At 49.9% G+C, this 72,089-nt stretch overlaps 1 protein-coding gene across 1 annotated transcript; it reads left to right on the top strand.

Moving 5' to 3' along the window:
• The first annotated feature begins 15,907 nt into the window (after positions 1 to 15,907).
• Positions 15,908 to 54,610, top strand: DLL4 (delta like canonical Notch ligand 4). Its single transcript, XM_075330782.1, is given in 12 exon segments — positions 15,908 to 16,105; positions 16,227 to 16,475; positions 20,933 to 20,975; positions 23,098 to 23,364; positions 30,078 to 30,138; positions 30,224 to 30,354; positions 30,453 to 30,622; positions 32,604 to 32,823; positions 35,887 to 36,126; positions 36,177 to 36,642; positions 48,153 to 48,261; positions 51,849 to 54,610. Coding segments are annotated over 12 exon segments (2,022 nt in total). The 5' UTR covers positions 15,908 to 16,045; the 3' UTR covers positions 51,855 to 54,610.
• Positions 54,611 to 72,089: the final 17,479 nt, after the last annotated feature.

The following is a 72,089-nucleotide window of genomic DNA, read 5'->3' as shown; positions in this document are numbered from 1 at the left end:
AATGGTTACAAATTTTTTAAAAAAAACAATAGCTTAAAATATTTTTGATTTTTAGTGCTAATTTTTTTAAATTTGTAAGAATTTATTTCTTCTTTTAATGTTTGGTATTGCCATATTTTTTCTGCCCTGGAGAGTCATATGCAGAGTAATTTTTACCATATAGTGAACACTGTGAATAAAAAGCTATTTTGGAATTGCCCTTTTTTCGCAATTTCAACTCACTTGGAATTTTTTTTCCTGCTTTCCAATTCATCACATGATAAAAATGGATGGTGCAACTGTAAAGTACAACTCGTCCTACAAATAACCGGCCCTCATATGGTTATGCAGAAAACTAAAGAGCACAAACGGGACAAAGCACACATGTAATCAGCAAGCAAAAAAACATAACGAAAACGCTGAAAAATGGGTGTTACTGCCAAGAGTTCAGAGTTTAGCTGCACACACATAAAAAAAAGAGAAAACAATTAAGACAAAATGCTGTGTGTGAATATAGCCTAAGAATCTGTACTCACTGAAGACGGATTTTAAAGGTTTGACAATAAATGATCAGGGGCGGCCCCACTTTACAGGAAAAGTGTTGCGGTCCTGGCTGGGTGTGTGAATAGATGTGCTGCTGGTCATAACTTTCAGGAGACCACTTCTCGCCATTGTCTTGGGCAGGCCAGGCCCGATTGTGGAGGCAACGGAGACGTAGGCTGATACTGTAGTTCTTCTTATACAACAGTCTTTTACTTAGTCTCTGGATGACAATTATACACTAGACGTAGCGGGTACCCTTCATTTAGCATGAAGCAGGTTCACCTGAGTTGTTCCCTGTGTTCCTGCCACCACACAGCTTAGTATAACAGAATGGCACGTGAAAATCATCCTACTCCACCCGCGGTTCTGCGTCCTCCCAGTCACAGGGAGTAAGGACGCTCTCGGATCTGCTGCACACTCATTTCGCATCCAACACTGTTGTAGTCTGTTGGGACCTGCTACTAAGCGTACGTCTCAAGACCCTACCCACATGGGTCGCGTTCAGATTCTTTACCAGTCTCAAGTTTAGTTGCTGATCTCGTTCTCAAGGGTGAGGTGCGTTCGGCGTCACAGCGACATCACTGCGGCGTCACTAAGCGGCCGGCCAATAGAAGCGGAGAGGTGGAGATGAGCAGGACGGAACATCCCGCCCACCTCCTTCCTTCCGCATTGCCGGTGGACGCAGGCAAGGAGATGTTCGTCGTACCTGCGGTGTCCCACACAGCGATGTATTTGCTGCCGCAGAAACAAGGAACAACATCGCTAGTGCCCAAACAACGATATTTTGTTTTAGAACGACCTCTCCCAAACCAACGATTTTTACCACTTTTGGGATCGTTGGAGGTTGCTCGTACGTGTCACACGCTGTGATGTCGCTAATGGCGCCGGATGTGCGTCACAAACACCGTGACCCCGACGATATATTGTTAGCGATGTCGCAGCGTGTAAAGCACCCTTAACTGTTTCTTGCCTGCAGTCATTAACTCGACATCTTAGGTCCCGTTCATACATCCATGTCTCCGGTACATGTGACGTCCGTTTTCACACATACTGGAGACACTGACACACGTAGACCCATTAAAATCAATAGGTCAGCGCACACGTACGTGTTTTCCAATGGACCAAGTGGCCATGTAAAGCATAATTGTGTCCGTGTGCTCCACATGTAGACATGTCCGTTTTTCTCCAGCAGCACGGCTGTCACATGGACCGCACGGATGTGATCAGTTTGACATCAGTGTGACACGTACCAGAGAAAACCACGTGTCTGTGAAATAAAATGAATTTCTACACTCGCCTTCTGCAGCCCTGCTGTCTCTGCCGCTCCTGTAACTTGGTTCTGACCCCCGCTCATTAAGCTCATCGCATATTCACTGCATCCAGGACTGGAAGCGGCAGCAGCGGGGAGGCAGCGGGGACGGAGACCGATGAGCGGACGACATCAGCACCATGGACAGCAGCACCAGGGACAGGGGAGCAGAAAGTTCCTGTTCTCCCTGTATTAGCACGGATAGCACACGGAGACCACTCATGTGCCAAAATCACGGCACACGGAGGGCCATGCGCACCTTTTACACGTTTGTGCAAAACATGTGTGGTTTTTCATGGACGTGTGAAAGAGGTCTTACACAGGTAAGGAGATTTTTTAGCTTATTTTTTCCTGGTTTTGAAAAACTCCTGAGGAAAAAAGAATAAGAATATGAATGTCACTTATTTGATGCCGATCCTGTAGGAAAACTCTCCAAACTAGTCACTGTCCAATCATAGGCTATGCACACACATTGATTATTTGCAGTGTCGCGGGCGGAGGAGGGGACGCCGCGCTCTCCCACTGCTCGGGTCCGGCCGCCGCTGCGGCTGCTGTGGCCTGCTGCTGCTGCTGCTCGGTGGCTCGAGCGATGGGCCGGATCCCGGGGACTCGAGCAGCGCTCCTCGCCCGTGAGTGAAAGGGGATTGGGTTTTGGAATAGTTTATTGTCCGTGACGCCACCCACGGCTGTGGTGATTGAGTGGACACCACCGCTGCTCTGTTTGGGGAGCCCGGGAGTGATGGTACGGAGCAGCCAGTTGTTGATTTGCCCCTCCGTGGGAAGGGGTCTTGGTGCTCCCGGGGCCCGGTGATGGGATTGGGATGGTGGACAGGCGGGGATGGGGCCTGTGGAGGTGCAGGGGCGCAGGGACAGCGCTGTGCCGCACGGCACGGAGGTACTCACTCAGCCAGTAAACACGACACAGTTCTCGGTAAACAAACGGCTGGTTGGACGGGTGCCTCGGACGGTTCACGGTGCTGATGTTCCCTGCAGTTAGCGGTGACGGTCTCTTCCCTGCACCTATGTAAGTCTCTTTGGTAGCGATGGGTCCCCACCGGTTAGCCACTCATCGGCTTCAAGCTGGGCCGAAGGAGCCCTACTTTGCCCGCAGGCGCTGACCCTGGGAAACTGGTGCCCTGGCGGTGGCGGTGTCTCCCCTTCACGGTCGGGCTGTTGCCTTCAATCGGGACTTGGTTGTTAGGAGACAGAGGTCCCCTTCACTGACGGATTTGGCAAATTATGGCGACTCCTAGCCTTGCCGGGATCCGAAAGGCCCCTGCCCTGGTGCTGACTGTTCTTCGTATACTGCTCCGGTACCGCCGGATCACCACCCGTCCGCGGTCCTTCCAGCAACCTCCGAGCAGTCCCCCTGCAGACTATCACCGCCGTCTGCTGACCTTGCTGTCTCAGTGCGGGGCACACACCCGGACCAACTTCAGGCTTTACTACTGTCACTTTTTACTCTTTCTCTCCAGCTCCTCTACCACTTCACTTCCTTCTACTTTCACTTCCCTAGCTGGACTCTCCACTTCAACTCCTTCCACCTCCTCCTCCAAACTCTATCTGCCTGGTTCTCCTGCCTCCAGGGCTGTGAACTCCTCGGTGGGCGGAGCCAACCGCCTGGGCCACCCCCTGGTGTGGACATCAGCCCCTAGAGGAAGGCAACAAGGATTTTGGGTTAGCCTTGGTGTACCTGCAGGGAATGTGGGGTGCGTGTGATGTTGTGACCTGTGACCCCTGGCTTGCCCAGGGCATCACATTCCCCCTTAGCAAAATGCAGACCGTCCTCGGGCTGCCCGTCCAACACCGGTTTTATTTTCCTTTTGTTTTTCTGTAAGATAAAAACGGTAACATATATACAATTTATGGCATCATCCCACATCGGGAGGTTCAGTTCTTAAACGTTGCAAACAGTGTACGGTTACGGTTTCCGCTCTCTCCCACCCAAGCAACCTGGCCCTGATGCTGCCCCTAAAGCCCAGGCAGCACCCCTTGAACCCAGTCCAGCACAAGTTACCCGAGTGGGATCTGTCCTTCCCCTCCAGAGGGTAGCCACCGGTTCCTGTGGTGGCTGGGCCCCAGCCTGCTCTGCTGTGGGCCCTCCCTCCAACCTGCCTCTCCGGAGGCGGTAAATGCGGAAACGGTAACGGTAACTCAACTTATTTACAAGCCACTAGCGTCCGTGGTTGCCCTGCAAGTTCATGGGCTTGTCCATGAGCAGTTCCTCATGCAAAACTTTAAGCGGTCCCCACGGGGACAACGGTGCCGGCAACGGCCGGTTGCAAATCACGGATGCAGACAATCAGGTTACTGTTCGGTAATCATTTTCATTTTCTCAACAACTTTTAAACTTTTCAAACAAACACACTGGTGGTCCCAGCGGGGACGGTGCAATGGTGCTCCGTTGCCTTTTGCGGCTCAACAGTCCATTCTCGCTCGTGGGGCTCTAGTGCCACCTTCACATGGTGCACCGCTCTGGACCCCAATGGTAGCTCGCTGCAGGCGATCTTCTTCCATATACATGCGGGCATCGATCTCCCTGCGCAGCTGCTGTTGCCTCCGCTCCCAGTCTGGAGCACTTTCTGCTTGCTCCTGATCAGCGTGTGCGGGGGACGGACCCAGCCAGAGTCCCTCCGTGTCGGCTACGACCGGCACCTTCAGTAATGAGGGACCCCGCTGTGACGTGGCCTGCTCTGCCGCTTGGCAGCTACATCCCCCCCGTGCCTCAGCCGAGGCCCGGTGCCTGGGAGCGGTCGACGTGACTTGCGGTGTTGGCGTTTGATCGAGGATCACCTCCGCTGCGGCCGGGCGGACTGCCGGGGCCGTCATCATCTCCGTCGCGGCTGGGATGGAAGCCGGGACGGGTGCCAGGGCGGTGGTAAAGGTAAGGCCCGGGGGCCGCAGGTCTGGGCCCTCTCCCACAGATGCTGTGGGCTCCGCTACCGGTGGCAGGGGTAACGGGTCGGTCAGGGCGTTGGCCGCAGGCAAGGGCAGTGAGGGAGGTAGCGTGGTGGACGGCAGCAGGCCGGACCCCTCAGCCGTATCGACCGATCCCTCGGGGACATAGGGGCGTGGGTCGCTTACCCGCTCCTCCGAGACCACCTCCACTTCGGATGCCCAAACGGTTGCGGCCAGGCCCTTCATCTCCGACGTCCACTTCGCCAGCATGAAGTGGACTTGGGCCTGGAGCTTCTGGCACATCTTGCTTCTGGATCCAGGAACGTGTTTCAGCAGAGTCCTGGCGTCCCTGCACGCTACAGCGCTAGTTACGTGCGGCTGCGACCACCGCTCCTCCAGCGGCTCCGTCGGGCGCAGACATCTTGTTTCCGTCCCCCTTAGCTTCTTTCCGGCCCCTCCTCTATTGGGGCGGGGTTTTTGGCCTTCGCGCCTCTGCTACTCGAGAAGACGCTCGAGCGGGAACTTTTCGCGCCAAAGATGGCGACTTCTGAAATTTTTCAGCTGGATACCTCTGGCGGTCACAAGGCGCACCTCTACCCAACGGCAGAGCGGTAAGATCCTGTTCGTGACGCCAAGTTGTCGCGGGCGGAGGAGGGGACGCCGCGCTCCCCCACTGCTCGGGTCCGGCTGCCGCTGCTGCCGCGGCCTGCTGCTGCTCGGTGGCTCGAGCGATGGGCCGGATCCCGGGGACTCGAGCGGCGCTCCTCGCCCGTGAGTGAAAGGGGATTGGGTTTTGGGATAGTTTATTGTCCGTGACGCCACCCACGGCTGTGGTGATTGAGTGGACACCACCGCTGCTCTGTTTGGGGAGCCCGGGAGTGATGGTACGGAGCAGCCAGTTGTTGATTTGCCCCTCCGTGGGTAGGGGTCTTGGTGCTCCCGGGGCCCGCTGATGGGATTGGGATGGTGGACAGGCGGGGATGGGGCCTGTGGAGGTGCAGGGGCGCAGGGACAGCGCTGTGCCGCACTGCACGGAGGTACTCACTCAGCCAGTAAACACGACACAGTTCTCGGTAAACAAACGGCTGGTTGGACGGATCCCTCGGATGGTTCACGGTGCTGATGTTCCCTGCAGTTAGCGGTGACGGTCTCTTCCCTGCACCTATGTAAGTCTCTTTGGTAGCGATGGGTCCCCACCGGTTACCCACTCCTCGGCTTCAAGCCGGGCCGAAGGAGCCCTACTTTGCCCACAGGCGCTGGCCCTGGAAAACTGGTGCCTTGGCGGTGGCGGTGTCTCCCCTTCATGGTCGGGCTGTTGCCTTCAATCGGGACTTGGTTGTTAGGAGACAGAGGTCCCCTTCACTGACGGATTTGGCAAATTATGGCGACTCCTAGCCTTGCCGGGATCCGAAAGGCCCCTGCCCTGGTGCTGACTGTTCTTCGTTTACTGCTCCGGTACCGCCGGATCACCACCCGTCCGCGGTCCTTCCAGCAACCTCCGAGCAGTCCCCCTGCAGACTATCACCACCGTCTGCTGACCTTGCTGTCTCAGTCCGGGGCACACACCCGGACCAACTTCAGGCTTTACTACTGTCACTTTTTACTCTTTCTCTCCAGCTCCTCTACCACTTCACTTCCTTCTACTTTCACTTCCCTAGCTGGACTCTCCACTTCAACTCCTTCCACCTCCTCCTCCAAACTCTATCTGCCTGGTTCTCCCGCCTCCAGGGCTGTGAACTCCTCGGTGGGCGGAGCCAACCGCCTGGCCCACCCCCTGGTGTGGACATCAGCCCCTGGAGGAAGGCAACAAGGATTTTGGGTTAGCCTTGGTGTACCTGCAGGGAATGTGGGGTGTGTGTGATGTTGTGACCTGTGACCCCTGGCTTGCCCAGGGCGTCACAGCAGCATATTTTTTTGCAGCAAAAAGTATTGACAGGAAAAAGGCTCCATAAAATATGTACATTTTTGAATGGTTTTGAATTGCAGTTTTTTCCATATTCATTCAAATAGGTGAAAAATGTTGAAAGAATTGACATGCACATTTGCAAAAAAAAAGGCTTTGATGCTTCAATTGTGCAAGGAAAAAACTTGAGTTTTCAGTAGTCTCATTCACTTTGCTGGTACTGTAAAACACTGAGGTTTTTCCATGAAAAAATGCATCATGTAAATGTGACGCCCCTGCCGCAACCAGGTGTCATAAAAACAAGGTAGCAACAAAGGTAACAGCTCGGGTCCAATATAACTGTGCCAGTCACTACACACACACTAGCACACCAGGACATTTACACTCACAACCAGGATGGGACACCCCCCATTAGAGCCAGGTGACAGGGCTGGGCACTGTGAGCTAACAGGCAGCCAACTGGGAAGGAAGGGACCAGATCTGGGGGAGGAGAGAGTGACCTGGAAAGTGTGGGTAGACAGCGGAAGGAGTTAGTTAATGGGTTAGTAGGAAGGAGTGAGAGAGGAAGGAGTAAAGGTCCAGTCACACTAAGCAACTTACCAGCGATCCCAACAACGATAGGGATCGCTGGTAAGTTGCTAGGAGGTTGCTGGTGAGATGTCACACTGCGACGCTCCAGCGATCCCACCAGCAACCTGACCTGGCAGGGATCGCTGGAGCGTGGCTACACGAGTTGCTGGTGAGCTCACCAGCAACCAGTGACCAGCCCCCAGCGCCGCGTGGAAGATGCTGCGCTTGGTAACTAAGGTAAATATCGGGTAACCAACCCGATATTTACCTTGGTTACCACCGCACGGAGATACACGTGCAGAGAGCAGGGAGCAGCGCACACTGAGCGCTGGCTCCCTGCTCTCCTAGTTACAGCACACATGGGGTTAATTTCCCGATGTGTGCTGTAGCTACATGTGCAGAGAGCAGGGAGCAGCGCACAATGCTTAGCGCTGGCTCCCTGCTCTCCTAGTTACAGCACACATCGGGTTAATTACCCGATGTGTGCTGCAGCTACATGTGCACAGAGCAGGGAGCAGCGCACACCGCTTAGCGCTGGCTCCTTGCTCTCCTAGTTACAGCACACATCGGGTTAATTACCCGATGTGTACTGCAGCTAAATGTGCACAGAGCAGGGAGCAGCGCACAATGCTTAGCGCTGGCTCCCTGCTCTCCTAGCTACAGCACACATCGGGTTGCACAGAGCAGGAGCCGGCACTGACAGTGAGAGCGGCGGAGGCTGGTAACAAAGGTAAATATCGGGTAACCAAGGACAGGGCTTCTTGGTTACCCGATGTTTACATTGGTTACCAGCCTCCACAGAAGCCGGCTCCTGCTGCCTGCACATTTAGTTGTTGCTGTCTCGCTGTCACACACAGCGATCTGTGCTTCACAGCGGGACAGCAACAACTACAAAATGGCCCAGGCCATTCAGCAACAACCGGCGACCTCACAGCAGGGGCCAGGTTGTTGCTGGATGTCACACACAGCAACATCGCTAGCAACGTCACAAAAGTTGTTCGTTAGCAGCGATGTTGCTAGCGATGTTGCTTAGTGTGACGGGGCCTGAAGAGGAAAGGTGTCAAGACAGGCAACAGACTCTTGAGACACATTGAAAGTAGCCAAGAATCCGCAAAGACCTGAGTAGAAAGTTCAGCCACTCAGAGGAGAAACGTAGCTGGAGAGGAGAGAGCAAGCTCCAAGGACAAAGGGATCCTGTGGGGTGGACATCCAGGGCTCACAGTACTTTGCACTCACGGGGTGCAGATCCCAAAACAGACCAGGACTTCAAGCCATCTTTTAACTCTGCCAGGCGAGTGGGTTTCCAGGACTCATCTGCCACCACTAACGTCCGAGGCAACAGCAGCAAAGAGGGGACAATGGAGATATTCCCTTAAATAGTCCAAGCTGCCTGTGGCAGGACCCAAAACCAGGAGGATGTCACACTCCCCGTGTCCCAGCACCACTCCTTACCCACTGATCCAGTCCATGTGTTCACCAGTCATGGCTGCCGCTCCCGCTCTTGTTCCCCTGAGTCCTGTTCCTGGTCTCAGGAGTCTGACTCTGAGTATTGGCCTCATGGTTCTGTATAGGACCAGGCCGCGCCCACTCTCCTGGTCTTATGGGCCCAGCACACCTGAAGCAGGAAATGACATGGGGCTGTGCTGGGTATATAAGACTTGCCTTTCCATGTGGGCGGGGCCTGATCAACGTGTCTTGTAGCTAGTCTTATGAGATAGGTGCTCAGGTCCCCTGGTACCGTGTCCTGCGGACTTCTTGTCCTAGCTCCTTGGTACCTGTGCCTGATTACATTACTGTCCTAAAGAACTCTGTGACTCTGGTGACCTGTTTCTACTTGTCTCTGCCACGTCAGCGCTCCGGCTGCCGTGTACCCTGCCCTCCGGTGGGGTGCAAGGTCCAGTGGATCCACCTCCTGGGCCTACCAGTCTTCCTGGCCCTGACAGAGGACCTATAAGTGCTCCATGCCAGGGAGAACCCACGTACACCAGAGTGCATCGGTGGGCGAGTGGCACCAGGTTGGCTGGCACAGCTATAAAGACACGGGCGCACCTGGGATCCAGCACGTCCCCAGGGCGTGAATCCAGTAAGTATAAACAACCAAACTGCACTCCCTGTCTGGACTGACTTATTGCTCCGTGCCTCCACATTAACCCTTCACCTACCCCTGGGAAAAAGCCCTGCTCACAGAGGGCTCCACCATCCACGCTGCCCCCATCCATCATCCCCAGCGAGAACCCGCAGCGGCGGCCCTACCATCCCTGGCCGCAAACCGCGAGTGGCGTTGTTGGACTTTTCATTATTTTATTTTTCTGTTCTTCTCATTTACAACTGGTCGACGGTGCCCCCCGGATTCGGAATCACTGGAGCCATGGACCGTCCGGATCCGAGCAGCTCGGCTGCCCTAGAACGCCACATAAACAAGCCTAAAAAGCAGCAAAATACTCTACGGGGTTTTCATGGATAGCACTTGTACTTAATATAGCCTATGGGGCCATTCACATGTCCATGATTTTTTGTGGAGCATGTGGTCAGAAGAAATTCACAATTTCATGTTCGATCCGAGGGTCAGATCAAAAATTGTCAATCCAAGTTTATGGGTCTGTGAAAAAGTTGGACCACAAGTGGAGAAGATTTTTCTTTTTTTTTTTTCTCCACGTATGAGAAAACTATTGAAACTTGGACCACACTTCGATCAAAGTCTGATGTCTGATCCAAAAAATTGGTCTGTTTTTCTCGTACGGGAGAATATTTGACAGCTGAAGGAGCCCTACATGGACTATGCTGACGCAAAGGTTTTAAAGCAGTTTTTTCAAGCAGATCTGCTTCAAATTTCTCCTCAAAAACAAGAAGATGCTTTAGGAAACTTACTTTTTTCCGGAGTTTTGAAAACCTGACGCATTTGTTTTGTAGTTTCCTGGAGTGTTTTTATTAAATACAAGTGGTTTTCTGCACTTTTTTTCAGTATTTTTTGACATCCATAAAAAAATGAAGAAAACACTAATTGATTTATGCCTAAGAAGCACTGAAAAAATGCAAATGAGGCTTCTTTTTAGTTTTCCTATTGACTTGTGTTGTAAATGTTTAGTGCTTTCCTAGCAGAAGAAAGCCTGAAGAAAGAACATGTTAGTTTTTTTAAATGCTTGGCTTTTTGTCAAAGTCTGAGTGATTCTAAGAAGCTGAAAAGATAATATTAGCAGAAAGTCATTTTTATATATAAATGAATATATTCATCCTTTTGAGAGTTTTTAGGGTTTTTTTGGTGCGTTTTCTGCTCCAAAAGCTTGGGAAAAAAAATAGTGTGAAGACATATTTAGAACAACTCACATGAGCATATAAAAAAAACATCAGTGTTTCATTCAAAAAAAGGCAATACGCTCATGTGAATGTATCGCTAAGGAAAAAAAACTCTTACAAAACTTCTCAGTCGCTTCAAGAAAAGAAAAAAAGGATTGGTTTCTGACATAATTGCCACTTGAAAAACCAATGGATTTGTCTGCCCCAAAAATGCCACCTCGGCTATGTTCACACGTTGTGTTTCTGCAGCCAAAACCCGCTTTCTTGACAGTGAAAAAGAAAAGGACAAAAAGCTGCACATTTTGGGTTTTTGAGGAGGATTTGTGACATTTTCTACATCAAAACCTCGGCAAAAAAAGATAGGCTATGTGTCCACGAGAGAATGTAGCTGCGGATTTTTCTGCATCAAAATCCGCAGCTTTCCCGCAAAATCCTTTTCAAAGGTGCGGATTTGCCGCGGATTTACCGGGGGTTTTGGTGGTCCCGGGGCCCGGTGAGGGTAACTGGAGAGTGGATGGCAGGGTTTGGTGAGGTGCAGGGTCACGGGGGCAGCGCGGTGCCAGACGGCACGGTGGTACTCACTCAGTCAATAACGTATACGGAGTCTCTGGTAAAACAAACGGCTGGATGGACGGGTCCCGCAGCCGGCTGCGGTGGTCACTCCCGGTAGGTTGGCAGTGACTGCCTTTCCCTGCACCTGTAGTGTGTTTTCGGCCCCTATGGCTTCCCACCGGTAACCCGCTCCCCAGCGTGGATAGATGCCGAGGGAGCCCCTTTTGCCCGCAGGCTCTGGCCCTGGGAATTGTAGCCTTGGCGGTGACTATTTCCCTTCACAGTTGAGCGGTTGCCTTCAATCGGGTCTTTGCTGCTGGGAAACCCCGGAGGTTCCCGTCGCTAACGGATTTGACCGGTTTTACGGCGACTCCAAGCCTGGTCGGGGTCCGTAGGCCTTGCCGGATGGTGCTGGCTTCTCTTCGCTCCCCAGTTCGGTACCGGCGGGCCACCGCCCGTCCCCGGTCCTACAGTTCCGCGTTGATCAGCCCCTCCTGCAGATGGTCACCACTGTCTGCCAACCTTGCTCTTAGGTGCCCGGGCCACGTACCCGGACACAGTCAGACTGCTCCTCTACACTTCACTCAACTCTCCACTCTCCCTAACTGTTCTCCAACTTTTCCACCTCCAGGACTGTGAACTCCTCAATGGGTGGGGCCAACCGCCTGGCTCCACCCCACCTGGTGTGGACATCAGCCCCTGGAGGGAGGCAACAAGGATTTGTGTGTGACTGATGTGCCTAACCGGGGTGTGGGGTGTGTTGTTGCAGTACCTGTGACGTCCTGGCTTGTCCAGGGCGCCACAGATGTATAACCTATATAAAATGAGGGGCGCCTGAAGATCACCCACATTTGTCACTACAGTAGATAATATACGAGCTCGTATAACACTAGCTGTAGTACCCGGGCGTTTCCCGGGATAGTAACTATCTCTCTACGAGGTTCTGTCTGTCTCTGTGTGTCTGTCTCTGTCTGTATCAGTTTCTCTGTCTGTCTCTGTATCAGTCTCTCTGTCTGTCTCTCTCTTTCTCTGCCTGTGTCTGTATCTCTTTCCTTGTCTGTCTCTTTCCCGGTCTGTCTCTTTCCCGGTCTGTCTCTTTCCCCATCTGTCTCTTTCCCCGTCTGTCTCTTTCCCCATCTGTCTCTTTCCCTGTCTGTCTCTTTCCAGGGCTTTCTCTTTGCCCGTCTGTCTCTTTGCCCATCTGTCTCTTTCCAGGGCTGTCTCTTTCCAGGGCTGTCTCTTTCCAGGGCTGTCTCTTTCCAGGGCTGTCTCTTTCAAGGGCTGTCTCTTTCAAGGGCTGTCTCTTTACAGGTCTGTCTCTTTCCCCTTCTGTCTCTTTTCCCTTCTGTCTCTTTTCCCTTCTGTCTCTTTTCCCTTCTGTCTCTTTTCCCTTCTGTCTCTTTCCCATTCTTTCTCTTTCCCAGTCTGTCTCTTTGCCCATCTGTCTCTTCCAGGTCTGTCTCTTTGCCCGGCTGTCTCTTTGCCCGGCTGTCTCTTTGCCCGGCTGTCTCTTTGCCCGGCTGTCTCTTTGCCCGGCTGTCTCTTTGCCCGGCTGTCTCTTTCAAGGTCTGTCTCTTTGCCCGGCTGTCTCTTCCAGGGCTGTCTCTTTGCCCGGCTGTCCCTTTGTCCGGCTGTCTCTTTCCAAGGCTGTGTCTTTGCCCGGCTGTCTCTTTGCCCGGCTGTCTCTTTCCAGGTCTGTCTCTTTGCCCGTCTCTGTCTCTATCTCTCTGTCTCTTTCCCTGTCTGTCTCTGTCTGTCTTTTTCTGTCTCTCACTCACACATAAGCTTCTTATACTAACAGTTTATTTTGTTCCTATAGCAACCACTGACAGCTGCTATTAATAGCCCGTATCACCCAGCTCCATTCAGATTAATGGAGGCAGGATTTTTGAGAGTAACTGTAAAGCGCGGGGTTAATTTTTCCCGTCAAAACATAGTCTATGACGTTCCCTGGGTCACATGAGGCATCTGTGCAAAATTTCATGATTGTAAATGCGACGGTGCGGATTCCTTTAGCGGACACACACACATACACTGATCTTTATATATTAGATTGTCCTCATTTATAACTATGGGATTCATTTCCAAATGATACCGCACCAATATGAGACGTGTCCGACACATGAAGTAATGGAGTATCTCAGGGGGACAGGACATATGAGGGGATGAAATACTGGGGTCTCTCTGGGGGAATCTGAGGTAAATGTCAGGACAGATGAGGGCACGTGTCCTGCACATGAAGTAATGGGGTCTCTTTGGGGGCCAAGACAGATGAGGGCACGTGTCCTGCACATGAAGTAATGGGGTCTCTCAGGGAAGGGCAGGACACATGAAGAGATTAAATACTGGGGTCTCTCAGGGGGAATCTGAGGTAAATATTAGGACAAATGAGAGCACATGTCCTGCACATGAAGTAATGGGGTCTCTCAGGGGGACAGGACACATGAGGGGATGAAATACTGAGGTATGGGGGAATTTGAGGTAAATGTCCATATGGGGTCTCAGGACAGATGAAGGGATATGTGAGGCACATGCAGTGATGGGGTCTCAGGACAGGTGAGGGGTGTGTGAGGCACATGCAGTAATGGGGTCCCTCTGGGGTCTCAGGACAGATGAGGGGTGTGTGAGGCACATGCAGTAATGGGGTCCCTCTGGGGTCTCAGGACAGATGAGGGGTGTGTGAGGCACATGTAGTGATGGAGTCTCAGGACAGATGAGGGGTGTGTGAAGCACATGCAGTAATGGGGTCTCTCTGGGGTCTCAGGACAGATGAGGGGTGTGTGAAGCACATGCAGTAATGGGGTCTCTCTGGGGTCTCAGGACAGATGAGGGGTGTGTGAAGCACATGAAGTAATGGGGTCTCTCTGGGGTCTCAGGACAGATGAGGGGTGTGTGAAGCACATGCAGTAATGGGGTCTCTCTGGGGTCTCAGGACAGATGAGGGGTGTGTGAAGCACATGCAGTAATGGGGTCTCTGGGGTCTCAGGACAGATGAGGGGTGTGTGAGGCACATGTAGTGATGGAGTCTCAGGACAGATGAGGGGTGTGTGAGGCACATGCAGTAATGGGGTCTCTCTGGGGTCTCAGGACAGATGAGGGGGGTGTGAGGCACATGCAGTAATGGGGTCCCTCTGGGGTCTCAGGACAGATGAGTGGTGTGTGAGGCACATGAAGTAATGGGGTCTCTCTGGGGTCTCAGGACAGATGAGTGGTGTGTGAGGCACATGAAGTAATGGGGTCTCTCTGGGGTCTCAGGACAGATGAGGGATGTGTGAGGCACATGAAGTAATGGGGTCTCTCTGGGGTCTCAGGACAGATGAGGGGTGTGTGAGGCACATGTAGTGATGGAGTCTCAGGACAGATGAGGGGTGTGTGAGGCACATGCAGTAATGGGGTCTCAGGACAGATGAGGGGTGTGTGAGGCACATGCAGTAATGGGGTCCCTCTGGGGTCTCAGGACAGATGAGGGGTGTGTGAGGCACATGTAGTGATGGAGTCTCAGGACAGACGAGGGGTGTGTGAGGCACATGCAGTAATGGGGTCTCTCTGGGGTCTCAGGACAGATGAGTGAGGCACATGCAGTAATGGGGTCCCTCTGGGGTCTCAGGACAGATGAGTGGTGTGTGAGGCACATGAAGTAATGGGGTCTCTCTGGGGTCTCAGGACAGATGAGTGGTGTGTGAGGCACATGAAGTAATGGGGTCTCAGGACAGATGAGGGGTGTGTGAGGCACATGCAGTAATGGGGTCCCTCTGGGGTCTCAGGACAGATGAGGGGTGTGTGAGGCACATGCAGTAATGGGGTCCCTCTGGGGTCTCAGGACAGATGAGGGGTGTGTGAGGCACATGCAGTAATGGGGTCCCTCTGGGGTCTCAGGACAGATGAGGGGTGTGTGAGGCACATGCAGTAATGGGGTCCCTCTGGGGTCTCAGGACAGATGAGGGGTGTGTGAGGCACATGCAGTAATGGGGTCTCTGGGGTCTCAGGACAGATGAGGGGTGTGTGAGGCACATGCAGTAATGGGGTCTCTGGGGTCTCAGGACAGATGAGGGGTGTGTGAGGCACATGCAGTAATGGGGTCTCTCTGGGGTCTAAGGACAGATGAGGGGTGTGTGAGGCACATGCAGTAATGGGGTCTCTCTGGGGTCTAAGGACAGATGAGGGGTGTGTGAGGCACATGCAGTAATGGGGTCCCTCTGGGGTCTCAGGACAGATGAGGGGTGTGTGAGGCACATGCAGTAATGGGGTCCCTCTGGGGTCTCAGGACAGATGAGGGGTGTGTGAGGCACATGCAGTAATGGGGTCCCTCTGGGGTCTCAGGACAGATGAGGGGTGTGTGAGGCACATGCAGTAATGGGGTCTCTGGGGTCTCAGGACAGATGAGGGGTGTGTGAGGCACATGCAGTAATGGGGTCTCTGGGGTCTCAGGACAGATGAGGGGTGTGTGAGGCACATGCAGTAATGGGGTCTCTGGGGTCTCAGCACAGATGAGGGGTGTGCGCTGCGGTCAGTGCGGGGCCGCCGTGTATGGGGGCGGGGCTCAGCGACAGATGGAAGCAGCCGGCGATATATAAGCGGCTCCGGGAGCGCGATCCTCATTCGCACCGTACACACTGACAGGCGGCCGTGCGGAGGGGCGGAGAGCGGCCACAGCACTGGGATTGGATTATTGGCGGGAGCTGCTCGCCACCGGACTGGATAGCACCTGTTACATGAGTTTGTGCGGAGCCGCTGTCCGGAGCCCGGTGTCTGCAGCTGTGCACGGAGCCGCTGTCCGGAGCCCGGTGTCTGCAGCTGTGCACGGAGCCGCTGTCCGGAGCCCGGTGTCTGCAGCTGTGCACGGAGCCGCTGTCCGGAGCCCGGTGTCTGCAGCTGTGCACGGAGCCGCTGTCCGGAGCCCGGTGTCTGCAGCTGTGCACGGAGCCGCTGTCCGGAGCCCGGTGTCTGCAGCTGTGCACGGAGCTGTCTGTCCGCCGCCTGTGTATCCCTGGGGGGAGATGAAGATGGAGCGCAGCCTGGTGTGGGGGCTGGCGGTGCTGGCGCTCGGGCTGCCGCAGGTAATGGGAGCCGTCCCCTGTATTCTCCCCAGGTCGCAGATCTGATCGCTCGGCTCTTGTCAGGTCGCAGCGTGTGTTGCAGCAGATCTGATCGCTCGGCTCTTGTGTGCTTCTCTCTAAGGTCGCCGGCTCCGGGGTCTTTCAGCTGCGACTGGACGCCTTTGTAAATAGCAACGGGACGTTGGCGGATGGGGGGTCGTGTGTGCCGGACTGCCGGACCTTCTTCAAGATCTGCCTGAAGCATTACCAAACCGTGGTGTCACCGGGGCCCTGCACATTCGGCAGCGTCGTCACCCCGGTGCTGGAGCCCGGCGCCTTCATAGACGGGCTGTCCAACCACGTCAGCCTGCCCTTCAACTTTACCTGGCCGGTGAGGAGACTGGGACCCCCCTACCCTGTATAAGGAGACCGGGACCCCCCTACCCTGTATAAGGAGACCGGGACCCCCCTACCCTGTATAAGGAGACAGGGACCCCCCCACACCCTGTATAAGGAGACAGGGACCCCCCCACACCCTGTATAAGGAGACAGGGACCCCCCCACACCCTGTATAAGGAGACAGGGACCCCCCCACACCCTGTATAAGGAGACAGGGACCCCCCCCACACCCTGTATAAGGAGACAGGGACCCCCCCACACCCTGTATAAGGAGACAGGGACCCCCCCACACCCTGTATAAGGAGACAGGGACCCCCCTACCCTGTATAAGGAGACAGGGACCCCCCCTACCCTGTATAAGGAGACAGGGACCCCCCTACCCTGTATAAGGAGACAGGGACCCCCCTACCCTGTATATAAAGACAGGGACCCCCCCCCCACACCCTGTATAAGGAGACAGGGACCCCCCCCCCCCCACACCCTGTATATGAAGACAGGGACCCCCCATGCCCTGTATATGAAGACAGGGACCCCCCATGCCCTGTATATGAAGACAGGGACCCCCCATGCCCTGTATATGAAGACAGGGACCCCCCATGCCCTGTATATGAAGACAGGGACCCCCCATGCCCTGTATATGAAGACAGGGACCCCCCATGCCCTGTATATGAAGACAGGGACCCCCCATGCCCTGTATATGAAGACAGGGACCGCCCATGCCCTGTATAAGGAGACAGGGACCACCCCCTACCCTGTAGACCTCTATATAAAGAGATGGGGACCCCCCTTTATATGGTGATGGGGACCCCATGTATGGCTCTGTGTCCTGGATGGTGAGGAGGCAGGGACCCCTTATCTAAGGAGCTATATTCCCTGGATGGTGAGGAGGCAGGGACCCCTGATGTAAGGATCTATATGCCCTGGATGGTGAGGAGGCAGGGACCCCTTATCTAAGGAGCTATATGCCCTGGATGGTGAGGAGGCAGGGACCCCCGATGTAAGGAGCTATATGTCCTGGATGGTGAGGAGGAAGGGACCCCTTATCTAAGGAGCTATATGCCCTGGGTGGTGAGGAGGAAGGGACCCCTTATCTAAGGAGCTATATGCCCTGGATGGTGAGGAGGCAGGGACCCCTTATCTAAGGAGCTATATGCCCTGGATGGTGAGGAGGCAGGGACCCCCGATGTAAGGAGCTATATGTCCTGGATGGTGAGGCGGCAGGGACCCCTTATCTAAGGAGCTATATGCCCTGGATGGTGAGGAGGCAGGGACCCCTTATCTAAGGAGCTATATGCCCTGGATGGTGAGGAGGCAGGGACCCCTTATCTAAGGAGCTATATGCCCTGGATGGTGAGGAGGCAGGGACCCCTTATCTAAGGAGCTATATGCCCTGGATGGTGAGGAGGCAGGGACCCCTTATCTAAGGAGCTATATGCCCTGGATGGTGAGGAGGCAGGGACCCCTTATCTAAGGAGCTATATGCCCTGGATGGTGAGGAGGCAGGGACCCCTTATCTAAGGAGCTATATGCCCTGGGTGGTGAGGAGGCAGGGACCCCTTATCTAAGGAGCTATATGCCCTGGGTGGTGAGGAGGCAGGGACCCCTTATCTAAGGAGCTATATGCCCTGGGTGGTGAGGAGGCAGGGACCCCTTATCTAAGGAGCTATATGCCCTGGGTGGTGAGGAGGCAGGGACCCCTTATCTAAGGAGCTATATGCCCTGGGTGGTGAGGAGGCAGGGACCCCTTATCTAAGGAGCTATATGCCCTGGGTGGTGAGGAGGCAGGGACCCCTTATCTAAGGAGCTATATGCCCTGGGTGGTGAGGAGGCAGGGACCCCTTATCTAAGGAGCTATATGCCCTGGGTGGTGAGGAGGCAGGGACCCCTTATCTAAGGAGCTATATGCCCTGGGTGGTGAGGAGGCAGGGACCCCTTATCTAAGGAGCTATATGCCCTGGATGGTGAGGAGGCAGGGACCCCTTATCTAAGGAGCTATATGCCCTGGGTGGTGAGGAGGAAGGGACCCCTTATCTAAGGAGCTATATGCCCTGGGTGGTGAGGAGGAAGGGACCCCTTATCTAAGGAGCTATATGCCCTGGATGGTGAGGAGGCAGGGACCCCCGATGTAAGGAGCTATATGCCCTGGATGGTGAGGAGGCAGGGACCCCCGATGTAAGGAGCTATATGCCCTGGATGGTGAGGAGGCAGGGACCCCTTATCTAAGGAGCTATATGCCCTGGGTGGTGAGGAGGCAGGTACCCCTTATCTAAGGAGCTATATGCCCTGGATGGTGAGGAGGCAGGGACTCCCCATCTAAGGAGCTATGTGCCCTGGATGGTGAGGAGGCAGGGACCCCTTATCTAAGGAGCTATATGCCCTGGATGGTGAGGAGGCAGAGACACCCAGTGTAAGAACCTGTGTCCTGGATGGTGAGGAGATGGGGACCTCCCGTCTAAGGAGCTATGTGTCCTGGCTGGTGAGGAGGCAGGGACCCCCTTGTGCATGGACCTGTGTCCTGGCTGGTGAGGAACCAGGGACCGACCTCCCCCCCCCCCATTTAGCCCTGTGTCCTGGCCGGTGAGGCGGCAGGGATCCCCAGTGCATGGACCTGTGTCCTGGCCAGTGAGGAGGCAGGGACCCCCCGTGTATGGACCTGTGTGTAGTGAGGAGGCAGGGACCCCCTGTGTAAGGACCTATGTGTTCTGGCCAGTGAGGAGGCAGGGACCCTTTGTGTATTGACCTGTGTGTCCTGGCCGGTGAGGAGGCAGGGATCCCCTGTGTACACCTGTGTCCTGGCCGGTGAGGAGGCAGTGACCCCCTGTGTACACCTGTGTCCTGGCCGGTGAGGAGGCAGGGACCCCCCGTGTATATGGAGCTGTGTGCTGGCCGGTGAGGAGGCAGGGACCCCCTGTATATGGAGCTGTGTCCTGGCCGGTGAGGAGGCAGAGACCCCCTGTGTACACCTGTGTGCTGGCCGGTGAGGAGGCAGGGATCCCCTGTGTACACCTGTGTGCTGGCCGGTGAGGAGGCAGGGACCCCCTGTATATGGAGCTGTGTCATGGCCGGTGAGGAGGCAGAGACCCCCTGTGTACACCTGTGTGCTGGCCGGTGAGGAGGCAGAGACCCCCTGTGTACACCTGTGTGCTGGCCGGTGAGGAGGCAGGGATCCCCTGTGTACACCTGTGTGCTGGCCGGTGAGGAGGCAGAGACCCCCTGTATATGGAGCTGTGTGCTGGCCGGTGAGGAGGCAGGGGCCCCCTGTGTACACCTGTGTGCTGGCCGGTGAGGAGGCAGGGACCCCCTGTGTACACCTGTGTGCTGGCCGGTGAGGAGGCAGGGACCCCCTGTGTACACCTGTGTGCTGGCCGGTGAGGAGGCAGGGACCCCCTGTGTACACCTGTGTGCTGGCCGGTGAGGAGGCAGGGACCCCCTGTGTACACCTGTGTGCTGGCCGGTGAGGAGGCAGGGGCCCCCTGTGTACACCTGTGTGCTGGCCGGTGAGGAGGCAGAGACCCCCTGTGTGCTGGCCGGTGAGGAGGCAGGGGCCCCCTGTATATGGATCTGTGTGCTGGCCGGTGAGGAGGCAGGGACCCCCCGTGTATATGGAGCTGTGTGCTGGCCGGTGAGGAGGCAGGTGCCCCCTGTGTACACCTGTGTGCTGGCCGGTGAGGAGGCAGGGACCCCTGTGTACACCTGTGTGCTGGCCGGTGAGGAGGCAGGGACCCCTGTGTACACCTGTGTGCTGGCCGGTGAGGAGGCAGGGACCCCTGTGTACACCTGTGTGCTGGCCGGTGAGGAGGCAGGGACCCCCTGTGTACACCTGTGTCCTGGCCGGTGAGGAGGCAGGGGCCCCCTGTGTACACCTGTGTGCTGGCCGGTGAGGAGGCAGGTGCCCCCTGTGTACACCTGTGTGCTGGCCGGTGAGGAGGCAGGTCTTCCCGCAGAGTACTCCCTATCTCTTGTCTCTTCGCAGCCTCCAGTGTAAACACACAAGGTCATATTTATGGTAAATACTCTCTATTTCCATAACACGGGCCGGATCCGCAGCACTTTACAGTCCGGGAAAGTATAATCTGCTTATTATAGAGTTCTACAACAAACAAAGCCTGGTGCCTGGGATCAGTGCCCGGGCCTCAGAGCTGACGCTCTACAGCGGCTCCCCGTGTACAGTAACCTGTGCTGCCGTCCGCTCGTGGTCCCGGCTGCTGTAGACAGTGTCCCCCGCCCCCACCATCCTCCCTGACAATAAACCAGAGGGCTTGCTTTAATTGAGATGTAAGCGGTAATACTATACGCAATTAGATTAATTAAACCGCGCAGGCGGCTGGTCATTACCACAAGCTTCTGAATGCTCCCTTATACGTCGCATGACCATTACTTTTGTTTCTCTTTTTTTTTATTTAATTTTTCTTATTAGTTTTTATTCATTTTTCTTTTTCTTTTCTTTAGAAAACCTTCTCTCTGATTGTTGAAGCGTTTCATAAACCTACAGGTAAATACGATCCCCACTAGAGGGCGCCGGAGCCTCACGATGCCGCCGCCGCTGCGCACCCAATATGTTTACATGCCGCTATACTTTCCTATTTATAAGAGACCTCCGTCGTTAACCTTGCCCTTAACTTAAATTCCCATTTCTACTTTCAAAACAAGCTGCTGTTGGATGGATTTTTTTTCGTGGCCTTACGTACCTAATCTCCAAAACAATTGCACTTCCTCCAGTTTATTTTTGGCGTGGGAAAGAAGTCCGCTCTTTGGTGAGAAAACCAGAAGTCTGCCAAATTGTCCTGACTGCCTTTTCCTGTATTTTACACCTTTTTTTTTTTTTTTTTTTTCTTTTAAATTCCGCCCTTTGGAAAAGAAATAATAGCTTTTGGATGTTTTGCTGACATAGAGGAAGAGAATATTTCAACAAAACAATTCTCACATTGAAACCTTTTCTTGAGGAAACAGACTTGGGCCCTCGCTCACCTTGGTGAACATTAGTCTTTAACATTAAGATCATGAAGCTTCAAAAATCAGCCATAAATAGAATTTGACTTTGTGAAATGTGTTTTTTTGTTTTTTGTTTTTTTTTTTTTTAATATCAATATTACACGTAAAAATAGGAAATTTTGGAATAGATGTAGAGATCTGCTTCCATCTCACCCTGGACTGATCATTCATTCTCAATTGGCAGTTCACATTTATTTATTTTTTCCATTACTTTTGATTAAAAAAACCTGTCCTCTTATAATCCTATGAAGAAATGTTCTCCATAGACTTTATTGAAGACTATAGCTGAGGTTTGGGGAGAACTTGCAGCTCATCCTTCCCTCTCTCTCCATAAAACTTTATAAGCACTAAGGCTATGTCCGCACGTTGCGTCGGAGTACCTGCAGTTTATTCTGCACCTTTTCCTTCCATTGGCTTTTGACCATTTTTCAGCACTAAATATGCATGCGTATTTACCGCGTTTTTAGTGCGTTTTCAGTGCTTTTTACCCGCGTTTTCACCTGCGTTTCTGCAGATGCGTTTTGTAGATCAAGACACTGAGAAATAAAGTTGAAATAGTTAAAAAGACTGAAAAAAGAGGAAAAAAAGGATACAATTAACTTTTAATAAAACTATATGGAAAATATGATTTTTAATGAAATAATAGCGGTTATGCACATTTTAACAGAAAAATAGGTAAAGTTTATTATTTTTTAGCATTTAAAGTGTGTGTGTGTGTGTGTTGTGTGTGTGGGAACATTATAACCCTTTAATTTTATGCCAGAAAAGCATGCGTTTTTGAAGCCAGAAAAGCAGGTAAAAAGCATGATAAACGCAGGAAAGTTGCTTTTGGTTGCATTTTGCCATTTCTCATTGACTCCAATGTTAAGGAAACGCTGTAGAAATGGCAAAAACAACTGACATGCTGCTTCTTTTTCAGCATGGTTTTTGACCCAAAATATGCAATTTAAACGCTGCAGAAAAAAAAGCAAAGTGCAGACAGGATTTCATCTTTTCCCATAGACTTTGCTTGAAAACAAAAACGCATGCGTTTTAGCGCAAAAACGCTGCCGCTAAAAACGCTGCGGAAACGTGGGAAAAAACGCAACGTGTGAACATAGCCTAACTGTTCTTTCCAATTGAGGACTGATGTACTTGGAGAACTTGCAGTACAGTCTACCTCATCCCCCCCCCCCTCCATAAAACTTTATAAGCACCAACAGTGGTCTTATTGAGACTATAACTGAGGTTTGGAGAGGACTTGCAGCTCATCCTTCTCTGTCCATAAAACTTTATAAGCACTAACTGTTCTCTTGGATTGAGGAGTGACGCACCTGCAGACCTTGCAGTGCAGTCTACCTCGTCCCCACTCGATAACACTTGATAAACACTAACTACCGTATCATCTACCGTATATAAGTCCTGATGGAGGAAGAAGCAGCTATCACTGATAAGACGTATTACAATGTTTATTTTGACGTGTACTAATGACTGGAACATGGCAAAAAAAAAAATAAAGTTGCGAAATGGGCAAGGGTTAAAAAACTCCAGCATAGAGTACGGCGGGCAGACTTCCCTATTGCGGTGCGTGCTTCTGTGAAGTATGATATTTTGATAATAAGCCTGGTTCTGTTTTCCCACAGGGGCGACCGCGAGGGAAGTTCTGGTCAGTGATTTTGTAATCCAGAAAACCCTTACCGTGGGTGAAGCTTGGTCCAGTGATCTGAAGATGGGGAGGCGAAACACCCAGCTGAGATATTCCTACAGAGTGGTGTGCAGCGAGCACTACTACGGGGAGAGCTGCTCCCGGCTCTGCAAGCCTCGCGACGATCGCTTTGGACACTACACATGTGAATCTGATGGCAACATTTCATGTCTGAGGGGATGGGAAGGCGACTACTGCTCAACACGTAAGGCTCTCAATAGTATCTACCGTACTAGTCAGAACTAGAGGACACTGCCTGTGAGCACCTCGGACTGGGCACTAGAGCGGGGCACTGCCTGTGAGCACCTCCGGACCGGGCACTAGAGTGGGGCACTGCCTGTGAGCACCTCCAGACCGGGCACTAGAGTGGGGCACTGCCTGTGAGCACCTCCAGACCGGGCACTAGAGCGGGGCACTGCCTGTGAGCACCTCCGGACCGGGCACTAGAGCGGGGCACTGCCTGTGAGCACCTCCAGACCGGGCACTAGAGCGGGGCACTGCCTGTGAGCACCTCCGGACCGGGCACTAGAGCGGGGCACTGCCTGTGACCACCTCCGGACTGGGCACTAGAGCGGGACACTGCCTGTGAGCACCTCCGGGCCAGGCACTAGAGCAGGGCACTGCCTGTGAGCACTTCCGGACCGGGCACTAGAGCGGGGCACTGCCTGTGAGCACCTCCGGGCCGGGCACTAGAGCGGGCAACACCTCCGGACCGGGCACTAGAGCGGGGCACTGCCTGTGAGCACCTCGGACTGGGCACTAGAGTGGGGCACTGCCTGTGAGCACCTCCGGGCCGGGCACTAGAGCGGGGCAGCACCTCCGGACCGGGCACTAGACTTCAGTCATCTTATAAATTCACCCTTTAATTGCTGAATAATATCTGTTCTCAGAGAAGCCTTATGCTCCAGTCCTTGCTCCGACGTCCAATTTGCTTCAGACAATTTAGCGTCCTTTATGCCTGAGACCTGCCAACACTGGAGGCTTGTCATTAGTGCCATGATAAACCTCCAATCTGTAGCTCATTCAGCTGCTCATTGCCCGCACCCCTCCCAAAAATGAAAGGGTAATGTGCGTGGTGTAGAAATCAGGATGGTTTGTGTAATGACACGTTCTGCCTCGGGGTCTCCTATTCACAGACTAGAATGAGCCCTCATTAACCTAATGAACTACTCACTCTTACACTTTAATATCCATGATCTTATTTTCCTCTATCCATAATATGGAAGCCTGGAGAATTGCTCTGGAGGGGCATGGAGCGGAGGACGGGGGTTACATACCGTACTGCTCACACGGGTGTAGGGAGTCATGGCCAAGATCCTTAACACTTCCATCCCTTTATAAGCTGGACAGTGTTTCTATCTTATAGTATATTTCACGCTGTTCCCTTTTTTTTTTTTCTTTTGTATTTTTCATGCATATATTCATGCAGTTCCCATATATGAAAAATGCCTGAAGGACATACTACAAAAAATAAAATATATTTAAAAAAAATATTTTATTTTAGTATGCATTGTCCATATAAATGAGAAATACATACTACAAAGTGTGTATGTAAAATAATATATATATATATATATATATATATATATATATATATTTTATTTTTTTTATTTATTTTATTTTTTTACCTAGTATGTATTTTTCATATGCTGAAGCATAAAAAAATTCATAACAAGAAAATATGTATATCATTTTTATTGTAATTTTTTATGCTTTTTCATATATGAAAAAATACTAGGTAAAAAAAATAAATAAAATACATTTATAGATTTTTTTTTTTTTTTTTTTTTTTTTTTTTTTTGCACCTACTGAAAAAGTATAACCTTTACAATAAAATATTCATTGAGAGATTTATTTATATATATATATATATATCTCCGATATGTTGTGTATATACCCTGTCCCTCCGATATGTTGTGTGTATATACCCTGTCCCTCCGATATGTTGTGTGTATATACCCTGTTCCTCTGATATGTTGTGTGTGTATATACCCTGTCCCTCTGATATGTTGTGTGTGTATGTACCCTGTCCCTCCGATATGTTGTGTGTATATACCCTGTTCCTCCAATATGTTGTGTATATACCCTGTCCCTCCGATATGTTGTGTGTATATACCCTGTCCCTCCGATATGTTGTGTATATATACCCTGTCCCTCCGATATGTTGTGTGTGTATATACCCTGTCCCTCCGATATGTTGTGTATATACCCTGTCCCTCCGATATGTTGTGTATATATACCCTGTCCCTCCGATATGTTGTGTGTGTATATACCCTGTCCCTCCGATATGTTGTGTATATATACCCTGTCCCTCTGATATGTTGTGTGTGTGTATATACCCTGTCCCTCTGATATGTTGTGTGTGTATATACCCTGTCCCTCCGATATGTTGTGTGTATATACCCTGTTCCTCCAATATGTTGTGTATATACCCTGTCCCTCCGATATGTTGTGTGTATATACCCTGTCCCTCCGATATGTTGTGTGTATATACCCTGTCCCTCCAATATGTTGTGTGTGTGTGTATATACCCTGTTCCTCCGATATGTTGTGTATATACCCTGTCCCTCCGATATGTTGTGTGTGTATATACCCTGTCCCTCTGATATGTTGTGTGTGTATATACCCTGTCCCTCCGATATGTTGTGTGTATATACCCTGTCCCTCCGATATGTTGTGTGTGTGTGTGTGTGTATATACCCTGTCCCTCCGATATGTTGTGTGTGTGTGTATATACCCTGTCCCTCCGATATGTGGTGTGTGTGTGTGTGTGTATATACCCTGTCCCTCCGATATGTTGTGTATATATACCCTGTCCCTCTGATATGTTGTGTATATATACCCTGTCCCTCTGATATGTTGTGTATATATACCCTGTCCCTCTGATATGTTGTGTATATATACCCTGTCCCTCCGATATGTTGTTTATACCCTGTCCCTCCGATATGTTGTGTATACCCTGTCCCTGTGATATGTTGTGTGTGTATATACCCTGTCCCTCCGATATGTTGTGTGTGTGTGTATATACCCTGTCCCTCTGATATGTATGTGTGTGTGTGTGTGTATGTATGTATGTATGTATGTATGTATGTATGTATATAATATATATATATATATATATATATATATATATATATATATATATATATATATATATATATATATATATATATATATATATATATATACCCTGTCCCTCTGATATATGTTGTGTGTGTGTATATATATATAATATATATACCCTGTCCCTCTGATATGGTGTGTGTGTGGGTATATGTGTGTATATATATATATATATATATATATATATATATATATATATATATATATATATATATATATATATATATATATATATATATATATATATATATATATATATATATACACACACACAACATATCAGAGGGACAGGGGGTATATATATATATATATATATATATATATATATATATATATATACACAGTTAGGTCCAGAAATATTTGGACAGTGACACAAGTTTTGTTATTTTAGCTGTTTACAAAAACATGTTCAGAAATACAATTATATATATAATATGGGCTGAAAGTGCACACTCCCAGCTGCAATATGAGAGTTTTCACATCCAAATCGGAGAAAGGGTTTAGGAATCATAGCTCTGTAATGCATAGCCTCCTCTTTTTAAAGGGACCAAAAGTAATTGGACAAGGGACTCTAAGGGCTGCAATTAACTCTGAAGGCGTCTCCCTCGTTAACCTGTAATCAATGAAGTAGTTAAAAGGTCTGGGGTTGATTACAGGTGTGTGGTTTTGCATTTGGAAGCTGTTGCTGTGACCAGACAACATGCGGTCTAAGGAACTCTCAATTGAGGTGAAGCAGAACATCCTGAGGCTGAAAAAAAAGAAAAAATCCATCAGAGAGATAGCAGACATGCTTGGAGTAGCAAAATCAACAGTCGGGTACATTCTGAGAAAAAAGGAATTGACTGGTGAGCTTGGGAACTCAAAAAGGCCTGGGCGTCCACGGATGACAACAGTGGTGGATGATCGCCGCATACTTTCTTTGGTGAAGAAGAACCCGTTCACAACATCAACTGAAGTCCAGAACACTCTCAGTGAAGTAGGTGTATCTGTCTCTAAGTCAACAGTAAAGAGAAGACTCCATGAAAGTAAATACAAAGGGTTCACATCTAGATGCAAACCATTCATCAATTCCAAAAATAAACAGGCCAGAGTTACATTTGCTGAAAAGCACCTCATGAAGCCAGCTCAGTTCTGGAAAAGTATTCTATGGACAGATGAGACAAAGATCAACCTGTACCAGAATGATGGGAAGAAAAAAGTTTGGAGAAGAAAGGGAACGGCACATGATCCAAGGCACACCACATCCTCTGTAAAACATGGTGGAGGCAACGTGATGGCATGGGCATGCATGGCTTTCAATGGCACTGGGTCACTTGTGTTTATTGATGACATAACAGCAGACAAGAGTAGCCGGATGAATTCTGAAGTGTACCGGGATATACTTTCAGCCCAGATTCAGCCAAATGCCGCAAAGTTGATCGGACGGCGCTTCATAGTACAGATGGACAATGACCCCAAGCATACAGCCAAAGCTACCCAGGAGTTCATGAGTGCAAAAAAGTGGAACATTCTGCAATGGCCAAGTCAATCACCAGATCTTAACCCAATTGAGCATGCATTTCACTTGCTCAAATCCAGACTTAAGACGGAAAGACCCACAAACAAGCAAGACCTGAAGGCTGCGGCTGTAAAGGCCTGGCAAAGCATTAAGAAGGAGGAAACCCAGCGTTTGGTGGTGTCCATGGGTTCCAGACTTAAGGCAGTGATTGCCTCCAAAGGATTCGCAACAAAATATTGAAAATAAAAATATTTTGTTTGGGTTTGGTTTATTTGTCCAATTACTTTTGACCTCCTAAAATGTGGAGTGTTTGTAAAGAAATGTGACAATTCCTACAATTTCTATCAGATATTTTTGTTCAAACCTTCAAATTAAACGTTACAATCTGCACTTGAATTCTGTTGTAGAGGTTTCATTTCAAATCCAATGTGGTGGCATGCAGAGCCCAACTCGCCAAAATTGTGTCACTGGCCAAAGATTTCTGGACCTAACTGTATATATATCTATATCTCTATATATATAATACCCTGTCCCTCCGATATGTTGTGTGTATATACCCTGTCCCTCTGATATGTTGTGTGTATATACCCTGTCCCTCCGATATGTTGTGTATATACCCTGTCCCTCCGATATGTTGTGTGTATATACCCTGTCCCTCCGATATGTTGTGTGTATATACCCTGTCCCTCCGATATGTTGTGTGTATATACCCTGTCCCTCCGATATGTGTTGTGTATATACCCTGTCCCTCCGATATGTGTTGTGTATATACCCTGTCCCTCCGATATGTTGTGTGTATATACCCTGTCCCTCCGATATGTTGTGTGTATATATATACCCTGTCCCTCCGATATGGCTGTGGCGTCAGTGGTGAGACGAGAACACTGAATAGGCTGTGGCGAGTTTTGCTAGCAACAGACTTGTTTTTGTGACCACACCGGAGCGGGTGTAGGACCTACTGGACTGTTTGTTTTTTCTTCACTTTGTGACTCCTTTACAGTTTGCGCTTTGTTGTGATGAAGCATAGTGTATGTTCTCCGTCCTATATGTGAGCTGATACTGCTGAAGGGTGTAGCTGTGGCACTCCCGGGGTTCCTAGGAGCTCTGATCTCAGAGGCGCCGCTCACATCAGCTGGATTTTGCCGCAAAACCATATTCCGTACAAATGCGTTTCAGCTCGGTTCACCTCCAGTGGCGTTGCGGGGGGATGTGGTCACATGCGGTTGCGTGCGTCATACGTGGCCGCACCTTGCTGTGATTCCATTGCAGGTGAATTGAGCTGAAACGCATTTGTACCGGATCCAGTTTTGCGGTAAAATCCCGCTGATGTGAGCAGTATATTGCTCAGTAATAGATCTGCAGGTGGCACAGCGCCCCCCGTGATCAGTGCTGTGTACTGTAAGCGCCCTCACTTGTGTACACTGCAGGTGATGTATTAAAAACATCAGATTGTCATGGGGGACTGAAGGACGGATTCTTAGTGAACGCCTTCTGCAGACTATGGCAGGCACAGGCTGCAAAAGGGTTAATAAACCCCCCTTCTCCCTGGACGTGTGTGAGCCGCGCGCTGTGTTTGTGGCGCTCTTTTAGCGCTCCGGGGTCAAGTGTAATGTGGCCGCCCGGGTGGCTTGTGCAGCGGCGGCGGCACGCGTCCTTATTGTTATCCTTGGCATTAGAGAACAGCTGTAGTGAGGAGGGAGGGACGCGGCGGCCACAACGGGAGCAGCTGTTATCTCCCGGAGACTGGGGACGAGGGCGGACCAGCCGTTGTTCAGAGTCACCCAGGCATTAAATCAGGCCCTTGTAAGCGGCAAAATCCATGTCACACACTGGGGCTTAACAGCAAGGGCGGCAAATGAAGCTGCTGTTCCTCTCCGCTGACAGCGCGGAGCTCAGACGTGTGCCGAGGGACTGACGACAGCCACTGCTTAGGAAAAGACCACTTTGTTTGACCCATAAGTTTCCGATTTATCACTGCTTTTCACTCCTTGGGCATAAAACGAAGCTTTCAGGATCCAGAACACCTGTAAAACCTCTTTCCATAGGTCAGTGATGAGACCCTACCCTGGGGTATGGGGACAGGCTGGATACCAGCAAGGCCAAGGCAGATCACAGGAAACGGCACTGGCCGGGTGCAAGCCCTATAGGGGCAAAGTCATGTGGGACATCCAGTGGGGTTAGATATGATGTGCGTAGTGCCGAACCGTATACACTGAGTATATGTAATGTACTGTCGTGTGCGGACAGACCTCCCGGATCCGGGCACTAATCATGGCCAATATTGTATGTTTCCACAGCAATATGTCTGGATGGGTGCAGCGAGCAGAATGGCTTCTGTAACAGCCCAGGGGAGTGCTCGTGAGTATATATTCTATACAAGCTTTACATTATTGTTGTGTCCTGTGCATTATTAGATCCCTATTGTCTTAAATTGACATTTCAGCTGCCGTCCTGGCTGGCAGGGTCGTTACTGCAACGAGTGCATTCCCCACGCTGGATGCCGGCACGGGACATGCCAAGCCCCATGGCAGTGCTCCTGCTACGAAGGCTGGGGAGGCCTCTTCTGCGATCAGGGTGAGTGTGTGACTGCTATTTCATTGATTTCTGTCATTCTTGCTTGATTATTGGCTTACCCTGTTTTTTGTGGGTTTTTTTTTTGGTTCTTTTTCCAGATTTAAACTATTGCACTCACCATAAACCCTGCAAAAACGGCGCCACCTGTATGAACACCGGTCAGGGAAGTTACACTTGTTCTTGCCGACCTGGCTACACTGGAGTGAACTGTGATGAGAAGATCAACGAGTGCGACAGCAATCCTTGCCGAAACGGAGGCAGTTGCACGGTAAGTGAAAGTGTAAGGGTACGCTCCCACAAGGGTATGAATCGGACGAGTGCAATGCGAGAAAATAGCGTATCGCACTCGGACCAATGTTTGTCAATGAGGGAGAGCAGATGGTCAGCAGCATGCTGCGATTGTCTGCAAGAGCTGTCACCCGCACCCATACAAGTCTATGGGTGCGAGTGAATCATCGGACTGTACTCGGATGACATCTGACTGCAGTGCGATAATCGCATCAGCTGACAATGGAGGAGATGGGGAGATTAATCCCGCCCCCTCCTCCACAGATCCCGCCCCCTCCTCCGCAGCTGCAGGATCATGTCACAGTTGCGTGACACTTGGCTCACCCTGGCAGCTCAGCGGGAGCCGAGGGTCAATAGCATATTACATCTGATGCTATACATTCGTGTGAATCCAGCCTAAGGCCCCCTTCACATGTCTGTGTCTCCGGTACGTGTTTGGTCCGTTTCCTCACGTATTGGAGACACGGGCACACGTAGACCCATTAAAATCAATGGGTCTGCGCTCATGTGCGTGTTTTGCCATGGACAGTGTGTCCGTGTGGAGCATACGTGTGCTCCACACGTAGACATGTCTGTTTTTTTTTCTCTGGCATCACGGGTGTCACACAGACCGCACGGATGTGATCCGTGTGACATGCACCGAAGAAAACACACGTGTCTGAATTAAAATTAATTTTTATAATCGCCTTCTCCAGCGCTGCTGTCACTTGCTTCCAACCCTGCTCATTATGCTCATCATATATTCATTGCACGGAGGACCGGAAGCAGCAGTGGGGAGTCGGCAGGGCCAGAGACAGTAGATCAGCACCACGGACAGGTGAGCAGAAAGTTCCTGTTCTCCGTGTGTTATCATGGATAGCACACTGAGAACACACGTGTGCCACAAACACGGCACACGGAGGGTCATACGCACCTTTCACACGTCCGTGAAAAACGTGCGTGATTTTCCCAGACGTGTGAAAGAGGCCTAAATGTGAGTTCAGACGTTGCAGCGAGGGGCCCAAGAAGTGAGCGGCCACGTCCACCTCCAAAGCTGCTGGAGTGTTTGCATTACGATGAGATATTGGGCTGCAATCTGCCCATGGATCGGATTTTGCACAGTCTCCTCTGTCTGCTCCTGTGTACCCACATCAAATATTACAAAAGAAGAAGAGTAGCCTCTATTTTCCCCACACCACGGCTAGTAGGGAAAAGGACGGAGCAGTCAAACTGGCGACACCCTAACCGGATCTGGGAACCTTCACCTCGTTAGGATGAGCTGACACAGAGGCTCAATGTCTGACAATGTTTCCGTAATCCTCTACCTAAGGCCTGACTCAGATCGCACGCATTTTTATTTTATTTGTATTGTTGCATATGAGAATCAGTGATCATAAAAAACAAATTCACATCTGATCCAAAATCCTGGACTTATTTATCAATATACCGTTCTTCTTTCCTAAAACTGCACCCTACAAAGCCAGTGGTTTCTGTACAGTGCTCTCCATTACTACCGAACTGATACACTAGATTCGCCATCGATTGCAATCAGGAGTTTACAAGAAACCACAATGTTTTTTATTTTTTTGCTTCTTGTACATATTAGACATTTTTGACATGCGACCTATTGACTTTTGCCTGCATCCAATCTACGGAGGTGTACAGTCCGCGTTCCCTGTCTTTTCGGATGGCCGCCCTTGTCCTTGCATTCTCCCTCGCCTCTTTGTGTCGTCAGCTCGTCAGACTAGAATTTCTTTTGCTGGTGTTTGCACTATCAACACCTCGCCTGTGTAACGCATGGGTAAATGGTGTTTGCAGGGCTGTATTGTTTATACACCGCAGCCGTGGCCGCACATTTGTACTCTGATGCTTAGGAAACTTTGCCCTGCGCTGCCTTTATTATTAGAAATGCCTTGGCAGCAGCGAGCTGCGTCTTCACATACATAGAACATCTAATTTTGTCTTTTCTTGTTTGTGTTTAGGATGGTGAAAGCGGTTACGTCTGTGAATGTCCTCAAGGATATTATGGAAGCCACTGTGAACACAGTGTACTAAACTGCGCCGATTCCCCGTGCTTTAATGGCGGCACATGTAGAGAACGGGAAATGGGGGCCAGTTACGCTTGTCAGTGCCCCCTGGGGTACACTGGTTCCAACTGTGAAAAGAAAGTGGACCGGTGCATCAACAATCCTTGTCTGAATGGTATGTATTCATATTACTGGAATGCTTCACAAATATTGGCAAAATTGCACATAATCGATCAGGAGTCTGTATGGTAAGATGTATGACGGAAACGTGATTGACCCAATAATAGTCAGTGGGGTTTGTCAGGCACTGCTATTTGGCATTTAACCCTAGAACACGCAACCATAGAAATCTACCATAGAAAACAAGTGACCTAGCCGGCCTGCGAGGCCCAGGTATGCGTTTTGGGGTTAAGCAGTTTGTTCTGCCGCCATGGTGTGAACTGTGATATTCCTGTAACTCCCAGTGTAGCTCAGACGCTCGGTAATTGCCATTATCTATGCCTGGACAGATATTTCCTACTACAGCCATGAAAATAAAATCCTTAGGGGTACTTTGCACGCTGCGACATCACTAGCTGATGCTGCGATGCCGAGCGCGATAGTCCCCGCCCCCGTCGCACATGCAATATCTTGTGATTGCTGCCAGAACATTATCGCTACGGCAGCTTCACATGCACTCACCTGCCCTGCGACGTCGCTCTGGCCGGCGACCCGCCTGCTTCCTAAGGGGGCGGGTCGTGCGTCGTCACAGCGACGTCACACGGCAGGCGACCAATAGGAGCGGAGGGGCGGAGATGAGCGGGACTTAAACATCCCGCCCACCTCCTTCCTTCCGCATTGTCGGTGGACGCAGGTTGGAGATGTTCCTCGCTCCTGCGGCTTCATTCACAGTGATGTATGGTGCTGCTGCAGGAACGAGGAACAACATCGCATCTCCTATTGGTGCGACATTATGGAAATGACCGAGGCTACACAGATCACCGATTTACGACGCTTTTGCGATCATTTATCGGCGCATCTAGGCTTTACACGTTGCGACGTCGTTACCTGCACCGGATGTGCGTCACTTTCGATTTGACCCCGACGAGATCGCAGTAGCGATGTCGCAACGTGCAAAGTACCCCTTAGGCCATGTGCCCACGGGAGATCGTACCTGCGGACTTTTCTGCAGGTATTTACTCAGGTTCGCGCAGCAACTCCTCTGAATCCGCAGCTATCCATTGTTGCGGTATTTCTGCGGAGTTGTTGCGGTAAACCGGCGGATTTCCCACCCTGTATCTCCATGGTGGAAAGGCAGGAATTCCGCAGATATTTCTGCATGAATAATTGACATGCAGTATGTGTGGCTGCGGGAAATCCACAGCATATTCCACGGCCGCACATACTGCAGCATGGACACAGACACATGGGGAGTGTCTGTACTTGTGTAAATCTGCGGATTTATCTGGAAAATCTAGAAAATCTGCAGGTTTTCCTCAGCAAAATCCGCAGTTCCTTTCTCCTGTGGGCACATGGCCTTATGTATCATGTTTAGATACTAACTTTGGTTTTGTTGGATTATATATTTATACTTCCACAACTTCCACTATATCACGTGTGTAATATATACAGTATATCGCAAAAGGGAATATACACTCCTCACATTTTTGTAAATATATCTTTCATGGGACAACACTGAAGATCTGACACTATGATACGATGTAAAGCAATCAGTGTATGCTTTGTATCCCAGTGTAAATTTGTGGTGCCTTCTAAATTACTCAGCACACAGCCATTAATATCTAAACTGCTGGCCACAAAAGTGAGTACACCCCTAAGTGAAAATAGCCAAATGAGGCATCTGACTCATTTGTGTAACAAGGTCTCAGGTGTGGTAAATTTGGTGTTATCACTCACACCCTCTCATACTGGCCACCGGAAGTTCAACATGGCAAAGAATTCTGAGGTTCTGAAAAAAATGGCCAATGCTATAAGAAGATTGTCACCACTCTGAAACTGAGCTGCAGCATGGCGGCCAAGACCATACAGTGGTTTAACAAGACAGGATCCACTCAGAACTGGCCTTGCCATGGCCGACCACAGAAGCTGAGTGCACGTGATCAGCGTCATATCCAGAGGTCGTCTTCTCAACATAAACATACGAGTGCTGCCAGCATTGCTTGCAGAGGTGGAGGGTCCGCCTGTCAGTGCTCAGGCCATAAGGCGCCCACTGCATCAAACTGATCTACATGGCTGTTGTCCCAGATTGGAAGTCTCTTTCTAGCGATAATGAACAAGAGAGCCTGAAAACAGGTTGCTGAAGACAAGCGGACTAAGGACATGGATTACTGGAACCTGTCCTGTAGTCTTGGTTTAGGTGTGTGTGTGTGTGTGTGTGTGTGTGTGTGTGTGTCAACAACCAGGTGAGGAGTACAAAGACAAGTGTGTCCTGCCTACAGTCAGGCATGGTGGTGGGAATGTCATGGTTTGGAGCTGCATGAGTGCTGCCGGCTGTGGGGAGCTACAGTTCATTGTGGGAACCATGAATGCCAACATGTACTGTGACATACTGAAGCAGAATATGACCCACTCCCTTTAGAAAGATTGCTGCAGGGCTGTATTTCAACATAACCCCAAACACCCCTCTAAGCCAACCTCAGACTTCCTAAAGAAACAGAGGATAAAGCATGTCTCCACACTTAAGCCCTTTTGAACATCTTTGGGTCCTCCTCAAACGTGAGATGGAGGAGCACAAGGTCTCTAACATCCACCAGCTCTGTTATGTCGTCATGGAGGATGAAGAGGATCCACCGGCTCCTGTGAGGTTCTAGAGACCTCCAGGCCCAAGAGAGTTAAGGCAGTGCTGGAAAATAATGGTGGCCACACAAAACATTCACACTTTGGGCACGATTTGGCCCTTTTCTCTTAGAGGTGAAGGTACTTTACATTGTTTCAATGTGCTATATCTTCAGTGTTGTCCTATAAGATACTGTATATCCTCAAACATGTGTTACTTTCTGCTACATTCATAGCATGGGCCATTTTGTTAAATCTTAAAGTGAAAACCAAGAAAAAAAAACCCCGAATAATTCAAGACAAACAGTAACTTTGGGAGGGGGAATAAACCTCACAACTCGGGGTGTGTCACACACATGAGGCCCATTCTAGTAATGTCTTTGTTACCGGTTGTGGCGTCGTACAGTAGACATGCGGCCACGGTTTTGGAGCGCTCCTAACCTTGCGTGTTAATGTTTTCCAGGAGGCCAGTGCTATATCCTTCACTACAATCCGCTGTGCCGCTGTCGCATGGGATATACCGGCCTAACGTGTGCCGTTAATATGAACGTGTGCGCTAAGAATCCCTGCTCTAATGGAGGCACCTGCTATGACAGTAATGGTGACTTTGGATGCACGTGTCCTCCAGGATTTACCGGGAAGTCGTGTGATCAGAAAATCAAGGACGAGTGTAGTGGCAACCCCTGCAGGAACGGAGGAACCTGCCATTTTGTGCCTTCTGAAAAAATAGTGGCAACCCCTGCAGGAACGGAGGAACCTGCCATTTTGTGCCTTCTGAAAAAAGCACCATATGTCTTTGTCCTCCTGGTCTCATGGGAAGCCGGTGCGAGTTTCCAGTGGACCGGGACTTTCCTTGGGTGGCGGTCTTCATGGGCGCTGGCATGGTGGGACTCCTGGTTTTGCTGTGTATGATCTTTATTTTGGTAAGACATTTCCGTCAGAGACCGATGCAGGACACCAAGACTATGAATAATTTATCAGACTTCCAGAAAGACAACTTAATACCAGCCTCACAGCTGAAAAATATCAATAAAAAGAAGGACTTGGAGGTGGACTGTGGGCTGGAGAAGACCAACTACAAGCTGAAAAACTACCCACTAGACTGCAATCTAGCCAATGGCCTTCTCGGAGGGGTCATGAATGGAATAGGAAAAACGGACAAGTTCCACAATAGTGAAAAGTGTTTAGAAGAAGAGAAGTTCCCTCTCCGTCTGCACAGGTGAGGCATTGTGTATATGGCCGGGGATAGGTGTTGCTGCTACATTGTTGTAGCCAACGTCAGTGTTGCCTTCCGTCAGGCTGCGTAAAGGGCACTTTACACGCTGCGATATCGCTAGTGAGTGTACCCGCCCCCGTCAGTTGTGCGTCACGGGCAAATCGCTGCCCGTGGCGCACAACATCGCTAACACCCATCACACGGCTTACCTTCCCTGCGTTGTCACTGTGGCCGGCGATCCGACTCCTTTCTAAGGGGGCGGTTCGTGCGACATCACAGCGACGTCATATGGCAGCCGTCCAATAGCAGAGGAGGGGAGGAGATGAGCGGCCGGAACATCCCGCCCACTTCCTTCCTTCCTCATTGCCGGTGGACGCAGGTAAGGAGATGTTCGTCGTTCCTGCGGTGTCACATATAGCGATGTGTGGTGCCTCAGGAACGACAAACAACATCGCACCTGCAGCAGCAACAATATTATGAAAAGGAGCGACGTATCAACGATTTTTTTTTTTTGCCGTTTTTGCGATCGTTGATCGTCGCTCCTTGGTGTCACACGCTGCAATGTCGCTAACGGCGCCGGATGTGCATCACTAACGACGTGACCCCGACGATATATCGGTAGCGATGTCGCAGCGTGTAAAGCCCCTTTAAGAGGACTTAAAAAGCACTGATAGGACCTTATAATATACATATAGTTGTGTATTTATAAAACCCCATATATAATAATAATAATAATAATAATAATATTTATTCATTTATATAGCGCTATTCCACAGCGCTTTACATACATTGGCAACACTGTCCCCATTGGGGCTCACAATCTAAATTCCCTATCAGTATTTTTTTGGAGTGTGGGACGAAACCCACGAAAAACATAGGGAGAACATACAAACTCCTTGCAGATGGTGTCCTTGGTGGCATTTGAACCCAGGACCCCAGCGCTGCAAGACTGCAGTGCTAACCACTGAGCCACCACAAGACTGCAGTGCTAACCACTGAGCCACCATAAGACTGCAGTGCTAACCACTGAGCCACCACGAGAATGCAGTGCTAACCACTGTGCCGCCCATATATTAATACTTGTTATTATAATTGGGAGGTTGCCAGTCTTTAATGGAACTGCCATAGTTGGCTTTTCTTTAAAGCTGAACATTCCCCAATCCACCTAGGTCAATGCATTCGAATTCCCATGCAGACTTGTAGGAATGGGTCACTGTGCCCTATGGAAAAAGCACTACTTGTCTGTTTTCATGTTTCAGGCCTCTGCCACACTTATGTGACAAAACATAACGTTTTTGTCACATACGTGTTAAAGGGGTGGTTTGCTTCCCGTGTGCCGTGTTTATGGCACATATGTGTTCTCCGTGTGTCATATGTAATAACACACGAGAACGGAAAGCCCCGCCTTACCTTTTTCTTCCGGAGCTGTCTGTGGTGCTGAATGACAGTGTCCGGCCCAGGCCACGCCCCGCTAACGCTGCTTCCGGCCCCCAGTGAAGGAGATGCGTTGTTCAAATCACTGGGGGACGGATGCAGGGGACAGGCGCGGCAGAGACTGCAGGACTCGTGGAGGTGAGTGTGTGTTTTTTTATTTTTTTCTTTTTAACCTGACACGTGTGTTTCTCTGGCGCGTGTCACACGGGCCCGCATCCACACTACATCCGTGTTCTATGGGTGCGGGCCGTGTGACACCCGTGCTGCCGGAGCAACACTGACATGTCAGCGTATGGAACTCACGGAGACACATTCCGTTCCTAAATACTTACGTGTCTCCTAACCATTGGGATTACCTAAGTCCCCGTGTGTGTGTCTCCGGTACGTGTACAAAATGGCAAACATGGACCTGAGGCACGGATGTGTGACAGAGGCCTCAAGGAGTCTGCACTCACAAGCACTGGCACGGCGGGACCCCTGGTTTTATGGTCTGTGACTAGTGTTGAGTGAGTAGTTGACTATTCGCACTTGCTATGCTGTTAGTCAGTACTGTCTGCTACTCGCATATTCATTATGAATAGTGTGCGTAGTGTAAGTCAATGGGAAATACTCAATAAGTAGCGAGTAACCTGAAAGCCGTACTATTCGCTACTCGCACGAAAAGTATGTCTTTCGGGTTACTCACTACTTAGTGAGAATTTCCCATTGACTTACATTGTGCCCGCTACTCGTAACGGATATGCAAGAAGTGGACAGTACTGGCTAACAGCATAGCGAGTGTGAATAGTCAACTACTCGCTCAACACTATGTATATCTACTATTGTGAGACTTTACTCAGGAGCCGATGCAGGACACTAACACTGTTAGATATATATTGGCATTCCTGTGCAGTTGGTGGGGTTATGGCAGCCGGTACATGATTTCTGCCGGTCCTGTTCAGGTGGCTGAGGCGGCAGTGTGTGAAGAGCTGGATCGGGCGGCAGTGTGTGAAGAGCTGCATCGGGCGGCAGTGTGTGAAGAGCTGCATCGGGCGGCAGTGTGTGAAGAGGTGGATGAGGAGGCAATGTTTGTGAAGAGGTGGATCGGGCGGCTGTGTGTGAAGAGGTGGATCAGGCGGCAGTGTGTGTGAAGAGGTGGATCGGGCGGCAGTGTGTGAAGAGGTGGATGAGGCGGCAGTGTGTGTGAAGAGGTGGATCGGGCGGCAGTGTGTGTGAAGAGGTGGATGAGGCGGCAGTGTGTGTGAAGAGGTGGATCGGGCGGCAGTGTGTGTGAAGAGGTGGATCGGGCGGCAGTGTGTATGAAGAGGTGGATCGGGCGGCAGTGTGTGAAGAGGGGGATCGGGCGGCAGTGTGTGAAGAGGTGGATCGGGCGGCAGTGTGTGAAGAGGTGGATCGGGCGGCAGTGTGTGTGTGAACAGGTGGATCGGGCGGCAGTGTGTGTGAACAGGTGGATCGGGCGGCAGTGTGTGAAGAGGTGGATCGGGCGGCAGTGTGTGAAGAGGTGGATCGGGCGGCAGTGTGTGTGTGAAGAGGTGGATCGGGCGGCAGTGTGTGTGTGAAGAGGTGGATCGGGCGGCAGTGTGTGAAGAGGTGGATCGGGCGGCAGTGTGTGAAGAGGTGGATGAAGAGGCAGTGTGTGAAGAGGTGGATGAAGAGGCAGTGTGTGTGTAGAGGTGGCTGAGGCGGCAGTGTGTGAAGAGGTGGATGAAGAGGCAGTGTGTGTGTAGAGGTGGATCGGGCGGCAGTGTGTGAAGAGGTGGATCGGGCGGCAGTGTGTGAAGAGGTGGATCGGGCGGCAGTGTGTGAAGAGGTGGATCGGGCGGCAGTGTGTGAAGAGGTGGATCGGGCGGCAGTGTGTGAAGAGGTGGATCGGGCGGCAGTGTGTGAAGAGGTGGATCGGGCGGCAGTGTGTGAAGAGGTGGATCGGGCGGCAGTGTGTGAAGAGGTGGATCGGGCGGCAGTGTGTGAAGAGGTGGATCGGGCGGCAGTGTGTGAAGAGGTGGATCGGGCGGCAGTGTGTGAAGAGGTGGATCGGGCGGCAGTGTGTGAAGAGGTGGATCGGGCGGCAGTGTGTGAAGAGGTGGATCGGGCGGCAGTGTGTGTGAAGAGGTGGATCGGGCGGCAGTGTGTGTGAAGAGGTGGATCGGGCGGCAGTGTGTGTGAAGAGGTGGATCGGGCGGCAGTGTGTGTGAAGAGGTGGATCGGGCGGCAGTGTGTGTGAAGAGGTGGATCGGGCGGCAGTGTGTGAAGAGGTGGATCGGGCGGCAGTGTGTGTGAAGAGGTGGATGAGGCGGCAGTGTGTGTGAACAGGTGGATCGGGCGGCAGTGTGTGTGTAGAGGTGGCTGAGGCGGCAGTGTGTGAAGAGGTGGATGAAGAGGCAGTGTGTGTGTAGAGGTGGATCGGGCGGCAGTGTGTGAAGAGGTGGATCGGGCGGCAGTGTGTGAAGAGGTGGATCGGGCGGCAGTGTGTGAAGAGGTGGATCGGGCGGCAGTGTGTGAAGAGGTGGATCGGGCGGCAGTGTGTGAAGAGGGGGATCGGGCGGCAGTGTGTGAAGAGGTGGATCGGGCGGCAGTGTGTGAAGAGGTGGATCGGGCGGCAGTGTGTGTGTGAAGAGGTGGATCGGGCGACAGTGTGTGTGTGTGAAGAGGTGGCTGAGGCGGCAGTGTGTGAAGAGGTGGATCGGGCGGCAGTGTGTGTGAAGAGGTGGATCGGGCGGCAGTGTGTGTGAACAGGTGAATCGGGCGGCAGTGTGTGTGAAGAGGTGGATCGGGCGGCAGTGTGTGTGAAGAGGTGGGTCGGGCGGCAGTGTGTGAACAGGTGGATCGGGCGGCAGTGTGTGAACAGGTGGATCGGGCGGCAGTGTGTGTGAACAGGTGGATCGGGCGGCAGTGTGTGTGAACAGGTGGATGGGGCGGCAGTGTGTGTGAACAGGTGGATGGGGCGGCAGTGTGTGTGAACAGGTGGATGGGGCGGCAGTGTGTGTGAACAGGTGGATGGGGCGGCAGTGTGTGTGAACAGGTGGATGGGGCGGCAGTGTGTGTGAACAGGTGGATGGGGCGGCAGTGTGTGTGAACAGGTGGATGGGGCGGCAGTGTGTGAGAAGAGGCGGCAGTGTGTGTGAGAAGAGGCGGCAGTGTGTGTGTGAAGAGGCGGCAGTGTGTGTGTGAAGAGGCGGCAGTGTGTGTGTGAAGAGGCGGCAGTGTGTGTGTGAACAGGTGGATCGGGCGGCAGTGTGTGTGTGAACAGGTGGATCGGGCGGCAGTGTGTGTGAACAGGTGGATCGGGCGGCAGTGTGTGAAGAGGTGGATCGGGCGGCAGTGTGTGAAGAGGTGGATCGGGCGGCAGTGTGTGTGTGTGAAGAGGTGGATCGGGCGGCAGTGTGTGTGTGAAGAGGTGGATCGGGCGGCAGTGTGTGTGAAGAGGTGGATCGGGCGGCAGTGTGTGTGAAGAGGTGGATCGGGCGGCAGTGTGTGTGAAGAGGTGGATGAAGAGGCAGTGTGTGTGTAGAGGTGGATCGGGCGGCAGTGTGTGAAGAGGTGGATCGGGCGGCAGTGTGTGAAGAGGTGGATCGGGCGGCAGTGTGTGAAGAGGTGGATCGGGCGGCAGTGTGTGAAGAGGTGGATCGGGCGGCAGTGTGTGAAGAGGTTGATCGGGCGGCAGTGTGTGAAGAGGTGGATCGGGCGGCAGTGTGTGAAGAGGTGGATCGGGCGGCAGTGTGTGTGAAGAGGTGGATCGGGCGGCAGTGTGTGAAGAGGTGGATCGGGCGGCAGTGTGTGAAGAGGTGGATCGGGCGGCAGTGTGTGAAGAGGTGGATCGGGCGGCAGTGTGTGAAGAGGTGGATCGGGCGGCAGTGTGTGAAGAGGTGGATCGGGCGGCAGTGTGTGAAGAGGTGGATCGGGCGGCAGTGTGTGAAGAGGTGGATCGGGCGGCAGTGTGTGAAGAGGTGGATCGGGCGGCAGTGTGTGAAGAGGTGGATCGGGCGGCAGTGTGTGAAGAGGTGGATCGGGCGGCAGTGTGTGAAGAGGTGGATCGGGCGGCAGTGTGTGAAGAGGTGGATCGGGCGGCAGTGTGTGAAGAGGTGGATCGGGCGGCAGTGTGTGAAGAGGTGGATCGGGCGGCAGTGTGTGAAGAGGTGGATCGGGCGGCAGTGTGTGAAGAGGTGGATCGGGCGGCAGTGTGTGAAGAGGTGGATCGGGCGGCAGTGTGTGAAGAGGTGGATCGGGCGGCAGTGTGTGTGAAGAGGTGGATCGGGCGGCAGTGTGTGTGAAGAGGTGGATCGGGCGGCAGTGTGTGTGAAGAGGTGGATCGGGCGGCAGTGTGTGTGAAGAGGTGGATCGGGCGGCAGTGTGTGTGAAGAGGTGGATCGGGCGGCAGTGTGTGTGAAGAGGTGGATCGGGCGGCAGTGTGTGTGAAGAGGTGGATCGGGCGGCAGTGTGTGAAGAGGTGGATCGGGCGGCAGTGTGTGTGAAGAGGTGGATGAGGCGGCAGTGTGTGTGAACAGGTGGATCGGGCGGCAGTGTGTGTGTAGAGGTGGCTGAGGCGGCAGTGTGTGAAGAGGTGGATGAAGAGGCAGTGTGTGTGTAGAGGTGGATCGGGCGGCAGTGTGTGAAGAGGTGGATCGGGCGGCAGTGTGTGTGAAGAGGTGGATGAGGCGGCAGTGTGTGTGAACAGGTGGATCGGGCGGCAGTGTGTGTGTAGAGGTGGCTGAGGCGGCAGTGTGTGAAGAGGTGGATGAAGAGGCAGTGTGTGTGTAGAGGTGGATCGGGCGGCAGTGTGTGAAGAGGTGGATCGGGTGGCAGTGTGTGAAGAGGTGGATCGGGCGGCAGTGTGTGAAGAGGGGGATCGGGCGGCAGTGTGTGAAGAGGGGGATCGGGCGGCAGTGTGTGAAGAGGTGGATCGGGCGGCAGTGTGTGTGTGAAGAGGTGGATCGGGCGACAGTGTGTGTGTGTGTGAAGAGGTGGCTGAGGCGGCAGTGTGTGAAGAGGTGGATCGGGCGGCAGTGTGTGTGAAGAGGTGGATCGGGCGGCAGTGTGTGTGAACAGGTGAATCGGGCGGCAGTGTGTGTGAAGAGGTGGATCGGGCGGCAGTGTGTGTGAAGAGGTGGATTGGGCGGCAGTGTGTGAACAGGTGGATCGGGCGGCAGTGTGTGAACAGGTGGATCGGGCGGCAGTGTGTGTGAACAGGTGGATCGGGCGGCAGTGTGTGTGAACAGGTGGATGGGGCGGCAGTGTGTGTGAACAGGTGGATGGGGCGGCAGTGTGTGTGAACAGGTGGATGGGGCGGCAGTGTGTGTGTGAAGAGGCGGCAGTGTGTGTGAGAAGAGGCGGCAGTGTGTGTGTGAAGAGGCGGCAGTGTGTGTGTGAAGAGGCGGCAGTGTGTGTGTGAAGAGGCGGCAGTGTGTGTGTGAAGAGGCGGCAGTGTGTGTGTGAACAGGTGGATCGGGCGGCAGTGTGTGTGAACAGGTGGATCGGGCGGCAGTGTGTGTGAACAGGTGGATGGGGCGGCAGTGTGTGTGAACAGGTGGATCGGGCGGCAGTGTGTGTGAACAGGTGGATCGGGCGGCAGTGTGTGAAGAGGCGGCAGTGTGTGAAGAGGCGGCAGTGTGTGTGTGAACAGGTGGATCGGGCGGCAGTGTGTGAAGAGGTGGATCGGGCGGCAGTGTGTGTGAAGAGGTGGATCGGGCGGCAGTGTGTGAAGAGGTGGATCGGGCGGCAGTGTGTGTGAACAGGTGCATCGGGCGGCAGTGTGTGTGAACAGGTGGATCGGGCGGCAGTGTGTGTGAACAGGTGGATCGGGCGGCAGTGTGTGTGAACAGGTGGATCGGGCGGCAGTGTGTGTGAACAGGTGGATCGGGCGGCAGTGTGTGTGAACAGGTGGATCGGGCGGCAGTGTGTGTGTGAAGAGGTGGATCGGGCGGCAGTGTGTGTGAACAGGTGGATCGGGCGGCAGTGTGTGAAGAGGTGGATCGGGCGGCAGTGTGTGTGAAGAGGTGGATCGGGCGGCAGTGTGTGTGAAGAGGTGGATCGGGCGGCAGTGTGTGTGAACAGGTGGATGGGGCGGCAGTGTGTGTGAAGAGGTGGATGGGGCGGCAGTGTGTGTGAAGAGGTGGATCGGGCGGCAGTGTGTGTGAAGAGGTGGATCGGGCGGCAGTGTGTGTGAAGAGGTGGATCGGGCGGCAGTGTGTGTGAAGAGGTGGATCGGGCGGCAGTGTGTGTGAACAGGTGGATGGGGCGGCAGTGTGTGTGAACAGGTGGATGGGGCGGCAGTGTGTGTGAACAGGTGGATGGGGCGGCAGTGTGTGTGAACAGGTGGATGGGGCGGCAGTGTGTGTGAACAGGTGGATGGGGCGGCAGTGTGTGTGAACAGGTGGATGGGGCGGCAGTGTGTGAGAAGAGGCGGCAGTGTGTGTGAGAAGAGGCGGCAGTGTGTGTGAGAAGAGGCGGCAGTGTGTGTGAGAAGAGGCGGCAGTGTGTGTGTGAAGAGGCGGCAGTGTGTGTGTGAAGAGGCGGCAGTGTGTGTGTGAAGAGGCGGCAGTGTGTGTGTGAAGAGGCGGCAGTGTGTGTGTGAAGAGGCGGCAGTGTGTGTGTGAACAGGTGGATCGGGCGGCAGTGTGTGTGTGAACAGGTGGATCGGGCGGCAGTGTGTGTGAACAGGTGGATCGGGCGGCAGTGTGTGAAGAGGTGGATCGGGCGGCAGTGTGTGAAGAGGTGGATCGGGCGGCAGTGTGTGTGTGAAGAGGTGGATCGGGCGGCAGTGTGTGTGTGAAGAGGTGGATCGGGCGGCAGTGTGTGTGTGAAGAGGTGGATCGGGCGGCAGTGTGTGAAGAGGTGGATGAAGAGGCAGTGTGTGTGTAGAGGTGGATCGGGCGGCAGTGTGTGAAGAGGTGGATCGGGCGGCAGTGTGTGAAGAGGTGGATCGGGCGGCAGTGTGTGAAGAGGTGGATCGGGCGGCAGTGTGTGAAGAGGTGGATCGGGCGGCAGTGTGTGAAGAGGTGGATCGGGCGGCAGTGTGTGAAGAGGTGGATCGGGCGGCAGTGTGTGAAGAGGTTGATCGGGCGGCAGTGTGTGAAGAGGTGGATCGGGCGGCAGTGTGTGAAGAGGTGGATCGGGCGGCAGTGTGTGAAGAGGTGGATCGGGCGGCAGTGTGTGAAGAGGTGGATCGGGCGGCAGTGTGTGAAGAGGTGGATCGGGCGGCAGTGTGTGAAGAGGTGGATCGGGCGGCAGTGTGTGAAGAGGTGGATCGGGCGGCAGTGTGTGAAGAGGTGGATCGGGCGGCAGTGTGTGAAGAGGTGGATCGGGCGGCAGTGTGTGAAGAGGTGGATCGGGCGGCAGTGTGTGAAGAGGTGGATCGGGCGGCAGTGTGTGAAGAGGTGGATCGGGCGGCAGTGTGTGAAGAGGTGGATCGGGCGGCAGTGTGTGAAGAGGTGGATCGGGCGGCAGTGTGTGTGAAGAGGTGGATCGGGCGGCAGTGTGTGTGAAGAGGTGGATCGGGCGGCAGTGTGTGTGAAGAGGTGGATCGGGCGGCAGTGTGTGTGAAGAGGTGGATCGGGCGGCAGTGTGTGTGAAGAGGTGGATCGGGCGGCAGTGTGTGAAGAGGTGGATCGGGCGGCAGTGTGTGTGAACTGGTGGATCGGGCGGCAGTGTGTGTGTAGAGGTGGCTGAGGCGGCAGTGTGTGAAGAGGTGGATGAAGAGGCAGTGTGTGTGTAGAGGTGGATCGGGCGGCAGTGTGTGAAGAGGTGGATCGGGCGGCAGTGTGTGTGAAGAGGTGGATCGGGCGGCAGTGTGTGTGAAGAGGTGGATCGGGCGGCAGTGTGTGTGAACAGGTGGATGGGGCGGCAGTGTGTGTGAAGAGGTGGATCGGGCGGCAGTGTGTGTGTAGAGGTGGCTGAGGCGGCAGTGTGTGAAGAGGTGGATGAAGAGGCAGTGTGTGTGTAGAGGTGGATCGGGCGGCAGTGTGTGAAGAGGTGGATCGGGCGGCAGTGTGTGTGAAGAGGTGGATGAGGCGGCAGTGTGTGTGAACTGGTGGATCGGGCGGCAGTGTGTGTGTAGAGGTGGCTGAGGCGGCAGTGTGTGAAGAGGTGGATGAAGAGGCAGTGTGTGTGTAGAGGTGGATCGGGCGGCAGTGTGTGAAGAGGTGGATCGGGCGGCAGTGTGTGTGAAGAGGTGGATCGGGCGGCAGTGTGTGTGAAGAGGTGGATCGGGCGGCAGTGTGTGTGAACAGGTGGATGGGGCGGCAGTGTGTGTGAAGAGGTGGATCGGGCGGCAGTGTGTGTTAACAGGTGGATGGGGCGGCAGTGTGTGTGAACAGGTGGATGGGGCGGCAGTGTGTGTGAACAGGTGGATGGGGCGGCAGTGTGTGTGAACAGGTGGATGGGGCGGCAGTGTGTGTGAACAGGTGGATGGGGCGGCAGTGTGTGTGTGAACAGGTGGATGGGGCGGCAGTGTGTGTGAGAAGAGGCGGCAGTGTGTGTGAGAAGAGGCGGCAGTGTGTGTGTGAAGAGGCGGCAGTGTGTGTGTGAAGAGGCGGCAGTGTGTGTGTGAACAGGTGGATCGGGCGGCAGTGTGTGTGAACAGGTGGATCGGGCGGCAGTGTGTGTGAACAGGTGGATCGGGCGGCAGTGTGTGTGAACAGGTGGATCGGGCGGCAGTGTGTGTGAACAGGTGGATCGGGCGGCAGTGTGTGAAGAGGCGGCAGTGTGTGAAGAGGCGGCAGTGTGTGTGTGAACAGGTGGATCGGGCGGCAGTGTGTGAAGAGGTGGATCGGGCGGCAGTGTGTGTGAAGAGGTGGATCGGGCGGCAGTGTGTGAAGAGGTGGATCGGGCGGCAGTGTGTGTGAACAGGTGGATCGGGCGGCAGTGTGTGTGAAGAGGTGGATCGGGCGGCAGTGTGTGTGAACAGGTGGATCGGGCGGCAGTGTGTGTGAACAGGTGGATCGGGCGGCAGTGTGTGTGTGAAGAGGTGGATCGGGCGGCAGTGTGTGTGAACAGGTGGATCGGGCGGCAGTGTGTGAACAGGTGGATCGGGCGGCAGTGTGTGTGAAGAGGTGGATCGGGCGGCAGTGTGTGTGAAGAGGTGGATCGGGCGGCAGTGTGTGTGAACAGGTGGATGGGGCGGCAGTGTGTGAAGAGGTGGATGAGCCGGCAGTGTGTGAAGAGGTGGATCGGGCGGCAGTGTGTGTGAAGAGGTGGATCGGGCGGCAGTGTGTGTGAAGAGGTGGATCGGGCGGCAGTGTGTGTGAAGAGGTGGATCGGGCGGCAGTGTGTGTGAACAGGTGGATGGGGCGGCAGTGTGTGTGAAGAGGTGGATCGGGCGGCAGTGTGTGTGAAGAGGTGGATCGGGCGGCAGTGTGTGTGAACAGGTGCATCGGGCGGCAGTGTGTGTGAAGAGGTGGATCGGGCGGCAGTGTGTGTGAAGAGGTGGATCGGGCGGCAGTGTGTGTGAAGAGGTGGATCGGGCGGCAGTGTGTGTGAAGAGGTGGATCGGGCGGCAGTGTGTGTGAAGAGGTGGATCGGGCGGCAGTGTGTGTGAACAGGTGGATGGGGCGGCAGTGTGTGTGAAGAGGTGGATCGGGCGGCAGTGTGTGTGAAGAGGTGGATCGGGCGGCAGTGTGTGTGAACAGGTGGATCGGGCGGCAGTGTGTGTGAAGAGGTGGATGGGGCGGCAGTGTGTGTGAACAGGTGGATGGGGCGGCAGTGTGTGTGAACAGGTGGATCGGGCGGCAGTGTGTGTGAACAGGTGGATCGGGCGGCAGTGTGTGTGAACAGGTGGATCGGGCGGCAGTGTGTGTGAACAGGTGGATCGGGCGGCAGTGTGTGTGAAGAGGTGGATGGGGCGGCAGTGTGTGTGAACAGGTGGATGGGGCGGCAGTGTGTGTGAACAGGTGGATGGGGCGGCAGTGTGTGTGAACAGGTGGATCGGGCGGCAGTGTGTGTGAAGAGGTGGATCGGGCGGCAGTGTGTGTGAACAGGTGGATCGGCCGGCAGTGTGTGTGACGTTACATGTACACGTTCCATAAGGGTATGCATTTCCAGGCTTTCTTCCGTGCTTTATTTTTCTAATCTCAGTTTTTTCTTTCCAGTGAGAAGCCGCAGTGCAGAATATCCACTATATGTTCCCCAAGAGACTCCATCTACCAGTCTATTTATGTGATAGCAGAGGAAAGAAATGAATGTGTGATAGCCACAGAGGTAAGAGCAGCCCTGGTACAATGCTCTGGCTCATACCTTCCATGCCCTGATGAGTAGATGGTCATTGTGGTCTGCACTCGTCACCAGCTCTTGGGTGGGAGCGACTTCCCAATTAGGCCAGAGTCACACCTGTGAGTGTCTCATTGAATCACCCGGCATGGACTCGCACTCTCCGGACAGGAGCGGGTCGGTTGCATGTATGTCTATGCAGCTGAGACGCTCCTGTCCGGAGAGTGTGAGTCCATGCCGAGTGATTCAATGAGAGACTCGCGCGAGATACACGTGAGGCACTCACAGGTGTGACTCTGGCCTTATAAAGGAAGTCCACGGGGAACTCAAGCTATTTTTTTGTGTGGACTTCTTCCTCAAGAAATGCTAGAGTTCCCATTGACGTCTATTGTACTCGGTTACTAGTCGCAAGCCTCCAGCTGCTTGTTACGAGCACTGAGCACAGTAGAGCTTTGCTCATCACCATTTATAAGGCCACCTTCACACGTCGGGGATTCTGGTACAGATGTGGCAGATTTTATACGTACCAGAGCCACGGACATATGCAGGCCTATTATAATTAATGGCTCTGTGCACACATCAGTGATATTTCACGGACCTGTTTTCATGCGGCGTACACATGTGTCCGTGTTTCTGCACTGAGACAAGTCTGGTTTTTTGGGTTTTTTTACTGGTATGACTGATGTCACACACACCACACAATGGTGTGATCTGTGTAACATGTATCAGAAAAAAAACATATCTTTGAAATAAAATAATTTTTATACTCCCCTTCTTCAGCGATGCTGTGACCGGCCGCTGCTGGCTGCTGCTTACAAGCCGGCTAATTGTGGTCATGAACATTCACTGCACAGCCGACCCGAAAGCAGCAGCAGCGGGGAGACCGCGCAGCCAGACACAGCATCACTGGAGACTTCAGCACCATGGACAGCAGGAGCGGGGGACAGATGAGTTTATCACCACATGCAATCACGGATGACTGATCACATCTCACGGATTGCACATGGACAACCCACATGTGCCGTGAATCACAGCACATGCAGGGACATACGCGTATTTAGCACGTCAGTGACAAATGTCTGTTATTCACTGATGTGTCAAACAGGCCTTATGTAGGGGCTGGAAGACTGGATCCAGTGAGGTGTCACTTACTAGTCTGTATGTTGCGGTTCCAATAAAATTACTGTAAAATAGCACTATTACTACAGGACTTGGTGTCTCTTGCCAGGTAGTCACCTGCTTTGTGTAACCCTGCCCCCAGCACTGATTAGCCGCTTTGTGTCAATCAGTGGTCTGAGCGCGGTTACACCAGGCTCAGCATTCAACTAGATGTAATCTAATATATAAAGCTGAGTGTATGTGTATACAGTCATATGAAAAAGTTTGGGCACCCCTATTAATGTTAATCTTTTCTCTTTATAACAATTTGGGTTTTTGCTATTTCAGTGTCATATCTAATAACTGATGGACTGAGTAATATTTCTGGATTGGAATGAGGTTTATTGTACTAACAGAAAATGTGCAATCCGCATTTAAACAAAATTTGACCGGTGCAAAAGTATGGGCACCCTTATCAATTTCTTGATTTGAACCCTCCTAACTACTTTTTACTGACTTACTAAAGTACTAAATTGGTTTTGTCACCTCATTGAGCTTTGGACGTCATAGGCAGGTGTATCCAATCATGAGAAAAGGTATTTAAGGTGGCCACTCGCAAGTTGTTCTCCTATTTGAGTCTCCTATGAAGAGTGGCATCATGGGCTCCTCAAAACAACTCTCAAATGATCTGAAAACAAAGATTATTCAACATAGTTGTTCAGGGGAAGGTACAAAAAGTTGTCTCAGAGATTTACACTGTCAGTTTCCACTGTGAGGAACATAGTAAGGAAATGGAAGAACACAGGTACAGTTCTTGTTAAGCCCAGAAGTGGCAGGCCAAGAAAAATATCAGAAAGGCAGAGAGGAAGAATGGTGAGAACAGTCAAGGACAATCCACAGACCACCTCCAAAGACCTGCAGCATCATCTTGCTGCAGATGGTGTCAATGTGCATCGGTCAACAATACAGCGCACGTTGCACAAGGAGAAGCTGTATGGGAGAGTGATGCGAAAGAAGCCGTTTCTGCAAGCACGCCACAGAGTCGCCTGAGGTATGCAAAAGCACATGTGGACAAGCCAGTTACATTTTGGAAGAAGGTCCTGTGGACTGATGAAACAAAGATTGAGTGGTTTAGTCATACAAAAAGGTGTTATGCATGGAGGCAAAAAACACGGCATTCCAAGAAAAGCACTTGCTACCCACAGTAAAATTTGCTTTGGGACTGTGTGGCCAATGCCGGCACCGGGAATCTTTTTAAAGTTGAGGGTCGCATGGATTCAACTCAGTATCAGCAGATTCTTAACAATAATGTGCAAGAATCAGTGACGAAGTTGAAGTTACGCAGGGGATGGATATTTCAGCAACACAATGATCCAAAACACCGCTCCAAATCTACTCAGGCATTCATGCAGAGAACAATTACAATGTTCTGGAATGGCCATCCCAGTCCCCAGACCTGAATATCATTGAAAATCTGTGGAATGATTTGAAGCTGCTGTCCATGCTCGGCGACCATCAAACTTAACTGAACTGGAATTGTTTTGTAACCAGGAATGGTCAAATCTACCTTCATCCGGGATCCAGGAACTCATTAAAAGCTACAGGAAGCCACTAGAGGCTGTGATTTCTGCAAAAGGAGGATCTACAAAATATCAATGTCACTTTTATGTTGAGGTGCCCATACTTATGCATCGGTCAAATTTTGTTTAAATGCGGATTGCACATTTTCTGTTAGCACAATAAACCTCATTTCAATCCAGAAATATTACTCAGTCCATCAGTTATTAGATATATGAAACTGAAATAGCAAAAACCCAAATTGTTATAAAGAAAAAAGGTTACCATTAATAGGGGTGCCCAAACTTTTTCATATGACTGTATATATGTGTGTGTGTGTGTGTGTGTGTGTGTGTGTGTGTGTCCGTGTCCACTAAAGGAATCCACACCGTCGCATTTACAATCATGAAATTTTGCACAGACGCCTGATCTGACACAGGGAGCGTCGTAGACTGTTTTGACAGAAAAATTTAACCCCGTGCTTTACAGTTAGTCTCTAAAATCCTGCAGCCATTAAACTGAATGGAGGTGGGAGCTATAGGTTATTAATAGCAGCTGTCAGTGGTTGCTATAGAAACAAAATAAACTGTTAGTTGAAGCTTATGTGTGAGGTTATATGATGTCTGTGGAGAGATGGATAGAGAGACAGAAAAAGACAGACAGACGGGGCAAAGAGACAGACACACACACATAGAGACAGAGATGGAGACCGATAGACTGATACAAATACAGACAGAGATAGAAATACACAGAGACATAGACACAGACAGACAAGGGAAGAGACAGACAGTTACTATCCCGGGCAACGCCAGGTACTACAGCCAGTTGGTAATAAATCTGGCTGTATCTCAGTAGCATTACCTGCACAGATGCTTTATAGGTGTTTATGCTCAATGTATATCAATTTGTTTTCCCTCCTTCAGGTGTAACTCCAAACTTCCACAAGTGTAACTTTCAATGTTTTCTCAAGCGCCACAAGTGGAAGGCATGCCACGTACCGATGTTTACAATCCATGACTGGAGGGGACTCACCAGCACAAAGATGAAACTTGCTGCTTTTGGAGGATCAAATACTCTGAAATGAAGGGATAGATTGTGGCTTTGCTAGAGATGCAAGAGACTTCGATCACCAGCGCTAATGTTTAGACGTTTGGTCGGCTGAATGTATCAAAACTGGAAGAAAGAAACGCAAGAAGAAAATGTGTAAAAAGACGTTCTTACAAGGTAGTTTCTCAAAGTGTCCTTCTGATGCCTCACGCACTAAATGTGAGACGCTGACCGCGATGGCTATCATCAATCCATGCCTTAGTATACAATGGCTATCATCAGTCCATGCCTTAGTATACGATGGCTATCATCAGTCCATGCCTTAGTATACGATGGCTATCATCAGTCCATGCCTTAGTATACGATGGCCATCATCAGTCCATGCCTTAGTATACGATGGCCATCATCAGTCCATGCCTTAGTATACGATGGCCATCATCAGTCCATGGCTTAGTATACGATGGCCATCATCAGTCCATGGCTTAGTATACGATGGCCATCATCAGTCCATGCCTTAGTATACGGTGGCCATCATCAGTCCATGCCTTAGTATACGATGGCTATCATCAGTCCATGCCTTAGTATACGGTGGCCATCATCAGTCCATGCCTTAGTATACGGTGGCCATCATCAGTCCATGCCTTAGTATACGATGGCCATCATCAGTCCATGCCTTAGTATACGGTGGCCATCATCAGTCCATGCCTTAGTATACGGTGGCCATCATCAGTCCATGCCTTAGTATACGATGGCCATCATCAGTCCATGCCTTAGTATACGATGGCCATCATCAGTCCATGCCTTAGTATACGATGGCCATCATCAGTCCATGCCTTAGTATACGATGGCCATCATCAGTCCATGCCTTAGTATACGGTGGCCATCATCAGTCCATGCCTTAGTATACGATGGCTATCATCAGTCCATGCCTTAGTATACGGTGGCCATCATCAGTCCATGCCTTAGTATACGGTGGCCATCATCAGTCCATGCCTTAGTATACGATGGCCATCATCAGTCCATGCCTTAGTATACGATGGCCATCATCAGTCCATGCCTTAGTATACGATGGCTATCATCAGTCCATGCCTTAGTATACAGATTCCAAGAAGCTGGATGGGATTTGTTGGCTATGCAGAATGAAATTCTTTCTATCAAGGTCCTGGTGTTGTCCTACTCTGTTTTTAGAAGTGCCTAAAAGTGTCAAGTTTTTTTTTTTGGTTTTTTTGTTTTTTTTTGTTTTGTTTTTTTGGGCTAATCACTGCTTTTCTACATAATACCTGAACAGTATTAGGCCATGATTTTATTTTTTATTTATTTATTTTTGTAACCGTTCTCACTCCACATTATGCAGCAGAGGTTTGGGACACATGGACTGACAATGAATGTGGACTTTGCTACCGATCCCTTCCGACTTTCTAGTTTTCAACCAGCGACTAGCCACAACCCGAGGCCATGCACCGGCCATTCCTCTAAGAATTCATTTTGCACTACTGAGTTGTTTTTGTCCCCCCCCCCCCCCCCCTCCATTACAGAAGAATATAATAATTTGGTATTTTTTTCAGTCTTAGTAATTTATATAAAAGCCTCCAATGTTCATATTTACATTTGTCAGGTTATTTCCGTTTTAAGTGCATGATTTTGTATCTATATAAAGTGTATTGTGCCCTTCATTAGCATAAAGGGGGATTCACATCACTTAGGAGTTGAGCAACCCTTTTTTCCATGTGCCTCGTAAAAAGTTAAAACACACACTTACCTCCCGGCCACCTCATGACACGTGAGCGCTGCAGCCCATCAGAGGCCGCTGACAGGCTGCAGCGCTCACATAAAAATGTCACAACCCGCGGAGAGGGACCGGTTCGGGAGATAAGGGAATGTTCTCATGTAAGGTTTTTTTGTCCAGGGTTACAAGGCAGCATTTTACAGTAGCAACAAAATGAGATTTCTAAAATCTCGGTCACATAGGTGTCTTTTATTTTAACCACAGCGTGTCAATTCTATCCATTTTTGTCATGTGAAAACAAAGGCTGCAGAAAAAAAAATGCCCCTAGTATGTCTTTTTTTTTTTTTTGCATTTTTTTTTTTTTCTTGGCACAATAGAGACCTTGTGAAGGAATGGTCCAGTAATCAGCCCCTTATAATTCTAGATTTTATTGTTAAACTATGAATACAAAGTGATTGGCTGCTCTCAATACCAAGGTTTGGTGTTGGGTTTTTTTCCATCTAGATATAGATATATATATATATTTACTTGGCTGTTATCAGAGTTGAGGACTTGGATAATCTTCTTAATTTATTTTAGTGTTTAAGTGTGTCGGGTATGTGTGTGCCTATGTGAATTACATATACGCAGAATTCATCTTCATTTAATGTATTCGTCGCTCAATTGGCGTTTGTCATATAGTGACATTGGTTAATTGTGAGTCATAAATGTTGAAAACTACTGAACTGTGACCATGACATCCCCTGCCCCATCTTCTACCTACTATACACTTCATCCATGGCCTGGCTTCAAGAATGCTTCACACAAGAGACTGTCATTCAGTAAGGGTATGATCACACTGATCCTCTACATTATGATGTGCTGCGCAACTTAAAGGGTTATTCCCAGAATATAGATATAGATATATATATGTGAGATATTAAATAAAGTAAGACTTTTTTTTTTCTTTTTTTTAATATCTCACATATATTAAAAAAAAGATATTTTATATATATATCACTTTACACATATATATGTGAGATATTAAATAAAGTGAGATATTAAAAAAAATATGATATATATATATATATAAAAATATGATATATATATATATAAATTTTAATATCTCACTTTATTTAATATCTCACTTTACACGTATATATATATATGAGATATTAAATAAAGTGAGATATTAAAAAAAAGTCTTTATATATATATATATAATTTTTTTTTTTTTTAATCTCACTTCATTTTTTCTGTACAGGACTTTGGAACTGACTTTTATCTACTGTCATGTGCATCAGTATAGCTAACTGTGTACTTTTAAATCATAAGCTAGTTCCTAGCAGAGTACACAGCTGTTTGCTGCCTGCTAATGAGAGGTGTTACATAATATATCTAGTGATGCACATAGCAAAAGATAATCGTCTGAGGTATGCATCATTTGTCATTTCAGATCACAGGTCTGTCAGCCTCGGGCAACAAACATTGTTCAGCTAATCTCAGCCCCTCCATGCAGAGCCATGCGTTGCAGTATATCTCTACTTTCAGCCCCTTGTGTACAGCCCTTCCTGCAGAACATTGCTCTTAGTTACTAGCTCTGCTCCTTTCTGTGGCATCATTCCTCAGTTTTGTTCTAGACTCCACAGCGCTATGCTGGCAGGACCCTGTGTGATTGACCAGAGTCACATGAACTATTTGTAGGGGTATTCTCATGTTACCTAAGAAATTTAATTAGGCTATGAGCGCACACTGTGGATTTATTTCTCCAGCGGAAAACACACCACCTGGCAGAAAAACACACCTACCTGCGGAAAAAAACGCACCAAAAACGCATGCATTTTTACTGTGGTTGGTGTGGATTTGCCATGTTTTTGCCTGCGGTTTTGTCCCTGCGGTTTTTAACATTGAACACAGGGAAAAATGCAGAGAAGAAGTGACATGCAGAAGTGACATGCAGAGAAAGTCTGCAGCAAAACCTGTAATGAGAAAAAAAAAAACGCAACGTGCGCACAGTATTTTGGATTTCTCATAGACTTTGCTGGGGAAGGACTGCATGAAGCTTTTGAACAAAAACTACACCAATTCTGCTGCAAATCCGTGGCAAATGCACTGTGCGCACAAGGCCTTAGACAGCAAAGTTGGCACGCTATTTGATTTTTAGAGTTTTAATTCTGTCTGCCTTTGTTCTCATGCTGTGAGAGCTTTCATCTTACATAGCGTACAGCTTGCTGGCAAGGAGATCAATCACCAGACCCTGGCTGACAATATTGCTAACACACCAGTCGCCTCTCTGCCTTTAATTAGCTGCTCAGCTCCCTAGCTGAAATCCGTTTGCAAAGTCACAGATCCCAGACCCCAAGCATCAAATGTCTTTAGAGTAGTTCTCCTTATCATGGCTCTCACTGTCCCAAGGCAGGAGCACTAGTTCAAAGGCATAGAGAAAAGTGTAGACTAAGCCTGACAATACACACACACACACACACACACACACACACACACACACACACACACACACACACACACACACACACTTCAGCGAGGGTGCAGCTGTACACACAACTTGAGATTACCCCTTGAAGGACCGTTCCAGTGACAACCAAAGGGTAAAAGGAGCAGGAGGGCCATCCTTAGAGACGTGGATCATGTTGGCACAAATTTAATATAAGAGTACAATAAAAGAGCACTACGTGATTTTGGGAATAACCCTTTGAGTCCTGTTTAATCAGCCAAAATAAGTGGCTTATGTTTTCTTGTCCTTTATCTATTGAGACTCGAGTACAGATGCAACATGATAGATGTCTGGTGTAATTGTGGTTGTCTGGTTTTTTTTGTTTGTTTTTTTTTTTTTTCTTTATCATTTCAATAATTTAACATTATGAATCAAAAGCACTGAACTTTTTATATCTTTGTTTTGTATATAATGTATATTTATAATCGAAACAAATTTTAAATATGTCCTGTCTTGTTTTAACATGCAAAGTTTGAGGTATTTTTTTATTTTATATTTTTATTTTTTTTCTCTCAAAACAAATGAAAAACATCTTCCAACTACTCTGAATCCTGTCATTTTTGGGGGGTTTTCTTTAAAGGATCTTTGTGTTTTTATGACCATTATCTAATGTTGAAGATCAACTATACAGTTTCCCCCCATCTGATGTATACACCTCCATTAACCTGAGAACGGTGGCAGCTATAGACATAGAAGTGGTGTCTAGGTATAGTAAAGTAGCCATGCGCTACACAATGAAACCACCTATAGCACCACCTGGTGGAAAACAACGGAGTTAGCATTTTTATCTCAAACGGAACAAGATAGAGGAAAAAAAGTGAGTTACAAAATTGTAGGGCATCATCAATTCAATACGAATCCACACCTTGCACAGAAATGCTATGATTAGAGCGTGTAACACTCACAAGGCTGCGGACGTGAAGCGATACCTCATGGAGACCTTCCTACAAGTCATTGGGTATGGAGCTGCGTGGAGTGACCTCCGCTCACCTGACCTGACCCCATTGGACTTCTTTCTGTGAGGTCACATCAAACAGCCGGTGTATGCGACCCCTCCCCCAACATTGCAGGACCTACCACCACGTATCACAGATGTGTGCAAACGTGTCACCTACCATATTGCACAAGATACAGTATGCTGTGCAGAGCCCAGATGTGTATTGCAGCAAGATACAGTATGCTGTGCAGAGGCCAGATGTGCATTCCAGCAAGATACAGTATGCTGTGCAGAGGCCAGATGTGCATTACAGCAAGATACAGTATGCTGTGCAGAGGCCAGATGTGCATTACAGCAAGATACAGTATGCTGTGCAGAGGTCAGATGTGCATTACAGCAAGATACAGTATGCTGTGCAGAGGCCAGATGTGCATTACAGCAAGATACAGTATGCTGTGCAGAGGCCAGATGTGCATTGCAGCCAGATACAGTATGCTGTGCAGAGGCCAGATGTGCATTGCAGCAAGATACAGTATGCTGTGCAGAGGCCAGATGTGCATTACAGCAAGATACAGTATGCGGTGCAGAGGCCAGATGTGCATTGCAGCGAGATACAGTATGCTGTGCAGAGGCCAGATGTGCATTGCAGCAAGATACAGTATGCTGTGCAGAGTCCAGATGTGCATTGCAGCAAGATACAGTATGCTGTGCAGAGGCCAGATGTGTATTGCAGCAAGATACAGTATGCTGTGCAGAGGCCAGATGTGCATTGCAGCAAGATACAGTATGCTGTGCAGAGGCCAGATGTGCATTGCAGCAAGATACAGTATGCTGTGCAGAGGCCAGATGTGCATTGCAGCCAGATACAGTATGCTGTGCAGAGGCCAGATGTGCATTGCAGCCAGATACAGTATGCTGTGCAGAGGCCAGATGTGCATTGCAGCAAGATACAGTATGCTGTGCAGAGGCCAGATGTGCATTGCAGCAAGATACAGTATGCTGTTCAGAGGCCAGATGTGCATTGCAGCAAGATACAGTATGCTGTGCAGAGGCCAGATGTGCATTGCAGCAAGATACAGTATGCTGTGCAGAGGCCAGATGTGCATTGCAGCAAGATACAGTATGCTGTGCAGAGGCCAGATGTGCAGTGCAGCAGGATACAGTATGCTGTGCAGAGGCCAGATGTGCAGTGCAGCAAGATACAGTATGCTGTGCAGAGCCCAGATGTGCATTGCAGCAAGATACAGTATGCTGTGCAGAGGCCAGATGTGCATTGCAGCCAGATACAGTATGCTGTGCAGAGGCCAGATGTGCATTGCAGCAAGATACAGTATGCTGTGCAGAGGCCAGATGTGCATTGCAGCCAGATACAGTATGCTGTGCAGAGGCCAGATGTGCATTGCAGCAAGATACAGTATGCTGTGCAGAGTCCAGATGTGCATTGCAGCAGATACAGTATGCTGTGCAGAGGCCAGATGTGCATTGCAGCAAGATACAGTATGCTGTGCAGAGGCCAGATGTGCATTGCAGCAAGATACAGTATGCTGTGCAGAGTCCAGATGTGCATTGCAGCAGATACAGTATGCTGTGCAGAGGCCAGATGTGCATTGCAGCAAGATACAGTATGCTGTGCAGAGGCCAGATGTGCATTGCAGCAAGATACAGTATGCTGTGCAGAGGCCAGATGTGCATTGCAGCCATATACAGTATGCTGTGCAGAGGCCAGATGTGCATTGCAGCAAGATACAGTATGCTGTGCAGAGGCCAGATGTGCAGTGCAGCAGGATACAGTATGCTGTGCAGAGGCCAGATGTGCAGTGCAGCAAGATACAGTATGCTGTGCAGAGCCCAGATGTGCATTGCAGCAAGATACAGTATGCTGTGCAGAGGCCAGATGTGCATTGCAGCCAGATACAGTATGCTGTGCAGAGGCCAGATGTGCATTGCAGCCAGATACAGTATGCTGTGCAGAGGCCAGATGTGCATTGCAGCAAGATACAGTATGCTGTGCAGAGTCCAGATGTGCATTGCAGCAGATACAGTATGCTGTGCAGAGGCCAGATGTGCATTGCAGCAGATACAGTATGCTGTGCAGAGGCCAGATGTGCATTGCAGCTGACGGGGGCCACTAATGAGTGCCATATGCGTGACCAGCATTCAATGTTTTGGGGGGGGTCATGGGTTTCATATCATAGCATTTCTGTATGCAAGGTGTGGATTCGTATTGAATTGATGATGCCCTGCAACTTTGTAATTCACTTTTTTTTCTCGATCTCGTTCCGTTTTCGAGATAAAAATGCTAACTCCGTTGTTTTCCAGCAGGTGGAGCTATAGGTGGTTTCATTGCATAGCGCATGGCTACTTTACTATACCTAGACACCACTTCTATGCCTATAGCTGCCGCCGTTCTCAAGCTAATGGCGGTGGACAGGAGATGGGTGGACACACTGTGTGCGTTGGAGAAAAAAGTTTCCTAACCAGACTTTACAGCTTCAAAGCCTAAGTGTAGGATGGGAGACTTGGGGCAGAGCACGGTTAAGGCTGCGACCGCACTTTGCGTTTCCACCTGCGTTTTGGGTGCTTTTTAGGTGCGTTTTGAGAAGCAGCTTTTTCATGCCAAAAGGCATGCGTTTTGATTTCACAGCAAAGTCTATGGAAAATCGGGATTTCTAGACCGCACTTTGTGTTTCTAAACGCTGCGTTTAATTTGCATATTTTGTGGCAAAAACATGCGTTCAAAGAAGCAGCATGTCAATTGTTTTTGCCATTTTGGGTGCGTTTTGCTAACATTGGAGTCAATGAGAAATAGCAAAAAACAAGTTTCCTACAAATTCCTGCGTTTTACCTGCCTTTTCTGTGCAGAAAACATCTGTTTTGAACTTACAAAACGCATGCTTTTTGCACATTAAATTACTGATTTCATATGTCCCTTTACACACACATAATCCGACAATTACATTAAAGAAAATGTTACATTTAGTGCTATTTTTCAAATAAATACTATATTTCTGCTATAATTTCATTATATATTTCTATTTTCTTTTTAATTTCTGCACTTATGTATTTAATCCTTTTTTTTTTTTTTATCTTTTTTCAATATATTTGAATGTTTAACCTTTATTTAGCAGTGTCTTGATTTACAAAACGCAGGTGGAAAAGCAGGTAAATAGCGCTGAAAACGCATCTAAAACGCGGTAAATACGCATGCATTTTCAGCGCTAAATTTCTGAAAAAGGCAACTTTGGTCAAAACAATTAAGCACAAAACGTGCGTTTAGAACTGCAAGTAGGACGACGCAAAGTGCGGGCGCAGCCTTATACTTTCCAGAGTAAGGGCAGGAAAGCATTGTGCTATTAATGTATTCCACAATACACTTGTTGCCTATGCACGTGATAAAATTAGCATGTTTGGGGTTGTGGCGCAAAGGGGGAGATGTTGGGGGGGGGGGGGGGTGAAAAATAGTCTTTGGTTTCCTGTTGCTTTTCCTGTGGCTTTGTCACAAAAAAAGCAAATAGGAAGCAAAAAACAAAAAAAACTGCATTCCCATTAATTCTGCTGTAGACGTTTACAGGAAAGAATGGTGTATCTACTTGCAACAACTGACTTTGCATCCTGAATGGTGTTTTGCAATCTTGTGATTGAAACTTCAAGAACTCTGCTGGATGTGAGGTCTAGACATACCGCAACGGACAACGTGATCTCACGGAACGTACTAATAACAATTTCAGGCTACTTGTGGTCTTTTTTTTGTTTACCTTCAGAATAAGAAGGCTTTGACATTCAGGATCTGAGTATGAACGCTGATGTCCGTGCTGGCCAAAGTCAACTCACTCGTAACCTATATGAAACTGGGCTCAGGTCAGGAGACCTACTGGCAGTTAAGACCTCACGGTCCATCCGTGGTCCTTAGGATGTTTGAAAACTGTCCGATCGTATTTAGGCCAACCTTATTTGTTTTAAGCCTCACTGATTCATCAGCAGTGTCTACATCAGGGGCCAACACAGACAGAAGAGCACTATATGGGCGCTTTACTGACCAATCACTCATCATAATGCACAATTCCTCTGGCTTCCCTTTACTACTTGGGTCCCTGTGCGACTGTACGGGTTGCATCAATAGAAGAGCTGCCTTTCGGGGGAAGAGACCAATGCCCAAGCCACAAAGTGATCTATTAATTATCTTAGCTATGGATTCAGAGATATAGATTCTCATGATATGTGATTTGCTAAAAGGGAACCTGGCACCAGATTTGGGGCCTATGAGCTGCGGCCATCACCATTTGGCTCTTATATAGAGCATTCTACAATACTGTATATAAGAGCCCAGGCTGCAGTGTAGGACGTAAAAACACTTTATAATACTTGCCTAACGGTCGCCGTGGTGGAGTTGAGTCAGAGAGGTGTCTCCGTTCTCTGATAACGGTGCCTCCTCTTTCAGCCATCTTTGTCCTCCTTCTAAAGCCTGTGTGCATGATGCGTCCTACGTCATACACACTCGCCGGTCCCGCGCAGGACCTCAGTGCCTGCGAGTGTGTATGACGTAGGATACATCATTGCACGTCGGCTTCAGAAGAAGGAAAACAAAAGTGACCGAAAGAGGAGGCGCCAGTACCGGAGAACAGCGCCACTCATTTGACCAGTCTGCACCAGAGCGACCTCCTAGGTGAGTATTATAAAGTGTTTTTTATGTTCTACACAGCGGCCTGGGCTCTTATATACGGCATGTTAGAATGCTGTATATAAGAGCCAACTGGAGGTGGCCGCAGCTTATAGGCCCCAAATCTGGTGACAGGTTCCCTTTTAAATACTTATTCATCATGTGCCTTTCATATCTAAACACATTGATCAGGCAACATGTATCAGCTGTCAGGTTCTATTTAAAGTGCACCAATCACCAGAATTTTCCTATATAGGTTAAAGCCAGTGCTATACTGGCACTATCAGGCTGATTCTATACATACAGTGCTATACTGGCACTATCAGGCTGATTCTATACATACAGTGCTATACTGACACTATCATGTTGATTATATACATACAGTGCTATACTGGCACTATCAGGCTGATTCTATACATACAGTGCTATACTGGCACTATCAGGCTGATTCTATACATACAGTGCTATACTGGCACTATCAGGCTGATTCTATACATACAGTGCTATACTGGCACTAATAGGCTGATTCTATACATACAGTGCTATACTGGCACTATCAGGCTGATTCTATACATACAGTGCTATACTGGCACTATCAGGCTGATTCTATACATACAGTGCTATACTGGCACTATCAGGCTGATTCTATACATACAGTGCTATACTGCACTATCAGGCTGATTCTATACATACAGTGCTATACTGACACTATCATGTTGATTATATACATACAGTGCTATACTGGCACTATCAGGCTGATTCTATACATACAGTGCTATACTGGCACTATCAGGCTGAGTCTATACATACAGTGCTATACTGGCACTATCAGGCTGATTCTATACATACAGTGCTATACTGGCACTATCAGGCTGATTCTATACATACAGTGCTATACTGGCGCTATCAGGCTGATTCTATACATACAGTGCTATACTGGCACTATCAGGCTGATTCTATACATACAGTGCTATACTGGCACTATCAGGCTGAGTCTATACATACAGTGCTATACTGGCGCTATCAGGCTGAGTCTATACATACAGTGCTATACTGGCGCTATCAGGCTGAGTCTATACATACAGTGCTATACTGGCACCATCAGGCTGATCCTATACATACAGTGCTATACTGGCACTATCAGGCTGATTCTATACATACAGTGCTATACTGGCACTATCAGGCTGATTCTATACATACAGTGCTATACTGGCACTATCAGGCTGATTCTATACATACAGTGCTATACTGGCACTATCAGGCTGAGTCTATACATACAGTGCTATACTGGCACTATCAGGCTGAGTCTATACATACAGTGCTATACTGGCACCATCAGGCTGATTCTATACATACAGTGCTATACTGGCACCATCAGGCTGATTCTATACATACAGTGCTATACTGGCACCATCAGGCTGATTCTATACATACAGTGCTATACTGGCACCATCAGGCTGATTCTATACATACAGTGCTATACTGGCGCCATCCGGCTGATTCTATACATACAGTGCTATACTGGCACTATCAGGCTGATTCTATACATACAGTGCTATACTGGCACTATCAGGCTGATTCTATACATACAGTGCTATACTGGCGCTATCAGGCTGAGTCTATACATACAGTGCTATACTGGCGCTATCAGGCTGATTCTATACATACAGTGCTATACTGGCGCTATCAGGCTGAGTCTATACATACAGTGCTATACTGGCACTATCAGGCTGATTCTATACATACAGTGCTATACTGGCACTATCAGGCTGATTCTATACATACAGTGCTATACTGGCACTATCAGGCTGATTCTATACATACAGTGCTATACTGGCGCTATCAGGCTGATTCTATACATACAGTGCTATACTGGCGCTATCAGGCTGAGTCTATACATACAGTGCTATACTGGCACTATCAGGCTGATTCTATACATACAGTGCTATACTGGCACTATCAGGCTGGTTCTATACATACAGTGCTATACTGGCGCTATCAGGCTGATTCTATACATACAGTGCTATACTGGCACTATCAGGCTGATTCTATACATACAGTGCTATACTGGCACTATCAGGCTGATTCTATACATACAGTGCTATACTGGCACTATCAGGCTGATTCTATACATACAGTGCTATACTGGCACTATCAGGCTGGTTCTATACATACAGTGCTATACTGGCACTATCAGGCTGATTCTATACATACAGTGCTATACTGGCACTATCAGGCTGAGTCTATACATACAGTGCTATACTGGCGCTATCAGGCTGATTCTATACATACAGTGCTATACTGGCACTATCAGGCTGATTCTATACATACAGTGCTATACTGGCACTATCAGGCTGATTCTATACATACAGTGCTATACTGGCGCTATCAGGCTGAGTCTATACATACAGTGCTATACTGGCACTATCAGGCTGATTCTATACATACAGTGCTATACTGGCACTATCAGGCTGGTTCTATACATACAGTGCTATACTGGCGCTATCAGGCTGATTCTATACATACAGTGCTATACTGGCACTATCAGGCTGATTCTATACATACAGTGCTATACTGGCACTATCAGGCTGATTCTATACATACAGTGCTATACTGGCGCTATCAGGCTGATTCTATACATACAGTGCTATACTGGTGCTATCAGGCTGATTCTATACATACAGTGCTATACTGGCACTATCAGGCTGATTCTATACATACAGTGCTATACTGGCACTATCAGGCTGAGTCTATACATACAGTGCTATACTGGCACTATCAGGCTGAGTCTATACATACAGTGCTATACTGGCGCTATCAGGCTGATTCTATACATACAGTGCTATACTGGTGCTATCAGGCTGATTCTATAGATACAGTGCTGTACTGGCACTATCAGGCTGATTCTATACATACAGTGCTATACTGGCGCTATCAGGCTGATTCTATACATACAGTGCTATACTGGCACTATCAGGCTGATTCTATACATACAGTGCTATACTGGCGCTATCAGGCTGATTCTATACATACAGTGCTATACTGGCACTATCAGGCTGATTCTATACATACAGTGCTATACTGGCGCTATCAGGCTGATTCTATACATACAGTGCTATACTGGCACTATCAGGCTGATTCTATACATACAGTGCTATACTGGCGCTATCAGGCTGATTCTATACATACAGTGCTATACAGGCACTATCAGGCTGATTCTATACATACAGTGCTATACTGGCACTATCAGGCTGATTCTATACATACAGTGCTATACTGGCGCTATCAGGCTGATTCTATACATACAGTGCTATACTGGCACTATCAGGCTGATTCTATACATACAGTGCTATACTGGCGCTATCAGGCTGATTCTATACATACAGTGCTATACTGGCGCTATCAGGCTGATTCTATACATACAGTGCTATACTGGCACTATCAGGCTGATTCTATACATACAGTGCTATACTGGCGCTATCAGGCTGATTCTATACATACAGTGCTATACTGGCGCTATCAGGCTGATTCTATACATACAGTGCTATACTGGCGCTATCAGGCTGATTCTATACATACAGTGCTATACTGGCACTATCAGGCTGATTCTATACATACAGTGCTATACTGGCACTATCAGGCTGATTCTATACATACAGTGCTATACTGGCGCTATCAGGCTGATTCTATACATACAGTGCTATACTGGCGCTATCAGGCTGATTCTATACATACAGTGCTATACTGGCACTATCAGGCTGAGTCTATACATACAGTGCTATACTGGCACTATCAGGCTGAGTCTATACATACAGTGCTATACTGGCACTATCAGGCTGATTCTATACATACAGTGCTATACTGGCGCTATCAGGCTGATTCTATACATACAGTGCTATACTGGCACTATCAGGCTGATTCTATACATACAGTGCTATACTGGCGCTATCAGGCTGATTCTATACATACAGTGCTATACTGGCACTATCAGGCTGATTCTATACATACAGTGCTATACTGGCGCTATCAGGCTGATTCTATACATACAGTGCTATACTGGCACTATCAGGCTGATTCTATACATACCTTTAGTTGTCAGCTCAGATGTATAGCTTTTGAAACAAGCAAGTAAAGTTTGTAAATTCAGCAGCTTGTTGAGTGACAGCAGCTGACGATCAGCTGATAGCTGGGGGGGTATTCATAGATATCCCTTCCCCCTTTTATTTATGCTAATTCTATTATACAATAATTTTACTTTGTGACTAGAAGGACCTGTGCTGATGTCATACCCATGTGACCAGAAGGGGTGGGGCCTCAGCCAACATAGCTTACACCAGGGAGTAACATTTTTCTGTTGGCTGAGGCCCTGCCCCTTCTGGTCACATGGGTATGACATCAGCACAGGTATTTCTAGTCACAAAGTAACATGATTGTATAATAGAGTTAGCATAAATAACAGGAACAGAATCATTAGGCAGAAATGAAGCCTGAGCTCAGGAATCAGACATACTGAACAAGAGCTGGAGAGCACAGAGCAAGCCTAACCTATAACTGGCAATTCCCACGAGTGCTCTGCGAGGTTAAAGAGGACCAGCCACAGTGAATGTGCTGGAATTAGAGCCCAACCCTGATTGAGAACCCTCTGCACGCACACAGCAGTGCAGGCTGTTAATCAATTTGCTGTGAAGTGATTACAGCCATGCTCACATTATAATGAGTGATGACTGTAATCGCTTCCTTCACTGCATGAACGGAAGCAAGCGGCCAGAGGGCAATGTGTTCATGTTCTCCATTTAGCCGCTGCTCTAGTGGCCTCCACAGACTGCATATAGCCATTGTGTTCATTTTCTCCCTGTAGCTGCTGCTCTAGTAGCCTCCACAGACTGCATATAGCCATTGTGTTCATTTTCTCTCTGTAGCCGCTGCTCTAGTAATGTCTGCAGTCTGCATGTTGCCATTGTGTTCATTTTCTCCCTGTAGCTGCTGCTCTAGTGGCCTCAGCAGACTGCATGTTCCCATTGTGTTCATTTTTTCCCTGTAGCCGCTGTTCTAGTAGCCTCTGCAGACTACATATAGCCAGTGTTCATTTTCTCCATGTAGCTGCTGTTCTAGTAGCCTCCACAGACTACATATAGCCATTGTGTTCATTTTCTCCCTTTAGCCGCTGCTCTAGTAGGCTCCGCAGACTGCATATAGCCATTGTGTTCATTTTCTCCATGTAGCTGCTGCTCTAGTAGCCTCTGCAGACTACATATAGCCAGTGTTCATTTTCTCCATGTAGCTGCTGTTCTAGTAGCCTCCACAGACTACATATAGCCATTGTGTTCATTTTCTCCCTTTAGCCGCTGCTCTAGTAGGCTCCGCAGACTGCATATAGCCATTGTGTTCATTTTCTCCCTGCAGCCGCTGCTCTAGTAGGCTACGCAGACTGCGTGTTGCCATTGTGTTCATTTTCTCCATGTAGCTGCTGCTCTAGTAGCCTCCATAGACTACATATAGCCATTGTGTTCATTTTCTCCCTGCAGCCGCTGCTCTAGTAGGCTCCGCAGACTGCAGGTTGCCATTGGAGGTGGCAAGCCAGAACCAGATGGTTTGCAACTAATTGAAAGAGGCCAAACTCTAAAAATGACATTCTTTACTGAACCTCAGCTTGATAGGAACTATATACCGCACATGATACCTGTAGGTGCAAAGCTTCACAGACATCTCGCATTAAGCAGACATGGGCACTTCTCCGTTACATATAAGGACGCTTCCTCTTTCTTATACTCCGTGCTCCTATATCACATAACAATCCTGGGAAAACCTTGTCTTCCCCTGTGAGGGCTGCATGGGCGGAGGTGTAAGGCTACGGTCGCTCACAGCTACTCCCAGTTGCCAATTGATTTGTGAGGCCTCACCTACAGAGGTCACGACTCCTCACTGCTACTGACAAAGTCCACTTGTGGAGGGGTCACAGACCCCTGGCTGTAATGCATGCTCACATCACTGTAGGGGAACTAATACTTTCCTCTAATATATACAATTGGGTGCCTGTCACGGTGAATGAGGAGAGCGCAGGGGACAGGGGCTCCTACACTGGCCCTCAGGCTAGGGGTCCCTAGCTATCCCAAATCACAGAGATACAGTACAGACCAAAAGTTTGGACACACCTTCTCATCTCTAGAGCAACTGTTAAGAGGAGACTTTGTGCAGCAGCCTTCATGGTAAAATAGCTGCTAGGAAACCGCTGCTAAGGACAGGCAACAAGCAGAAGAGACTTGTTTGGGATAAAGAACACAAGGAATGGACATTAAACCAGTGGAAATCTGTGCTTTGGTCTGATGAGTCCAAATTTGAGATCTTTGGATCCAACCACCGTGTCTTTGTAGAAAAGGTGAACGGATGGACTCTACATGGCTGGTTCCCACCGTGAAGCATGGAGGAGGAGGTGTGATGGTGTGGGGGGGCTTTGCTGGTGACACTGTTGGGGATTTATTCAAAATTGAAGGCATACAGAACCAGCATGGCTACCACAGCATCTTGCAGCGGCGTGCTATTCCATCCGGTTTGCATTTAGTTGGACCATCATTTATTTTTCAACAGGACAATGACCCCAAACACACCTCCAGGCTGTGTAAGGGCTATTTGACTAAGAAGGAGAGTGATGGGGTGCTACGCCAGATGACCTGGCCTCCACAGTCACCAGACCTGAACCCAATTGAGATGGTTTGGGGTGAGCTGGACCGCAGAGTAAGGCTATGTGCCCACGTGATTTTCACGTGATGTGCCCACGTGATTTTCATGTAGTTACGCTGCGTTCTGCGTCCCCAGCACAATCTATGAAGATTGTGCCTAATCCATGCCCACGTGGTGTATAAGAACGCAGCGCTTCAGCTGCTGCCAAAGCACTGCGTTCTAAGAAGTGACATGTCACTTCTTTCGTGCGCTTTGCATGCAGCCCCCGCTCTGTCTATGGGAGGGGCTGCATCCAGAGCGCATGAAATCGGCTTTTCAGTACGCACTGTTTCTGCAGCGATTTGAAGTGGGTCCCCACTCTCTGGAGCTCACTTCCTCCACTCCTCACTCTCTGTCTCCCTTTTTCAGTCTGCTCAGTTTCCCAAGTGGCTGGCCCATTTTCCAGCTAGTCCAACCCACTGGTGTTTCTGAGGCTTCCAACACACATCCGTTAAAAACACGCACGTGCCGCGAGACACGTATTTTCCCTGCGTGTTGTGTGTGGTAAGTACGTGTCTCAGGTACGTGCGGTCCACGTGTGTTCTCCGTGTGCTATCCGCGATAGCACATGGAGAACAGGTAATTAGCATACTCACGTGGTATGTGCTGCTGTCCAGTGTTCTGATCTTCGGCTCCAGCCTCGCCCACTCCCCGCTGCTTCCGGCCGAGCAGAGGGGTGGAGATTAGCACCCGTGACAGCACGCCCACCTCCTTTACACGCTCATAACGAGCGGCGGCCGGCAGGAACAGTTTGCAGCGGAAGAATCTGCGGGGCTGGTGAAGGTGAGTATGTGTTTTTTTTATTTTTAAATTAACGACACGTGTTCTCCGGCGCGTGTCACACGGAACCGCATCCACACTACATCCGTGTGGTACGGGTGCGGGCCGTGTGACACCCGTGCTGCCGGAAAATACGTGGACATGTCATCGTGAGGAAATCACGGACGCACGTTCCGTTCCAAAATACTTACGTATGTCCAAACAATAATGAAAACATAGGTCCACGTGTCTCTGTGCCGCCGGTATGTGAAAAAACTGCCAAACACGTACCGTCGGCACGGATGTGTGTCTTAGGCCTGACAGTGACTGATGTGAGGTGATTGGGTTTTGTAGTGCAGATGGGAGTGACATCGTTTTTTTGGGTACCTGGAACCATGGGAGGTGGGCCCTGTGTCAGGGTCCTCATACGTTTTTGGGGAACTCATACTGTGTGTTTGGGGGGCCCTCATGCTGTGTTGGGAGCCATGAGTGCCTTCATTGTCTGAGGGGCTGTATGGAATATTACACTGTGTGGGGCAACTGGGGGTCTTTATTACACCTGTGGAGTCTTTGAGGATGATCATACTGTGTGTGGGGGCCCAGTGGGAGATAGGTATCATTCTGTGTGTGGTGCCCTTGTGTCGCCCAGGGCTATGGGGTACTCGGTCCCAGGCCGTATATTTACGGGGATGCTGTGTCACGGGTGAATGCTGGCTGTTGCCCGGTTCCGTGACCCTGGGGACGCTTTTTAATGGGGAGTATTTACAGGGGAGATTAAAGTCATTGGTGTGACCCCACCTGCGAGTTGCGGTTAAAATGGTGGAACCGCCGCTGCTGAGTTGGTTATCCCTAGGGCTGGTAGTGATAGCAGCTGTGGTGGTAGGCCCTCCACAGGTAGGGCTGAGCCCCGGGAGATGTATGGTGGAGACTTTCGCCGAAGAAGGGAGTCCACCCCGGGGGTTGCAGTTTAACAGTTCTTTACTCACAGTTGGGCCCTTGGACGGCTGTTTCAGGTCCCTGTATTTCCAGTGCCAGTTTGATGACTCGGTTGCTCTGTACCCGGCACCCTCAGTGTGGTTGGGTCCCCATAGCTTGGAGCTCGTTTGGGGCCCGACTGTCCTTGTTTTGGCAGTTTCCTTGTCTGTACGGCAGACAGTGTGGACCCTGTAGGGCCAGTCCGTGTCCTGATCCGCTCGTTACTGCTGATGCCCCTGGATCTGTGGGTCAGTGAGGTCCGTGAAGGTCCCCTCACTGTGCAGGTGATTGCCAGACCGCTTGAAGCTGACGTCTGAGCTAGGGCCCTTTGTCCCGTCGGTGCTCTGGTCCTATTGGTACTCGGGTGCACCTACCCTGGCGACCACTCTCCCATGCCCCTGAGTCACCGTTTCATGACCCAGCTCTAGACACATCTCTCTCCTTCACTCTGTACTCTTGACTGCTCTCAGTCCCCTCCCACCAGGCTGTCTAGTCCCCTGGACTGGCTCCACCCTCTAGGTGGCCATCCGCTTTGGTGTCTGACTAGCCAATTACCCTTGGTGTGTAGTGGAGACTGGGATTTTGGTGTGTGCAGATGTCACTGGCACTGGTGTTCCAGGTCCCTGGGGGTAGGCCCTGCATCCTGGTGAGGATGCAGTACCTAGTAGTGCCCTGAGTGGTTCAGTGGCGCTACACCCTCATACTACCATTGGGAGACAGACATCATACTGTGTGTGGTGCTTTCATACTTTCAGTGGGAGACAGATATACTGTGTATGTTGCACTCATACTGCCAGTGTGGACAATGATACTGTGTGTGGGGGGCCTTATGCTGGTTGTGGGGGCTGGTGGGTCATCATTTTTTTGTATACATGGCTATGGGGCCATTATGCTGTTCATAGGGGACTCTTGAGGTCATCCTCTTGTGTATAAGGGGATGTGGTGGCCATCATACTGTTTGGGGTCACTGTATCGGCATCATGCTGTGGGAGTTATTATACTGTGTTGGGGGTCCCTGTGGCAGCATCATAAGGGGAAGAAGGGGGGGCAATTAGGACTCTTGGTATGGAGCCCCGTGATTTATTTGTACACCACTGCTTGTAATGCATTAGATGACCTTTTCAGCAATGCCTTATATCAAGTCACCATCACAGGTTTCATCATATATAGGTAATAAGTGTTAATCACTATTTTTCCATTGTCTTATTTGTTATTACATTACATATTTGCTTGCTGTAATTCTTTTGTCCCAAACTTGTCATTGACTTCTATTGAGAAAGGATACTTGGCTCTACGAAGTTTTGCTTGTTCTTTCAGTCATCCACCACATTTTCACCCCACAGAGCAAATTATAGGAAAGAAAAGAAAGAGCAAAAAAGACAAGAAAACAAAGCTAAGCAGATGTGAATAGCATGCTGTTTTCTTCCCAATGTGAAATAAACCCAACAGATGCCTCCTACTTAATTGGGGACATGGATTACAGTCTCTATAAAGTACAGAATGCCACTAAAAATCTGTAGGAAAAAAGGAGAAAGAAGGAAATGCTTAGAACTAATCAAAATATTACAATTACTTTGAGAAAGTTTTTCCATACACACATGCTCTGAAATAGATTGTTGGCTCACAAAGGACAATTCTTCACTTGCCACAAATAGCCCTATTATCCATACACCCAGCGACGCAAATACCATATTTTTCAGATTATAACACGCACCTGATTATAAGACGCACCCAGGTTTGGACAACAGAAAATATGAAAAAAAAGTTAAAATTAAAACTACTCTAGTGATATAAAAATGTGGAAGGGGTAATGATGGTGGTCTACTAAGATCCTTTAACTGTTCCATGAAGGGCA

This window comes from Anomaloglossus baeobatrachus, chromosome 12, assembly GCF_048569485.1.
Source record: "Anomaloglossus baeobatrachus isolate aAnoBae1 chromosome 12, aAnoBae1.hap1, whole genome shotgun sequence".
In the NCBI taxonomy this organism is placed as follows: Eukaryota; Metazoa; Chordata; class Amphibia; order Anura; family Aromobatidae; genus Anomaloglossus; species Anomaloglossus baeobatrachus.
This window is presented reverse-complemented; position numbering and strand designations above follow the sequence as displayed.